The sequence below is a fragment of the Mesoplodon densirostris genome, chromosome X (assembly GCF_025265405.1).
Source record: "Mesoplodon densirostris isolate mMesDen1 chromosome X, mMesDen1 primary haplotype, whole genome shotgun sequence".
NCBI classification, from domain to species: domain Eukaryota; kingdom Metazoa; phylum Chordata; class Mammalia; order Artiodactyla; family Ziphiidae; genus Mesoplodon; species Mesoplodon densirostris.
Window position 1 is genome coordinate 96,089,612 of NC_082681.1, and position 59,358 is coordinate 96,148,969.

At 47.9% G+C, this 59,358-nt stretch overlaps 2 protein-coding genes across 8 annotated transcripts; one reads left to right on the top strand and one right to left on the bottom strand.

The window, feature by feature from the left end:
* Positions 1–1,370: 1,370 nt before the first annotated feature.
* On the bottom strand, positions 1,371–30,666 carry RBM10 (RNA binding motif protein 10). Of its 7 annotated transcripts, none has more exons than XM_060088085.1 (24): positions 30,322–30,666; positions 28,333–28,474; positions 16,452–16,677; positions 14,757–14,987; positions 12,832–12,901; positions 10,768–10,841; positions 9,249–9,335; positions 7,109–7,169; positions 6,789–6,965; positions 6,246–6,406; positions 5,972–6,069; positions 5,797–5,884; positions 5,001–5,187; positions 4,755–4,897; positions 4,552–4,669; positions 4,376–4,467; positions 4,124–4,288; positions 2,983–3,132; positions 2,822–2,887; positions 2,558–2,746; positions 2,404–2,478; positions 2,008–2,114; positions 1,803–1,932; positions 1,371–1,708 (listed from the first exon to the last, which is right to left on the bottom strand). In XM_060088085.1, the coding sequence occupies exons 1-24, from the start codon at positions 30,389–30,391 to the stop codon at positions 1,583–1,585; spliced, it is 3,033 nt and encodes a 1,010-aa protein (XP_059944068.1). In that variant the 5' UTR covers positions 30,392–30,666; the 3' UTR covers positions 1,371–1,582. The 7 variants fall into 7 exon arrangements, with proteins under 7 accessions (XP_059944068.1, XP_059944072.1, XP_059944070.1 ...); XM_060088089.1 differs by having other exon boundaries at positions 30,353–30,606; XM_060088087.1 differs by having other exon boundaries at positions 16,452–16,635; positions 30,322–30,606.
* A 331-nt stretch (positions 30,667–30,997) lies between these two features.
* Positions 30,998–33,277, top strand: NDUFB11 (NADH:ubiquinone oxidoreductase subunit B11). Its single transcript, XM_060087261.1, has 3 exons — positions 30,998–31,264; positions 32,765–32,895; positions 33,050–33,277. The coding sequence occupies exons 1-3, from the start codon at positions 31,058–31,060 to the stop codon at positions 33,174–33,176; spliced, it is 465 nt and encodes a 154-aa protein (XP_059943244.1). The 5' UTR covers positions 30,998–31,057; the 3' UTR covers positions 33,177–33,277.
* The last annotated feature ends 26,081 nt before the right edge of the window (positions 33,278–59,358 follow it).

Genomic DNA, 59,358 nt, shown 5'->3' on the forward strand with positions numbered 1-59,358 from the left:
ATGTGTATTTCTCTTATTAGGCGTGAACTTGGGCATCTTTTCATAGATTTAAAGGTATTTGCAGTTCTTGTTTTCTGGGAATTTTCTGTTTCCTTTATCCATTTTCTATTGGGTTGTTGTACCTCTTATGGATTTTTAGGGACTCGTTATTTTTATTTTTTTATAAATGTATTTATTTATTTATTTTTGGCTGCATTGGGTCTTCGTTGCTGTGCGCGGGCTTTCTCTGGGGGCTACTCTTCGTTGCAGTGCGCGGGCTTCTAATTGCGGTGGCTTCTCTTGCTGCGGAGCACGGGCTCTAGGCGCCGCGGGCTTCAGTAGTTGGGGCGCAGGGGCTCAGTAGTTGTGGCTCACAGGCTCTAGAGCGCAGGCTCAGTAGTTGTGATGCACGGGCTTACTTGCTCCACGGCGTGTGGGATCTTCCCGGATCAGGGCTCGCACCCGTGTCCCCTGCATTGGCAGGCGGATTGTTAACCACTGCGCCACCAGGGAAGCCGTAGCTAAGGCTTTATTAAGGGTTTTTAATCTACGGGTGTAAGTGGCCTGAAACGTTCTCTTCTTGAATTATCTCATCTGTTTTGGGGATCAAGATTACACCAGCCTCGGGCTTTTTCATCCCTCTCCTTACAACTTGTGTAGGGTGATGTCACAATGCAGACTACTAAGTGAGGGAGGAGGGGCTTGGAACCACTTGCTCTTCCTACACTCCCTCCCTTCCACCTTCTTGTCTTAAAAGCATGTATGTTTTGGGGAGGGGCGGTTCCTGGCCCCGTTTCACAGCCCAGCCCCCCAAGGCCCGGAGAAGGCAGCCCCAGCTTCGTGTTCCACTGCACTCAGACCTGTGCTGAGGGCACACGCATACTTGTGAATCACAGGGTGTAGATTGGTTAGTGGGACTGGAGGGATAGGGTGCTGTGGTAAAAGCCGTGGAGCGGATGGGGACGAGGGTGGACCCAACTGGTGGGGCATCCCTGGGACTGGCAGGCCGATTCTCTTATCTCCACACCTCCGGCGTCCTCAGCCTGTTGAGGGCACCGCTGGCGCCAGAGTGCCTATCGTTGTTCACTCAGAGATGCCCTCAGGCACTGTCCCCAGACCCAAGTACAGTTTAGCCTTGCAGCCGTACAGCAAGTGCAGCTGCGGGGTGGCAAGGCCAGGGGATGGGGGGTTCCTAGTCCTGGCTGTGACCCAGAGGGTCTTCAAGCCTGACGGTGCCCTGGTGGTGCTTGGTTTCCTGGTCCAGCATGACCTGCCGGACCCGATAATGGTGACGGGCTGTGACCAAGATCTTGTCCATCTGTGTTTATGTCCCTGTATCTGTGTGGGCCACAAACCACTCTGGGACATGAGAAAGAGACATGCAAGCTGCGGACTTTTCAGCTTTTATTACAAAAAGAGACACATGAACCCAGCCCAGTTTTCCAATAAAAGTCACCAACTCAAAAGTCTGACTTGGTCAGGGCCTCTCTGGATAAGGCGTTGGGCTGGTAGACAGGCGCAGGGCCCCCGCTCTGACCACCCAACAATTTCATTCACCCCCGCTCCAGGCTGGACACCCAACATAAGTAGGTCTTGCAGCTGCTCACTGGGCCTCGTTGAAGCGGGTCACCATTGTCTTGTGCAGCGTCTCCTTGTATGACTCGGTTGAGGTGACCCCATAGGAGCTGCCTCGGGCACCCAAGCCGGAGCCCCGCACCCGTGTCTGGGCCTGTGTGAGGGAGGCAGACTCTGTCAGGTTGGGCAGGGGCCAGGGCTACAGCAGAGAGCACTGGAGGATGGGGACGGGGTGCCCGCAGACTCACCTCAATGGGAGTCACAATGCCCTGTTTCTTGCGGCCCAGGCCACTGCCCTCTTTCCAGCCCATCGCCTGGAGCATGCGACTGCCGATGTTGTCACTGCCCAGCCCATCCCGCGTGGGCTGCTCAAAGTCCCTGCAGGAGACAGTGGCACAGCGTGAGCGACTGGCCTGCCGGCCCCAGGTCCCCGACCTGGCCCCGGGCACTCACACAGAGGCCGCAGACATGCCGCTGTACTTCCTCCTCTTGGGCTCCGGCGGCTCAGGGATGCCATACTTCTCTCTGCGTTCAGCTGCGCGGTCCCGGTACTTCATTTGCTGAAAGAGTGTGCGTGAGAATGAAGGAGCTGATCGCTATTTGCAGGAAACATGGGCACAGCTGGGGGGCCCCCACAGGGAGCTAGATCTGGCGAACGGATCTGTGGTCCTGTGAATGCCGGCAGCCAGCACGGGGGAATCGGGAAGAAGCCTTGCAGGGACAAGACGTGAGGTGGCTGATGGCAGCCAGGCGGTGTCTAGCTGAGGAACCTGAGCGCCAGCTGCCTGCACGGATGGAGCGCTTGGTAAGGGACCGAGGGATGGAGCCCAGGAGTGGGTCACACCTCACCTCCATGTCATTCTTCTCAAGTGCCTCCAGCTCATTTTCTGACAGGTGGGCTCGCCGGTGAATCTCAAGGTTTTGCTGCAAGGAGGACAGGAGGAGGAGTGAAGCGGCTGGGCCGGGCCAGGACAGGGTTCCTGGCCAAGCCTCCCTCAGTCACCTTGTGGAGCCCGGAGAGCTGCTGGTGGCGGATGAGTGCCTCCTTGCTGGGGAACTGGCGCCGGCAGAGCAGACAGGCCAGCTTCTGCCAGTCAGTGAGCTTCTCCTCCCGCTCCGGGCCCCCGCGCTCTTGCTCCTCCTCGCTGTCACTCTCCCCGCTGTAGGCGGCCACCAGCCCCCTCGGTGGGCTCTGTAAAAGGTGAGGGCGAGAGATCAGGCCTGGCTAGCTCAGAGCCCCGCCCTTCTTTCTGCCCTGGGCACTCACTGGGCGGTCGTCACTGGCCAGTTTTGGGAGGTCCATGCTGGTGTGCTGTCTCTCGGCTAGTGCCCCCTGGGGTGGAGGAACACAGAAATTCAGAGATTCCAAGGAAGGGCCAAAGGGATGACGAGACTGGGGGCAGGGCGCGGATGGACAGCCACACACACCTTCTTCTCGAGGATGGCGTAGCCGGCATCTGCCGTGGCCGACTCCCGCCTTTCATCGTCCCGCAGGGAACTGATGGGCTGGAAGCTGTTTTTGAAGTTTTCTTTTTGCTTGTTGAGGCTGCGGGCCCAGCGTTCCATGTCCTTGGCAATCTAGGGGCGAGGGTGGGGGTGAGGCTCTTAGGAATCCTCCGACTGCTGGGGTCACCAACTCCAACCTCGGCCCTTGCAGCAGCCCGCCCCTTCCTGCCTTGCAGCCTCAAGCAGAAGGTGAGAGAGGCCGAGGTGAAAGTCCCCATTCCTCTGTCATCCTGTCATCAGTGCTCCTCGGCACGCCCCTCCCCGGCTGTGCCCCCGTTCTCCTCATGGGCACCCACGCTATTAGGTTTGCCGTGTGTTTTCATTTTATCGTTCTAAAATGCAAAGCATGGCTTGCTCTGTGTATAATTTTAATTTACACGTGTGATACTATGCCACGTTCCATGTCGTTGCCCAACCCCAACCCCCAGGCACAACACCATTTTTAGAATTTACCGGGCTGCCAAAGGAACACGTAGTTCTTGCTTCTAAGTGTTGCACCCAGACTGTCATATTCTTCCTCCACAGACAAGACACTGCGGTTCCCTCCAACTGCCCACCACCACAGAACACTGCGATGGTTGTCTTCCTGCCCACCCCTTTACGGGCCCGCGAGAAGTTCTCTGGGCTGTATATACACAGACAGACGCGGACCCAACCTCAGGTGGGGCTCTGGGCCCAAAGGAGCATGCACGTGCATTTGTTTCCACAGGAAGGGCTAGCCTGGCTTCAGGCGTGCCCCCACCAGCCCACATTGCCACCAACAGCACAAAGGTTCCCACCAGGGGGTGGGAGAGCAGACAGGGCACACTTGGATGGCACTGGCCACCTCAGGGAGGTGGGCAGCCCTACCATGTACCTGGTAGGGAGACGGCCCTGGCTCAAGGTCACGCAGCAAAGAGCAGAGCTGGACCGGGAGCCTGGTCTCTCCTGAGCACAAGTACTGCCCACGTGCACATCCACCGCCATCCCCTCCCTTGGCAGCGGAGGATAACAGATGACAGAATGGCACTCATCAGAAGACACCTAACGGCCAGCCAGTGACTGCTGGACTCCCAGTGTTCACCTGTTGGGCCGTCTTGGTCTTGTGCTTTTCCTTCTTTTCTTTGCCCTCCTTTGAGGGCGCCCCCGTTTCCTTATGCCCATCAGCTGACTGCTCCAGGGCAGGAACATAGGTCCGCCTTTCCCCGTCCCAGTACAGGTACTGCTGGCTCTGAGCATTGTAGTAGTACTGGGGGAGGTAGGGGAGAAGGGGCGTGAGGGAAGACCTCGAGGAGGGGACTGCAGACCCCGCCCACTCCCCAGACTGCCCTATCACCTGAGAGTTGGGGTCGTAGTAGAGGCCAGTCTGGGGGTCATAGTAGTAGCCAGATGTCTCGTCGTACTGGTAGGTGGAGACGTCAGGAACAGCTGGAGAGTGGGAAGAGGGGGTCGCACTCCTCTCTGCTTTGTTAAGGAACTCCCCACCCCTCACCGTAGGCCATGGCTACTCACGGTACTGGCTGTAGGACTCCTGGGCAGAGGGACTCGTGGCTGGTGGCAGGGAAGAGCTGGGATGGGTGGGGCTCTGGAGCTCAGATTTGAGCACAGCGGGTGACATGATGGTGTACGACTAGTCACGGGGCAAGACAGGGGAGCAGGGCTCAGTGTCTCCCAGTGCCCCCATGGCCCCCAGGACCCCCCTTGATTTTCCTCACCTGGCTGTTGGCCGCAGTGCCCTGGCTGCCACTCGCTTCAGCCGCTGACTGCTGGTAGACACCAGGGGTGGCACCAGGCTGGGTGCGGGAGAAAGCCTGCAGGGACACAGAGTCTGCCCCAGGCTCCAGGGAGGCCTCGGGACCTGTAAAGGGGGACAGGGAAAAAGGAGAACGTGAACGGCAGGGCCCAGGACCCTGTGCTTGCCGGTCCCCACCACGGGCTCAGGGAGAGATGCTGAGGCTAACCTGCTCCGGCTGGGTCCCCTTTGGTTCCAGTGATGCCGGGGCCCTTCGCGCCCTTGAGGTAGCCATGGGCATAGAGAGAGGACTCTGTGCCCTGGCTGCTGCCATAGCCCTCATCCTGTTGGTAGTAGCTGTAGTCGACCGGTGGCTCCTCGGGGGTGGCCCAGGCACCCTCCCCACCCTGGGAGGCCTGAGGGGCAGGTGGGAGGGGTTCATTAGCAGAGGAGGGGGCACAGAGGGGAGGGGAACCGGCTAAGAGACGTCTGCCCACAGGTGAAGCAAGTGTCGGCTGACAGAAAGCATGCAGCCCTCAAACAAGGGCCACCCGGCCAGAGCAGAGCAGGGTGGTGACAAAAACAAGACTGGAACAAAGACACGCGCCAAAACGCTCCCAGGGCTGACACTGGTACGTGTGTCGCGTGATGCGTGTGTTGGGTGTCAGAGCAAGCAAGATACCATCCTCCCCTTCTTTATTCTCATCTGCCAATTTTCTTACAGCCACTTATACATTCCTTTTAATCAAGAAACGTTGTAACAATTCAGGATGATCTACAACTACCAGACAGAACAGACAAGCAGCCGCGACGGCGCTGAAAAGGAAAGCCGGGGAGGAGGTGCCTGGGAAGGCAGCTGCAGTGAGGACCCCACAACCCCCACCGGCGGCGACCACTGTGAGAGGTTTTCGGGGCCACAGGAAGCCAAAAACAGCAAGCCAGCCCTCCTGCTTGCAGAGAGGGAGCGGGAGGGCGGAGGCGGCCCAGGTACAGGGATGCTGGGGTGGAGGGGAGTCTCTGAGTACCTGCGAGATGGCCCACTGGGCCGCGGCAATGGCAGTGCTGGCCACAGAGGCAGCATTGATGCGACTGCCTTCGTTGGAGGCCATGTCCCTGGGGAGGATGTCAGAGACTGGGAGTGAGACAGGAGGCCCCAAGCTGGGGGGCAAGCTGGGAAAGGACACAGGTGGGGGCCCTGACCTCTTAGAACCCTTGGCAAACTCAACGTTGATGGTCTTGCCGTCGATGGTGAGCGGCGGGTGCAGGGCCTGCAGGATCTGCAGCAGCTGGGCTGCCTCCTGGGGGAGGCGGGGTGGGGGGGCAGGGGCAGAAGGGTCAGGCCCGGGGAGGTCCCCGGCTCCATTGCCCCAGTTCCAGGCTTGGGGCCGCGGTGGGGGGCTAGGGTCACGGTCCCTCCTCCCTGCCCCGGGGGCCGGGATCCTGGCTGCCCGGCCCCCCCCTGTGCCGCCCTCACCACGATGGTGGAGAGCTGGATGAAGGCAAAGCCACGGTTCAGTTGGGTCTGCTTGTCCTTGATGACGCGTACGTTGGAGGAGGACAGCACTGCGTAGGGTGCCAGGGCCCCCAGGATGGAGTCCATGGTGCTGTGTGGGTTCAGGTTGCGCAAAATGATGGCTGCAGGAAGGGGCCCAGCATTAGGGAGCACCCCTGATATTCCGCTCCGGCCCTACCCTCTGGTGGCTCCCCACTGCTCCCTCTCCCCTGGCCTCCGCGTCCTTGCGCCTGCTGCTTCCCCTCACCTCTTCCTCTCAGATAAACTCTGCCTGTCAGTCCAAGTCCCAGCTCAGTCGCCCACCTGCTGAGAACCTTCTCAACACACCCCCGAAGTCGAGTTTGGCAATGCTCTTCCTCTGCTCTCCCTACATTACGTGTCTGCCCCCCACCAGGCAGAGGCCCCTGGGAGGATGGAAGTCCTGGTCACCACCATCTCTCCGGCCTTGGAGAGCCCGACCTAGACACCCTAAGGCAGGGAGGAAGGAAGGAACAACTGACTCACTGTCGTTGGCGTTCTCTGAGCTCGGCTCCGAGCCCTGTGACAGGGCCTGGGAGGCCAGCACTCCCTGGGCCTGGTAGGGCTGTGGCAGCGGCAGCAGGCCCTGGCTTAGCTCCCGACCACCCAGCGGTAGTGTCTGTTGATCCAGCCTTGCGCCCAGGGGCAGCTTCTGCTCTGCCTCTGTCAGGGGCAGCAGAAGACAGGCCAGTGACAAAGGGGGAGGGGCTCCCAGGCTGCTCTCCCTCCTCCCAGAGCACCGGCCCCTCCCCCTTCTCCCCCTTCCCAGCAGCGTCCCAGGGAAGAGGGAGCTAGGAGGGCCATACCTGACTTGGGTACACCACACTTGAAGCACTTCTCACGGCGTTTGAAGTTCTGGACGCCACACTGTGAGGCACAGGCCAGGCTATCAGAGGGGGTGGGGCTTTCCACTGCGCCCTCCAAACGTGGATCCAGAGATCCCCCAGGGAACCCGCCACGCCCCGGGCAGGTCCCAGGGTCAGGGGTGGCAGGGGGCTTCGGGGCTCTGGCTGTCATCCTCGGTCCCGTGAATCTTCCCTTTACGTGGTCTCAAATTTGTTCTCAGTGCCAACCCCTCAACTCAGGAATCCGTGACTCCCCCACCTCTGTTACCAACTGCCGCCTGCTCCGAGGTACCAACTCCCAGAAATGCCCCCACCTCCAAAGTCCCTTTGGTAGGTTCCTCTTCCCAAAATGTACTTCCCTATTCAGAAACCTTCGTTATTTCTATCCCTCAAAGCCAGCAGCCCCTCTGTTGCCAGACTCCCACCCCGCCTTCATCTCGAGGACTGGGTTGGATCCTGCCGCTCTTGAGAAATAAATCTGCCCGGGATATTGCAGCCTCTGGAGACCCCCAGCTTTCACCACGTTTCTATCTGTGACCCATGGTCACGTACTAAGCACTGCTCCCGTGCCAGGCTCCGTGCAGGACGTGGCCTCTGCCCTCCTGGCCTAACAGTGGGGAGCAGATGTAGCACAGAGGGGCGGCAGGTGAGTCTGTGGAAATGGTCCCCCCCAGGGGCTCTGGGAGGGGAGCAGGCCTAGAGGCCCAGCTCACTCAGCTGGGTACAGTCAGCAGGGCTGTTTGATCTGGGAGGTCCAAGAGTTTGGTTTGGTTTTGCTGGGAAGCGACTGCTGGCAGAGGCAGCAAGAGATTTTGTGTAGGAGGGTGAGGAGAGAGGCAAAAGCAAAGGCTGGACAGGGGAGGTGACACTAGGTCACAGAGGGTGGTCACACTCAAGCTCAGAGTTGTGGGGGTTTTCAGCAGAGGAGGAGGGACGTGGTCAGAAGTGGTTTTGAGGAATGTCACCAATGAGGGAGTGGGAGAAAGAGGCAAGAGGCCAGCACACCAGAGAGGGGCCTGTGGCGACTGTGTGGGGGAGGAGGTGAGGACTGGCCTGAGCAGTGGGAATGGCAAGAGGGGGCATTTCTGTGATGGAAGTGACAAGGCTGGAGAGCAACAGGATGTGGTGGATAAAGGAGAGAAAAGAAGAGAATCCCCTAGTTTCAAGGAGTATCTGAAAATACAGGAGGGATGGAGTCCTCCCGTCACTGTCCCTACCTCTCCAGAGAGGTTGGACACCCGCCTCCTGATATTACTTTTTTGGTTTTGAAATAAGCAGGAACCACTCCCCTTACTGGGCAGAGTTCCTCTTGGGGAGAGGGCCTCCGCAAGCTCTCAGGTCTCCCCTTAGGTCTCAGGGCCGCCAGCCGGCTGCAGGAGGTGAGGCTGTAGAGTCCCGAGGCTGCTTGTGAGGCTGGCCCCAGGGGAGATCTGAACTCACGGTGGCATCCACGGCCCACGATCAGGAGCAAGGCACAACTCAAGGTTCCATCTCTCTGAGCCTCAGCCTCCTCTTAGGGAATATGACTGCAGAGAGCTACAGCTTGTGCCCTCAGTCTCAGGCGGACATGGCTTTGTCAGAGGTGGGGGTCACCTGACACAGGCTCTCAGAACACCCTACACGTTCCTTCAGGACAAGAGCTGACACTGAACATTGTTAACGGCGGGCCAGGTGTCATTCCAAGTGTTACCCTCTCATCACCACATTTCAATCCTCCCAACCACCTTTGGGGAGCGGGGTCACTGGTATTTGCGTCGTAGAGATGGGGAGAGTGAGGCAAAGAGAGGTTAAATACCCTGACGAAAATCAAGGCAGATTTGGGAGAGTCTAACTTCAGCTAGTCTGGTTCTGAAGCCCACATTTTATAGATCACATTATGCCTCCACTGTCACTAGTCACTTACATAAACATCTGTTTCAAGTCTACTGGGGCTTCAGGCAAGATCGTGCCGCATGAGGGCAGAGCCTGGCGCCAAGCGAAAGCTCAGTACAAACTGGTGGGTGGGTGGCAAGGAGCAGCGCTGCTTGAGCTGAGCCAGTCCTCCACACCCACGCCACTCAGAGGCCCCGGGGAGACAGAGACGTTGCCACCGCCCCTGTACCTTATTACACAGCCAGTCCTCATTGATCTTGGGCTTGGGGTCGCTGTAGTGCATGGACACCTTCTGGCCCAGGATGCTGAGGGAGTGCTGCGGGGAAAAGCAGAGCACAGTGAGGCCTGGGCAGCAGTGCCCCACGCACCGTCTCAGCACAGGAGAAGAGAGTGAGCGAGCCCTTCAGCTGGATGGATGAGGGACAGGGAACGGAGGGAGGTCGGAGAACTGACGAGGGAAGAAGGAAGGGAAGGAGGGAGGGAAAGCGCCACAGCCCTCGGGCGCAGCTGTTTGCTGCCTTTCCGGGCACGCGCACACACACGTGAACACACGCCACCAGGCACACAGTGCTCGGCTGCCCGAAGCTTGCCGGACAGCGGGGGAAACCCCCACTCGGCCCTGACACTGCCAGGCCACACCCAGGGCCAGCACTACACAGGCTACACTTGGGATGAGGGGGGACGGGGGGGACGGGAGGGGAGGGAGAGGAGGGGAGAGAAAGAGAGAAAGAGAGAGCGCACGCGCACTAGTGCTGGAGAAGGGGAAAAAGAAAGAGCCATATTTAAAAGATGGACGGTCCTGCTGTGAGGCTGTCTTCCCGTGGCTGGCTCGGTCCTGGGCCCATGGCACTAGCCTGTGGACCGGCAGAGATGGCCCCAGGGCCGCCCCTGCTGAGCCTCCCTTCCACCACATCGCCCCTTCCTCCCCTGAGGCTTTCCTTCAGTGCCCCACACCAGTGAGCTGGGCTCTGGGTGGGCGAGCAGAAGCTTTGGGTCTCCGAAGGTCCCAAAGCTGCTGGGTTGGGAGCCCGTGCCAGGCTGGGGGAGCAGGCTCCCCTCCCTCCCGGACAGCACGGCTCCTCGCTGAGAGGGCAGGCCTGTCCCTAGCGGAGTGGGGCAAGTGGTGACTCCTGTCGGGGCTAGGTGCAGTGGGAGGGGTGGGGTGACCGAAGTGAGTCCTGGTGAATGAAACCATCGCTCCTGACTGGTACTTTCGATCAACAGAGCGGTGCTGGCCTGTCCCGTGGAAATCAAAGGACCGAACTCACATGCAGGGACAGAGCTGGCAAAACAGGACTTGCTAGTTAGTGTGCCAACAGCTAAGTTCCCCAATGGCTGGACTTCCAGCGGTGCCCAAGAGTGGAACAGAGTCCTGGCTCTGCCTGACCCCAGAGCAGGGCGGTCCCCCGGGGAGTGGGAACTTAGGTGGAAAAACCCCACCCCCACCCCACCCCCCAAGGCAGCCCTTTCTCTGAAAGCTCAGCCAGGAGAGGAAGAGAGGCAGAGCTAATGCCTGGCCAGTGGGAAGGGCCAGTGGTGAGTGTGGGTTCCTGATGGGAAGCCCAGTGGGTAGCGAGAGATGGGAAGAGGAGATAGTGAGGGTCAGGAAGGGGGAGAGAGAGGGGGTGGGGGAATGGGACACAGGGCCACAGGGCAGGGAACTGTGTCCGTAAGAATCAGGCGATGGGGAGCGCTCGATTACAAAGTAGTATTTGTTTGGGGGGGGGGTTCAAGTGCGGCAAAGCAACCTGATTGGCTTCCATCCATCGTGTAGCGTCCTGCAAGTGACTAAACTCGACGAAGGCGAAGCCCCGGCTCTGACCTGGAGACAGCATTCAGATACAGACGCAGTGGGTTAGTCAACAGCTTTGGACACACGGCGTTCCCGGGGGCGGGACCCGAGGGGAGAGGACTGGGGGGGCAGAGAGGGAAGTGGGGAGAGGAAAAAGGAAGAAAGGGAGAGAGAGAAGCAAAGAAAGACCAGGGTGTGGGAGGCAAGGTAGATGGTCGGGAGGGGCAGGAAAGAGGGAAGCGGGAGGGAAGAAAACAGAGCTGGAGGGCGGTTGGGGGCAGGGGATACACACACGCCAGCTGGGAAGAAAGACAGAGAGAGATGGGGCTCAGGCACACCTGCCCGGACAGCCTGGGGTGACAGAGACGGAGAGGAGGAGCTGGGAGGGAAAGGGTACAAGAGAGGTCTCCAGAGCAGGAAGGAGGACAGAAGGGCAAGGCAGCTGGCTTCACATGGGCCAGAATAAATAACCAAACGGCGGGGCCCAGCACAAGGCCAGGGCAGCCCAGGAGGGGTCCTGTAACAGGTGTTTAATCAAAGGAGCAAAAGAGAAGCTGGGCCAGGCTGCTCGGGGAGGCTTGGAAGGCTCTAGGCCCAACAGGAACCAGAGGGAGTTAGGGACACAAGGTCACCTCAGCCTCACCACAGTCCAAGGGAAGGTTGGCCTCACCAGGGAGCCACCTCAGGGCCAAGCTGGGAAGATTACAGCCACCTACAGTCCAGGTCCTCCAAGACAGCGGGAGAATGGGGGCCAGGATCGTCCAGGTAGATCTTAAAGAATCAGCAGGTGCCTGGGAGAAGTGCCCAGGGCCACAGAGAGGGCTGCACCTGGGACACCGCCTCAGGGAGACCAGAGTCCCGTCAGCTTGGCTGGGGTACAGCAGAGCAAGACCTACATGCTATCAAGAGAGACTCCAGGCCTGGCCAGGGCTGGGAAAAGGATCCAGGGCTTGATACCACGGGGAAGTAGCTCCTTCTTTGGAGGTGCACACACAGTGGGGGCTTAGACACGGCGGGACTTGAGGGGCATGCTCGATCTCCAAAAGAATAACCATTAGGATGCACAGGAGGACGGAATAGTATAATTAAAGAGAGAGAGAGAGAGAGAGAGAGAGAGAGAGAGAGAGAGAGAGAGAAAGGGAGGGAGAGAGGGAGATAGACAGAAAGGGAGGGAGAGAGGGAGAGAGAGAGAAACGGAGGGAGAGAGGGAGAGAGAGAGAAACGGAGGGAGAGAGGGAGAGAGAGGAGAGAGAGAGAGAGAGAGAGAGAGAGAGAGAGAGAGAGAGAGAGAGAGAGGGAGAGAGAGAAAGAGAGAGAGATGGAGAGAGAGAGATGGAGGCATGGGGAGGAGAGAGACTGAGATGCAGAGAGAAGCCCAGGCAGAACGAGGCCCCACTGTGCCTGCCCTGGGGAGCCTGAGCCAGAGGTCCTGCAGAGACAACCCCCCACCACCCTACTAACCTCAGGCCAGCTCCAAGCAGCCTGCAAGAGGGAGGGAGGGAATAAGCGAGGCCAGCGATCCTGGCTGCTCCTTGGGATGCACCCTTGGACAAGAGCCATCCCCTGCCTCCCCTCTTGGGACACATGGGTGGGGCCATGTCAGACCTCTTTCTGGTCAGAGGCTGTTACCAGAAAAATGTGGGGGAGAGCAAGGCGCAGGGGAAGGAGAAGAAAGGAGAGGGAAGGGAGGCTACTGGGGGGACGGGGTTACCATCTCAGATACTCAGAGGCCCAAAGAGGAGGTTCCCCGGAGCCTGGCCCTGGCCCTGCCCCCGGGGAGCACTCAGCTCATCTCAGAGCTGCACCCCCTCCCTGACAGCCTCGCACAAGAGGCTACTGGCCGGAGCTGTGAGGAGAGTGGGATGAGGGGGAGAGAAGAAGAGGGTACCCCCAAGCTGCCCATTCCCAGCTGTGGCAGGAAGGCAGGGTAGGGAGGGTGAGGGAAAAGGCAGAGGCAGGAGGGAGACTCGGAGGCTGAGGCTGGCCAGCGGAAGAGGAGGGTACCAGAACAAAAGCTCACCTGAGGATTTGTTCCGCATCAGCCGGACCTCCCGTGCTTGGACGCCGTGGGACTGCAGCTGGCCACGGATCTGTACGGGGAGATACGGATTGGAGCAAGCTCAGCACGAGGGGGCTACTGGGTACCTGGGGCTGGCTAGAGGCCTCCAGGACCCCGGAGGGTCATAGGGGATGTGCACACACTGTCTCCTCTCTGTCTCTCAGGGCTTTCCCCCAAGTGACCACAGCCCCAGCCCCACACCGGTACCCAGTCTCAGCTTTCAGCCCCAGACTTGCAGAGTGAGTCAAATGAGAAAAGGGGCATGGTGCAAGGTGAAGCATGGCAGCATAACGACCCTCAGGGGCAGAGAAGAGCAAGAGAGCAAGCGAGCCAACAGCTCAAGAGTGGTGGGCAGGGGGAGTCGGACAACAGGCTTGGTGCAGCCACAGAGCAAGGCAAGCTGGCAAGCAATTCTGGCCCTTTGCAAAGGGACTGCCCTCCGGCTTGCATCAAGAGAGACCCATGACACGAGTACGAAACTGTGAAGGACTGGGGTCTGAGCAAACCCCAACCATGTGTGCTAGACCAGAAATGGAGCAGTAACTTGGGGTGGAAACCAAAAGGCATGGCCGTGGGATTTGGAAAGCTTCCTGGATGACCTAAGCCAGAGGGAAGCTGCAGATACAATTTGGGATTTGGACCAGGCGAGGCAGAGTCTCTAGGCCAGTGGCGCCTCTCCCAAGCGACTGGGAGCCTGTGCTGGGCGTTCTTGGGCAGCAGCCTTAATGCCTCTGGGCCTCAGTTTCCTCATCAGGTTCAACAACAGAAGGGAAATTAAACATACACATACAAGGCTGAAAAAGAAAGACACAGAGGAGCAGATCAGGACTGCTAACACTAAGGGAGAGTTCAGGAGACAGCTAGAATGTGGGCTCTGGGGTTCAGCTGTCCAGGTTCAGACCCCAGCTCTGCTGTGCCACTCACTGGCTGTGGGACCTGAGGCAAACTGCTTCACTGCTGGGGGCCTGGCTTCCTCATCCGTAGAATGAAAATACAAAGAGTAGCTTCCCTACAGGGTGGCTGTGCAGATTAAATCAGACCTGACATGTGGCCCACCCTGTGATAAATCCTTCACAGATGTCAGCACTCAGTTACCGTCTGACCCTGAACAGTGCAGCTGGGCCAGACCTGAAAGCTCTCAAGCACACAGGAGGGATTTTCTCTGCGACAACATAGGCAGCCAGCAGGTTTCAGAGGAGAGATGAGCAGAGAATTCACGGGCAGTGGGGAGGAGGAGGAGAACTGGGGAGGCTAGTGAGGAGGCTGTTCTAGTGGCCCACTTGGGGTTTTCCTGCTCTCTAGGAGAGGTCTGCACGAGAAGGGAGGAGGATCGGAGGGAACGTCACACAGGAAAACAGGGTGGGAAGGCTGCAGCAGCAATGAAGTCAAAGGAGAACCCAAGGCTCTGTGGTCGTGCCAGTGAGGAGATCTGATGCTGCTGGCAAAAGAGGGTGGAGGGCGGGGAATGAGAATAAAACCTCAGAAAATCTCACGGGGAGCCTCCCCACCCCCCAGGCCGCAGGGTCTCCACATCATCTCTGCCACCAGAAATATCTGGCACTGGGACTGGTGAGCATCTGGCCTTTGATGGACATTTGCAGAATGGATGGATGGCCAGTGGAATGTGCGGAAGGAATGCTCTGTTCCCTCCCCCACCCACCACCACAGCCCCTGGGCCAAGTCAGCCTATCCAACGCTCCTCCCTTCCAGACTAGGAGACAACCGGGCCTACCTGGGGGACGGATCAGTGCTGGCGGACAGAAGCTAGTGGGGATAAGGCATGAAAAGTGCTGAGGTTGGGGGTAAGGGAGAAGCTGAGGGCCCTGGAGGAGACCCAGCCTGGCCTCCTGCTCTGCCACCTGCCCAGGGACACGGGGGGCACGTACGTCATCCTCAGTGGCTGCCTGTGGCAGCATCCTCAGCATGACGATGTTACTGGCCTTCTCCTCCTCCTCCTCCTCCTCCTCCTCCTCCTCCTCCTCCCCTTGCTCGGTCCGATAGTCCTGGTCCCGATAGTCGCCGTCTCGGGGGAAGCCTGGTGGGCCGGTGGGGCTGTGCCTGTGCCGCCGCCGCCGCCTACGCTGAGTCTCGGAGCCCGGGGAGGCCTCGTAGGAATCCTGGCCAACAGAATGAGACGAGAGACACCAGACGGGCAGTCAGTCTGGGGTGGGCCTAGGAGCTGGCCGCTGGCTCTCCGAGGCAGGCAGGCTCTGAAAGCCAGGGGTGGGCGGGCTCCGGCTAAAGGTTTGGGGCAGGCAAGGTGGGTAGGCCCTGGACTGCAACCCTTCTGGGGTTGGAGATTCTCGCCAGGATGCTTTTGCGGGCTGCTTTGGTGGGGAGTGGGGAGAGGCTGGTGGCAGTATTGGTGTGGGAGAGGAACTCCCACAGACAGGTGACCAGACACCACTTGAAACCTCCTTGGGAAGAGACCATTTGGGGTTGGCACACTAAACTCTGCTGTTTCTCCCCCCTCCTCCCTCGCCAGCTCAGCTAGCATGTGCACAATTGTTCCCTGTGCCATGGAAGGCCACACCTCGCTTAAGATTCCCAGCTCGGGCCCTGCCACCAAGTCGTGGGTTTAGGAATGGCTTAAGACCTCAGCCAGAGCCAGCCAGCAGGGCCTGGCAACGGTGCGAGGGCTACAGCGCTGCCTTCCGGTCCCTGATCCTCTGCCTGGCCAGTCCTCCATCACCACCAGGCTCTCTCCTAACAGGGTGTGCTCACTGGATTCCTGGGCGTTGCCCAAACCATCCTTCCAGGACTAAGCAAGCCAGGCCTGGGTCCACACCCCTCCTGCCCTCACAGAGGCCAGATAGCTCAGTGCTCCACTCTTCCTGGTCCACCCAGGGCCCAGCCAGTGCCCTGGAGACATCCAGGCACAGCCCATAGCTGCCACTGAGGAAGCTTGGTTGCCCACCACAGGGGTCTTTCCACTGGACCCCCCAGAGGGTGGCCGGCAGCCCACACTCTGCTTCCCACTGGGAAGGAGAGCTGGCTGCTTGTGTGGACCAGGGCCCTGACGCCCCCTCAACTTGGGGTTCCCATAAGGCAAGGCTGCTTCTTCCCGTCAGATCGGGGCTCCCTGATGGTGAGGCACCATGCCTCCCCACTCAGGCCAGGGCTAACTATCCAACATGGAAATGGCTAGCTTCTGAGCTCAAAGGAGAGGCCTGAGGGGACTTCCCCTTCTGTCTAGAGGCTCTGCCACCACTAGGAATGCCCACGGTCAACCCCCCAGAGCTGCTCTGCTTGGTGATATCCAAGTGCCCTCCCAACCCTAGATGCCGGGTCCCCAAATTGGCTGGGAGCAGGCAGTATAGGGCTTGCAGTGAACCCTGAACAACAGGGAGGAAGGGAGACAGGTGGTGGCCAGGGGCCCTCAGAAGTATAGAGCCAAGCACGTGGAAGTTAGGGAGACCCAACTTGGGAGAGGAGCCCTCAGAGAGGGGAGTGGGGACAGACCCTCCAGGTGAGGCAAAGCCACCGAGCACAGTCTGAAGGCATGGGAGCTGAGAGCTACCTGCACACGGTGCTGCAGCCAGACAGAGGCCCTGCAGGGGCTGGCCCTTCCCCGCCCTCACCTCTGCACTCTGCTCCTCGGACGAGTCATCATAGTCGTGCTTGCCCTCCTGGCTGCCATACTCGCGGGGATAGGAGCGGTAGTCCATGTCCCGGTAGTCGTGATCCCGGCTGCGGTTCTCCCCACCATCATCCTGTGAACGATCGGCAGCTCCGTAACGGCCAGTCCTGTCTCCACGACCCCCTCTGGGGAAAGAAGGATGGGGAGGGAAGAAAGGGCAGTCCTTTCTGAAAGGTGCAAGAGGTGAGAGTGACCCCACCCACCCCCTCCCCCTAGACCCTCAGCACCGCCCCCTGACAGGGATCCCTACATGCTGACCCCGTGGGGCCAACTGGCTCCCACCTCTCCCTCAAATCCAACCCACTTCTCTCCTTCCCTTCCCCACCTCTCCATTCCCTCACTGGGCCCTCAGATGTGGAACCCCGACTGGTTTCCTCACCTCCACCCAGGCCTCCCCTAGTTCACTCTCTATACCCCAAATGTGAATGAGGGTTTCACAAGGCAAAGTCAATCAAGCCCAACCATATTGCTCCTTACAAAACACCAAAATGCTCACCAAGGTCCTACAAGATCTGCAGGGTCCTGCGGGAAGAGGTCCCTGCTGACCTCTTTCCTTCCACCTCATCGTGCACTGCGCTACTCTGCCCCTGTTCCACGGTCACCTTGCTATGGCACTGGCAGCTGTCTGTTTGTACGTATGTATCTATGCATGTATTTTGCGCGGGCTTTTCTCTGGCTGCGGCGAGCGGAGGCTACTCTTCGTTGCGGTACGCGGGCTTCTCATTCTATGTATGTATGTATGTATGTATTTATTCCGCGCGGGCTTTTCTCTGGTTGCGGCGAGCGGAGGCTACTCTTCACTGCGGTACGTGGGCTTCTCATTGTATGTATGTATGTATGTATATATTTATTTATTTCGCGTGGGCTTTTCTCTGGTTGCGGGGAGCAGGGGCTACTCTTCGTTGCAGTGCGCGGGCTTCTCATTGCAGTGGCTTCTCTTGTTGCGGAGCACGGGTCTAGGCATGCGGGCTTCAGCAGTATGGGCTCAGTAGTCGTGGCTTGTGGGCTCTAGGGCGCAGGCTCAGTATTTGTGGCACATGGGCTTAGTTGCTCCGCGGCATGTGGGATCTTCCTGGACCAGGGCTTGAGCCCGTGTCCCCTGCATTGGCAGGCGGATTCTTAACCACTGCGCCACCAGCGAAGCCCCTGGCAGCTGATTTGTTAAAATTTCTCCTACTGCAATAATTGTAAAATAATTATCTCAACATTGATTTAATGTGCATTCCTTTGATGATTTTAAAAAATTACTAGACTGAGTTTTGGGAGATGAGGGAACCACCTGTTCGGTTCACTGCCCTATTCCCCAAAGCTTAGCTTAGTGCCTAATACTCAGCAGGTGCCCAATAATTATTCTTTGATAAGATAATGACTCTAAAGAGCACCGAGGAACCACTGGACCATCAGGAAACTCCCTCTAAAAGTATTCTAAAAGCAACCAATACGTATCTACTTAAAACAAGACAAAAATGGACACCACCGTAGACTACTACTAGCAGGATCCCAATCCTGGTCAGAAATGATACTAGAATATCCATTATCAACACCATTATTAACATTATTCTAAGATACTCACTATTAAAACAATTAAACAAAGGAAAAAAAAGATTAAAAGCTGGAAAGGAAAAGGTAAAATTACCATTACTTGTCGATGATATGAGGATGTATCTGCCTAAGCCTAAGAGAATCAACTGAGAAATGATTATAAATAATAAGATAAATCAGTAAAGATGCTGGGTTCAAAATTAATACACAGAAATAAAAATTCTGCTTGTATTCAGACAGCCACTGTTTAGAAATAGGAAGATCCCAAGTATCACTGCATCAAAAAGGTTAAATACCTAGACATGTGCAAGATCTTATGACTATACTTCACACATATAAGCCAGGATACGTTTGAAATGGGTCAAAGATTTAAATGGAAGAAATGAAACCATAGAGGAAAAGAAGAATAAAACACGAGACAGTTTTTGGTTTTTTTTGTTTTTTTTTTTTGCGGTACACGGGCCTCTCACTGTTGTGGCCTCTCCCGTGGCGGAGCACAAGCTCCAGACGTGCAGGCTCAGCGGCCATGGCTCACGGGCCCAGCCGCTCCGCGGCATGTGGGATCTTCCCGGACCGGGGCACGAACCCGTGTCCCCTGCATCGGCAGGCGGACTCTCAACCACTGCGCCACCAGAGAAGCCCACGAGATAATTTTTTGATAATCTTGAAATGGGGAAAACTATGACCCAAATCCAGAAGCCACAGAAGAAAAGACTATTAAATCTGACTACATAAAAATAAAACATGTCTCCTTGGAAAAAACAAAAACCATCACAAGTAAAGTCAAGACAAACAATAAACAGGGGAAATATAAGGGAAAAAAAAGGGAACTGAATTCACAGAAAATAATACAGTTGACCCTTGAACAATGCGGGGGTTAGGGGCACCGACCCTCTGCTCAGTTGAAAATCCGAGTATAACTTATAGTCAGGCCTCTGTATCTGTGGTTCCTCCACATGCTCAGATTCAACCAACCATGGATCCTGTAGCATTGTACTATTTACTACTGAAAAGAATCTGTGTATCAGTGGACCTAGGCAGTTCAAACCTGTGTTGTTCAAGGGTCAACTGTACAGATGGTTTATATTTGAAAAGATGCTCTATCTCACTCATAATGAAATATGAAAATTAAAACTATACTGGATAGGTCATTTTTATAACACTTAAAATTTATTTTTGTATATTTTTCCTAAATCATTTTTATTGTGATAAAATATATATAACAAGAACTTTACCATTTTTTAAAAATAATTATTTTTATTTTTATTTATTTACTATTTTTGGCTGTGTTGGGTCTTCGTTGCTGCACGCGGGCTTTCTCTAGTTGTGGTGAGTGGGGGCTACTCTTCGTTGCGGTGCGCGGGCTTCTCTTGTAGTGGAGCGCAGGCTCTGGAGTGTGTAGGCTTCAGTAGATACGGTACGTGGGTTCTCGAGCGCAGGCTCAGTAGTCGTGGTGCACGGGCTTAGTTGCTCCACGGCATGTGGGATCTTCCCGGACCAGGGCTCAAACCTGTGTCCCCTGCATTGGCAGGCGGATTCTTTTTTTTTATTTATTTATTTTTATTTTTTTTACAACTTTATTGGAGTATAATTGCTTTACAATGGTGTGTTAGTTTCTACTTTATAACAAAGTGAATCAGTTATACATATACATCTGTTCCCATATCCCTTCCCTCTTGCGTCTCCCTCCCTCCCACCCTCCCTATCCCACCCCTCCAGGCGGTCACAAAGCACCGATCTGGCAGGTGGATTCTTAACCACTGCGCCACCAGGGAAGCCCAAGGACTTTACCATTTTAAAGTGTACAACTCAGTGGCACAAAGTACACTCAAAATGTTGTACAGTCATCACCACTATCTATTTCTAGAACCTTTTCATCACCCCAAACAGAAACTCTGTACTCTAATTAAACAATAATTCCCCACACCACCTGGCAACCTCTACCCTACTTTCTGTCTCTATGAGTTTGCCTATTCTAGGTACCTCATACAAATGGACTCATATAACATTTGTCCCTTTGTGTCTGGCTTATCTCATTTAGCAGAATGCTTTCAAGGTTCATGTTGTAGAATGAATCAGAATTTCATTTATTTTTATGGCCATATATGTATGTATGGTATATACCACATCTGTTGATGGACACCTGGGTTGTTTCCACCTACTGGTTGTTTTGGATACTGTGAACAATGCTGCTATGAACACTGGTGTACAAGTATCTGTTTGAGTCCCTGCTTTCAGTTCTTTTGGGTACACACCCAGGAGTGGAATTGCTGAATCCTATGGTAACTGATTTTTTGAGGAACTGCCAAACAGTGTTCCATAGTAGCTGTACCATTATACATTCCTACCAGCAATGCACAAAGCTTCCAATTTCTCCACATCCTCATTAACACTTGTTATTTTGCATTTTTCATGTGCTTATTGGCCAATTATACATCTTCTTTGGAGAAATGTCTATTGAAGTCTTTTGCCCATTTTTGAATTAGGTTTTTCTGTTGCTCTTGTAGGAGTTCTTTATACATCCTGGGTGTTAATCCCTTATCAGATATATGATTTGCAAACACATTCTCCCATTCTGTGGGATGTCTTTTCATTCTTTTGAATAGCATTCTTTGATGTATAAAAGTTTCTAATTTGATAAAGTCAAACTTATTTTTAAGAAATGATAATTTTAGATTTACAGAAAAGTTCAAAGATAATACAATTCTCATATACCTTTCACCCAGTTTCTCCTAATGCAAAGAGAACCATGGTGCATTTGCCAGAACTAAAAAGTTAACTAAACTGTAGACTTCATTAGCATTTCACCAGTTTTTCCACTACTATCCCCTTTCTGTTCCAGGATCTAATCCAAGATACCACATTGCATTTAGTCATCATGCCCCCTTAGTCTCCTCTGGCCTGTGAAAGTTTCTCAGTCTTGCCTTGTTTTTTTGTGACCTTGACACAATTTTGAAGCATACTGGTCAGTTATGGTTTTTTGAAGAATACAATAGAGGTGCCCTTCTGATCACATCAGATCTCAGGGGCATGCTATCAACGTGACTTACCACTGGCGACGCTGAACTTGATCATCTGGTTATGGTGGGGTCTGCCAGGTTTCTCCGCTGTAAAGTTTCTTTTTCCTTTACACTCTATTCTTTAGAAGCGAGTCACTAAGATCAGCCCACACTCAAGAGGAGGAAAATTAAGCTCTACTTCCTAGAGTCAGGAGTATCTACATATACTATTTGGAATTCTTCTGTAAGGAAGATCTGTGATCGAATGTTTTTAACTCAACGAATCTGCAAAAGTCCAAATGTTTGACAACAAACTGTTGGTAAGGCTGTATGGGAAATAGGCACTCTCATATTGGCAGTAGGAGTGAAAATGGAACAATCCTCATGGAGGGGAATTTGTCAATAGCTGGCAAAACTAAAAACCTATATACTCTCTGACCCCCCAATTCACCTTCTAGGAATTTAATGTACCGATACACTTGCACATATACAGAAACAGTATTCTCAATGCAACAATGTTTATAACAGCGAAGGACAAGAAACAACTTAGAGAAGAGTCAGGAAAATTCTGTTTAAAAAAAGACTAATGATGGAGAGAGGAACCCCACCAAATATTAAAACATATTATAAAGATGGAGCAATTGAAACACAAATGGACAGATCGGCAAAATCAAATAGAGTTCATAGCATACAAACACACATATGGAAATTTAGAATCAGCCCAAGGTTGCATTTCAAATGAACAAGGAGAAAATGGATTAGTCAATAAATACTAGTTGTGATAACTGTCTAGCTCAGGAATTGCTAAACCACAGCCAGGGGGCCAAATTCAGTCACCTAAATAAAGTTTTCTTGAACACAGCTATACCCGTTCATTTACATATTGTCTGTGGTTGCTTTCCGCAGACTGGTTGTGACAGACTGTATGGTCTTCGATGCCAAAAAATATTTACTATCAGGTCCTTTACAGAAAAAGTTTGTTGACCTTTAAGAAAATAAAGTTGTTTATCTACTTCATTTCTTACACCAAGTAAATTCTAGATGGATCAAAAATTTAAGTCCCTGAATAGACACCTTAAAAATATTAGAAAGAAAATGTAAGAAAAAACTGATTACCTCAAGAATGGGGAAGATCTTTATAAGTAAGGCATAACCCAGAAGTCATAAAATTAAGAAAAAAGATAAATCTGGCTTCATAAAAAATTTTAAATATCTAGAGTATAAAAAATACCATAAACAAATAAACATGTGATAAAACAAATATGGTAAAATGTTAATGGTAGAATCCAGTGGATGGATATAGAGATGTTCACTGTAAAATTTTTCAACTTTGCTATATGCTTGAAATTTCCTAATAAAATATTGGAAACCCCCCAAAAAGCTAAAAGGTAATTAACAAATGGGAAAAATAAAATGTTTCCAGACATTTCAGTTGGTTTGCAATTTTTCAAAATTGTTCATTCATTTATTCATTCAACAAATAGTAATGTAACATTTGCTATGTGTCAGGTGCTATTCTAGGTGCTGAGGATACTGCTGTGAACAAAATGAAGTCTCTGTCCTTGTGAGCTTGGCTTAGAACCCAAATTGTTTCCTTAATGATAAATGCCTAGACAAGAAGTGGCTGGTGTGAGAGATATGAGTATTTTTAAGGTTTTTGATATGTACAATGTTTTTCATTGTTGCTTAATGTAGGTATCCCTCGATATTTGTACTCTAGTTATCAGAATATAAGAACCGAACAGATTTGGGGACTTCCCTGGTGGTGCAGTGGTTAAGAATCTGCCTGCCAATGCAGGGGACACGGGTTCGAGCCCTGGTCCAGGAAGATCCCACATGCCGCGGAGCAACTAAGCCTATGCGCTGCAACTACTAAGCCCGCGTGCCACAACTACTGAAGTCTGCGCACCTAGAGCCGGTGCTCCTCAACAAGAGAAGCCACTGCAATGAGAATCCCGTGCACCGCAACGAAGAGTAGCCCCCGCTCGCCACAACTAGAGAAAGCCCCCACACAGCAACAAAGACCCAACACAGCCAAAAAAATAAAATGAAATAAAAACCAAAAACACTGAATAGAGTTGAATAAATGTTCAGATGAAATCTTGAACTGACACTCAGCATCTAAACCAAATAAATTTGGATATTGAACTCTTGCTATCTAAACTCAGGAAGGGAAAAGATTTGGATAGTAAGGGATACTTTTCATTGGCCAGAGAGCACTTTGACTAAATACCTTCCAAAGGTAGTCCCCATTCACAATACATTTCTAGGAAGCTGGACTGAATCATAATATAAGAGGATCTCCACAAAATGAGTATAACATAAAATGCCATAATTGGCAGAAGTAGACAAAATGACAATGAAAAACCCAGGCCCCTTTAAAGGTGAGCTTTACCAAACTTTCAAGGGACAGATAAGTCTTACATGAGTTCCTCCAATAAAGAGAGAAATAGCAAAAGATGCCCAATTCATATCATGAGGCCATCTTGATTCAATGCCAGATAAATACCAGAAAAGGAAATTATAGGACCCCATCACTGATGGACACAGATGCAAATATCCTAAATAAAACAATTATCTAATCAAATGTAACAGTGTTTTAAAAGTATACACAACATTATTTAAATAATTTTTCTTCCAAAAATTCATGAGTAAACATTAGAAAAACAAATTGAGAAACATCTACAAAACAACCGACATGTACTCTTTAAACATCAAGTTCATAAAAGACAAAGACTGAGTAACTATTCCAGATTAAAGGAGACTAAAAAACAAAGTAGCTCAATGTGATGTGTGATCTTGGATTGGATACTGGATTAGGGAAAAACAGCTATAAAAGACATTTTTGGAAGAACTGATGACATGTGAATATAGACTTTAAGATAAAAGTATTGTATCAATGTTAAATTTCTTGATATTGATAAGCATCCTGTGATTATGAAAGAGAAAGTGGAACAAACATGCTGTAGTACTTACCGGTCATGCCTGCCACTAACTCAAATGAGTCAGAAAAAAAATGTTATGTATAGAAAGTGGAGGAGGGGTAGAGGGAAGGGAGAAGGAAGAGGGGAAGGGCGAGGGGAGGAGAAAAGGGAGAGGGGAGAAAAAAAGAGGGGGAAGGAGGAAGGAGTAGGCTTGTAGGTAGGTAAAGCAAATGTTGGCAAAATGTTTACAATTAGTGGTTCTGGGTAGAGGATTAAGGGAGTTCGTTGTACTTGCAATTTTTTTTTTTTTTGTAAATCTGAAGTTTTTTCAAAATGAGAAGTTATAAACATACACATACATACCATGATCAAGGAGGGTATATCTCAATAATATCAAGGATGCAATTGAATGCAATTTATGAAGTTGATGGACAAAAGGAGGAAAAAAATCACGTAATTATGAAGTTCAATACTCATTTCTGTTCAGTCTTAGCAAACTAAAATTAGAGAACTTTCTTGATTTATTAAAGACTATATTCTAAAAGCCTACAGTATACATCACACTTGATGGTTAAGCAAAAGGGGTTGCCTATCAGGCCTGGATTGACTGTCTGTCTGCAGATATCCTTTATGGGAAAGAAAATAAACTATAGTGTTTAAGCCATTATTCTTTGGATTTTCAGTTACAACCTGCCAAAATGCATCTATACTTGTGATTCTTAACTAAAATGAATCTTAATCAGCATCACGGATACTATTTAACATGGTATCAAAAGTCCTGGTCAGTGCTATAAGTGAGGAAAAAGAAATAAGAAAAGCCAGGATTGGTTTGTATACAACATGGCTAACTACTTAGAAAGACCATCAAAGCCAACAATGAATGAGTAGAGATAACAATGGAACACAGCAGAGATAAGATAACTTACAAAAACCAACAGCTTTCCTCTACCCCAGTAAATACCAGCTTGGAAAATAAAAAGACGAGATGCGAATAAAGACTACTGAAGCACCTAGGAATTACTTTAACAAACAATACACGACCAGATTAAACTTAAAAGCTTTTGCACAGCAAAGAAAACCATCAACAAAACAAAACGACCGACTGAATGGAAGAAAATATTTGCAAATTATATGACCAATAAGGGGTTAATATCCAAAATATATAAACAGCTCATACAACTCAATATCAAACAAACAAACAGAAACAAACAAACCCAACTTACAAATGGACAGAAGACCTGAATAGACATTTTTCCAAAGAAGACATACAGATGGCCAAGAGGCACATGAAAAGATGTTCAACATCGTTAATCATCAGAGAAATGCAAATTAAAACCACAATGAGGTATCACCTCACACCTATCAGAATGGCTATCATCAAAAAGAACACAGACAACAAATGTTGGTGAGGATGTGGAGAAAAGGGGACCCTCGTACACTGTTGGTGGGAATGTAAACTGGTGCAGCGACTGTGGAAAACAGTATGAAGGCATCTCAAAAAACTAAAAATAGTCCGCTCCTGGGTATATATCTGAAAAAAATGCAAACACTAATTCAAAAAGATACATGTACCCCAATGTTCAGAGCAGCATTATTTACAACTGCCAAGATATGGAAGCAACTTAAGTGTGCATCAACAGATAAATGGCTAAAGAAGATGTGGTACATATATACAATGGAATACTACTCCGCCATAAAGAAGAATGAAATTTTGCCATTTGCAACATGGATGGACTTGGAGGGTATTAATGCTAAATGAAGTAAGTCAGAGAAAGATAAATTCTGTATATCACTTATATGTGGAATCTAAAACTTAAAACAAACTAATGAATATAACAAAACAGAAACAAATTCACAGATTAGAGAACTAGTGGTTACCAGTGGGGAAAAGGAAGGGGGGAGGGACAAGATAGGGGTAGGGCATTAAGAGGTACAAACTATTATGTATAAAATAAATAAGCTATAAGGATAGATTGTACAACGTAGGGAATATAGCCAGTATTTTATAGTAACTATGAATGGAATATATAATCTTTAAAAACTGTATCACTGTGCTGCACACCTGAAACTTATATAATATTATACATCAATTATACATCAATTTAAAAAAAAGGAATACCAAAGACCTGCATTTTGGTTTATTCAGATTTTTATGTCCTTTAAATTTTATAGATCTTTGTGACCTGTTTCAGAGGATGAGATGACTACTTACAAAACTGACAATTCTCCCCAAATTAATATATAAATTCAATGCAATCTCAATCAAAATTCTTGAACTTTTTGAAGGACTTGATAAGTTTTTTATATAAAGCTCCAAAATGACTCAATCAACTTTGAAAAATAAGATCAAAGTAGGAGCTATTAAGACATTCTATAAGGCCACAGTAAGAAAAACAGTAGGGTTCTGCACCAGAATAACAAATAGACCAATGAAACAAATCGGATCACTCAAGGCAGATCCATGTACATGAGGAAACTTAAAATGAGATGAGGTACTGCAAATCAATAAAGAAAGAATGGAGTATCTGGGGGGCTGTACTGGGAAAACTGCCCACTATATGGAGGAAAATAAAACCAGAACCTACATTATAACATATTCAAAAGTGGCCTCTAGATGGATTTAAAGATGTGAATGCAAAAGGTAAAACTATAGAGTGAGGACAATCTTTGTGACCCAGAGATAGGAATAGACAAGATTCTGAAAGGACAGGTTATAGGACAAAAAAGTGATGAATTTCAGCACACCAAAATTAAAAACAGGTATCCATCCTTGAGGCAATCATTAAGTAAAAGGCAGTAGGCACACCCCATGGTGTCTTTGGGACCAACTAGAAGCAAAGCACTAACATACACATGGCAATACAGACAGATCTTAAAAATGCAGGGCTGAGTAATACAAAGTCCAGGAAACAGAATGAAGATTGTAATATTCTTCCATTTGTGTAAATTGAAAACACACACACTCGAAACAACAGTACATATTTTAGAAGGATACATTTCAAACACAACAGAGCAGCTGCCTACAGCTATGGGTATTGGAAATAAAAAAGGAAAAAATAAATATGGCAAGAGAAGGTCTTGTACCAACCTATGATAGAAATGTACCTTGAACTGGAAAAGTATGATTAACTCAAACCTCTGCACTTGAGGTCCTTTAAAAGCCAAAAGAAAGCCAGTGGCTTTATATGGTAATAAAAGTCTGAGGCAAGTATCTTACCTACTCAAACTCAGAAACTGCCACAGAGCTCTTCCAGTGAATACCATCCAAAATCGAATGCCTTTCAAAAGACATTCTGAAAGAAAGTCAAGGCTGAATAACACTAGAGGATGACCACATCTCAAGTTTGGGCTCATCACTTTTCAGAAAACAAAATATTATAATTCTATATTTTTGAAAAGGTAGTGGTAGCAGAAACCCTTTGTAAGACATTAAAAAAATTATTTCCTCCCTGACTTTTCATACATCTACTGACTCTTAATAGAGGCTCTCTGGGACAATTAGGTCTACTTTCCTCTACAATCTTTAAATGTCAGGAGTAAATCATCTTCGTTAGAGGTGATCCACCAGTATGGTAAGGGAATGGCCCAGGATCTCTGAATTTCACCAAGTGTCCCAACTGTTTTTTGTTCGTACCAGAGTTTAAAAATAACTGTCTAAGAGTGTCCCATTCCAAGACAAGTATCACACCAACTTCAGCCCACCCTGTCCCTGAATCCTAAATCTTAAAAATGCAGTGCTGAGTAATACTATCTGACCTGGCTTGCCCCATACATTTTCTGGGCAAATTCCTGACTCTGAAGGCAGCACTCCTCTCCATCCCTCAAACCCAAAGCTACAGCCCACACCTCTCTCCTGAGAATCCACAGCACTTACAACCCACCCACTGCTCATCTGTCATGCACCTCTGCCTCCCCTCCTGCAGTGGCTGTCCACACCTTGGTGAATGGCACCATATACCTATCTGGGTCATCCAAACTGGAAACCTAGGCATCAGTCTCCATTCCTCCCTTTCTCTTGATCTCTTCCCACCCTGCAACCAAACATGGCACCTATCAAGCTGTTTTGTAATGAATGACCTGTAAACTGTGTGGTCTCCCTTGTGAGACCCTAAGTAAGGAGAAGGCTACAATCTTATTTGTCTCAATTCACCAATGCACTCCCAGAGCCTAGCACAGGTCCTGGCTCACAAGTGCCAAGTAAAAATGTCTGCTGAAAAGAAACCAATCATCTGCTGCGCTGTTTTTTGGTGTTGTTGTTGTTTTCTGCACAAAAGCCCTCTCCTAGCACTTTCCTGGATCAACTCTCACACAGGGACAAGCCTAGGTTGCTTGGTAAAGGTGGGAGCAGGTAACTCACCGTCTTTCATACTCCATGTCCTGATAGGGCCTGCGGGGGCTGCTGGGGCCCCTCCTCAGCCGCTGGCTCCGTTTCACTTCCCAGCCACCCCCGCTGCTGCCACCATGATCTGCCAGCCTGGGTGATGCCTCCTGCAGGGACTCTGGAGAGAGCAGAAGGAAGGGGTCAAGGCAGTTGGGGCAGAGAGGGCCTCCTTGAGAAACGCTTATTGTGAAGGCTTTCTGCTGTCCCTGAGCCCAGCGACGCTGTTTCCCAACTCCTAGCGCTCCTGTGGACCAGAGCAGGAAGGCAGTCCCTATTTGGCCTGCTGCTTCGTTTCCCTACAAACGTGAGGCTACAGCCGGCCGCCCTAGAAACAGCATGGCCTTCAGCAGACAGCATCTTGCAGAGACCCGGTGGTGCCACCAATTCTGTGATCAGGGCTTTGCCATCTGAGACTGGGAGACAAGTCAAGCCCGGAGCTACCTGCCCAGGGGGGCTCTAAGTGCTGGATGACTTGTCTGAGATCAGGCACATGAGGCATGGAGGCGAGACTTCACAACGGGAGTCCCAGGCACCCACCAGGCTTCTTCCATGAGCCCTCAGGTGCCATTTCATCCTCCCAAGAAGACGCTGGCTGCCCACTATGAGACAGCAGGAGACCACGAAAGGCTCAGGGGGCGAAGGGGTAACTTGGCAATGAGACAGCTGCCGCCTCCCTAGGCTCCCAGCCAACACAGTTTTGGCCCTCACAGGGCAACTGGCTCAGCCCTGAGCCCTGTCTCTTATGCACAGCCAGGTCCCCCAAGGCGGCTCCCTCCCCAGGGCTCCGGGCCCAAGTTATTCAGACGTAATAAGGAGCCCTTTCGGAGCCTGTTTTGAACCGCCGTTACTCTGCTGGGATGGAAGGGCAGTCCCTTCCCGCAACCCTCTGGGCTGCGGTGAGAACGAAGGAAGGCCTGAGAGCCATGTGACCGGGCCAGGGGTCACCACGAAGTATCCCAGAATCTTCAGGCCCCACCCTCTAAACAAGAATCAGGCAAAGTCAGGCGTTAACAGCACCTGCCCAACACTAGGTTGCCACCACACCTTTCCTCCTTGTATACACTCACACCAATCTTCTCTTCCTCTTCAAGCCACAGGGAACCAGAGTTACCTGCTCCCAGATGGGTAAGAGTTAGAATCACAACCAGGGGCCCCAGTAGATGAGAGCCAGAGACAAAACCCTCAGTAGATCTGGAAAAGGGGCCAGAGTCATACACTGGTATCCACAACAGATAGGGACCAAAGTCACAGACTCGAGCCCCGAATAACTACGGGCCAAAATCACAGACAGGAACCCACAATCAACACGGGCCATAATCACACACTGAGGCCCCCTTTCACAGGATGAGAGTCAGAGTAACAGATACGAACCCCCCCCCAAAAAAAAAGAAGGGGAAATAAGTCTTACACACGTTCCTTGCACTCCCCGCCCCCACCCAGTAAGTGGATTAGGGCCAATCGTAAGAAGACTTTCTATGGATAAGGACCCCTCCCCATGGATAAGGACCAGGGTTAGACACACACTCCGAGGATAGAGACCCGAGTCATACCGACGTTCTCCCTCCTCCCCCACCCAAGAATAAGGACCAGAGCCACAAAACACTTCCCCATGGGTAGGTAAGTACCAAAGTCACACACGAGAGCAGAGAGCACACTTCCATGAATAAAAAGCAAAGTCGCAGACACCCGCCTCCCACGGATAAAGTTCGGCGTCGCAGACACACTGAGCCACGGTAGCCCACTCCCATTCGTCCCTCCCTTCCCCCAACCCGCGTGCACCCATCCAGTGTCCCAATCGCGCACGCGCCTCTGCTCTCTAAAGGAGAAAAACAAAAAACAAAAAGACACCCCCTCCCCGGCTCAGCGTGCAAGCATCGATCGGTTCTTCGCGAAGCCCAGACCCGCCGCCCGCAGTCCGCCCTCCCGCCTCCTCTACGCACCCCGTCCCCCACCCGGGCCCCTTACCTCCGCCCCCACGATCAGCGTCGACGCTCACCTTCTCGGCCCGGGCTGTCAAGGGAGGGCTCTCGGACATCACCTCGGCCCGCCGCCACCTCCTCCAACTCTCCCAGCTCAGCCGGAGCCGATCCGCGCAGCTACCAAGTCCGAGGCTAGGGGCGGAAGGGCGGAGGAGGGGGGGAAGGGCGGAGGAGGGAGGGAGGGAGGGGAGAAGCGCGAGGCGCGCTACCCTCCCCTGGAAACCCACTGCCGCCCACTCCCAGCCGGCCGCGATCACCAGCACAAAATGGCGACGACAAGAAGGGAGCCGGCGCTTCGACCACCATCCACCTACTAAGGGAGCGGGCTCTGGCCTGCCCAGTCTATTGGTCGCCGTCCGCCATCGGCCAGCCCCGGCTTGCTCTGATTGGCAAGTGTACGCCACCTCCCCGCTCCCCGTGTGTACGCCCACAAGTCGAGAAAAGGAGCAGCAATTGGCCAATCCGGCGAGGCGCTTTTAAGAAAGCTTGGCTTCCTTCTAAGATGAAAGGCCAACGGAAGCTCCGCCCTTCTCGCAAGAGGGCGAGGGAGCTCTCTGTGCGATTGGTTGGAACGGAATCTACACAAGTGCTACATTTATTTTCTCAGCTCGGGACCTATTTAGTGCGGCGGGGGCGGAGCGACAATTCTCGCGCTCGGACCAGGTGCAGCTGCGCAGTCACATTTCCGTCCCCGCCCCCGAGAAACTGCAGAACGATCTGTCATGGCGGCCGGGATGTTAGGTTTGTGCGGCCGCCGCCTTTTGGCGGTGGCGGCGAGGCGAGGGTTCCCGGCTGCCCGTGTCCGCTGGGAATCCAGCTCCTCCAGGGCTGTGATCGCCCCGTCCGCTGTGGCGGGAAAGCGGCCGCCGGAACCGACTTTACGCTGGCAGGAGGACCCAGATCCCGAGGACGAAAACCTCTATGAGAAGGTGAGAGGGAGGGGAAACGGGACGCCGGAAGGGTCAATCGGGGACCGGCGGATGGGGCGCCGTAGAGGACGTTCTTAGTCGGCTGAAGATTGCGCAGCTGGCGAAATCCTCGAAGATTTGGGAATTTTGCCTAGCTTGTTTTCCTCCTTTGTCCCCCGATCACCTTCGGGTTCAGGGCCAGAGGCGAGATCGGCCTTATTTTGCAGACAGATATCAACCCTGAAGTGGACATTGCTCAAAACACATTTGAAGCAATATAACAACGGTAATACTAAACACTGATATAGCGCTTGCTCAGGTGTTTGAAACACTTTAGATATATTAACTCATTTAATCCTCATAACAGCCTTATTTCGAGGTAGGTAGTATTAGTGTACCCATTCTACAAATGAGGAAACTGAAGCATAAAGATGTTAAGTGACTTGTCCAAGCTCACATAACTGAATGTGTGGTGGAGCCAGGTCTGCTGTGCTATACCGATATCAGAGACTGAAATCAGAACGCCTGGGTTGGAATACAGGCAGTGACCTTGGGCAAGTAGCTAAACCCCTTGGTGCCTCAATTTCTATGTAAGATGGGGGAAGTGTTAGGACACCTTCTAAGTAAATAAAATACTACAGTACACCTGCCTCGTGTAATTAAATGAGTCAAAATGCTCAAAACAGCAGGTGGCACTTAGTAAGTACTCACCATCAGAAGGTGTTAATTATTCTTGCCACTTTCCACTTCACTGGGATATTGTGCAGTCTGTGCTTGTGAAAAGGCCTGGCATATAATAGGTACTTCATTAATACTAATCTCTGGTTGACGGGCTGGGATATATAGGATGCTTATTCATTTATTCATTCATTCTGTAACTATGTATTGAGGGCCTGCTGTAATGCCAGGTTAAGTTCAGGGTGCTTAGGGATTCAGCAGTATGGAAATCAGATAAAGCCCTTGCTTTCACAGAGCTTACGCGGTAGTGGAGAATACTGAAAATAAACATGTAAAATGTCAGAAAACAGTAATATAGAGTATGTAATCAATAATATAAGATGATGTGATCAGAGGATTTGGAGGATATGCTACTTTGTTAAACTAGTAAATGCTAGAAAGTTAAGCAAGGTAAGAGGATGGAGAGTGACTTGGGGGTAGGGAGTTAATAGGTTGAGCCATTTTTGACCTGTAAAAATGGCAGTTTTCTATAGTTCAACTTAATAGATAAGGTGACTAGGGAGTGCCTCCTAAGGGGAGTGAAGATGAAGCCAAAACCTTGAATGAGGAGACAGATCCAGCCACGACTAGATCTGGGGGAAAGGCTTTCCAGGCGGAGGGAACAGCAGGTGCAAAGGCCCTGTGGTGGGAAGGAGCTTGACAAGTCCTAAGAATAGAGAGGAATTTAGGGAGGGAGGGGAGATTGGTCCAAGGTGAAATTGGAGACCAGGTTATGCAGTGCCAGCATAAGGCTTTGTGGAGCAGCAGGAAGCCCTCATTGACCTCTTCTTCTCTTTGCCATAGAACCCAGACTCCCACGGTTATGACAGGGACCCTGCTGTGGACCTCTGGAACATGCGGGTCATCTTCTTCTTTGGCTTCTCCATCATCTTGGTCCTTGGCAGCACCTTTGTGGCTTATCTGCCTGACTACAGGTGCATGGGGTGTCAAAGAGAGTGGGACGGGTCGGGGCAGAAGCAGGGGTGGAGATTGAAGGAGACTGCCAGAAATCCTGTCCTTGGGGAGCTAAGATGGGGATTGGTGTCCATTGAGGCTCCCTCACGTCTACCCCCACGCTGCTGCCTCCAGGATGCAGGAGTGGGCCCGTCGGGAAGCTGAGAGGCTTGTAAAATACCGAGAGGCCAATGGCCTCCCCATCATGGACTCCAACTGCTTCGACCCCAGCAAGATCCAGCTGTCAGAGGATGAGGACTGACCGGTTACTGAAAGGGGCTTAAGAAGCACCACCTTCTCCACCCCTTGTCTGCCATTCTGCCCTCTCTTCAGAGCACCTAATTAAAGGGACTGAAACTGTGACTGGCTGGTGCTGCTTTTGTTGTAAGGGGGATGTGGGAGTGGGATGTCAGGCTTTAAAAGCCTTTTCTGGGTATTCTGGTTATCTGTTGCCATGTGACAAACACCCTGAAGCTCAGTGGCTTAAAACGACAATTTACTATTACCTTTCATGGTCCTGTGGTTGACCAGGCTCAACTAGGTGGTCCTTCTTGGGGCCTTGGGTGGCTTGGGCTGGAATCATCTGGAGGCTCAACTGGGCTGGACGTCCAAGATGGCTTCTGTATTCCCATGTTTGGTACTTGAGTCTTCTATGTGGCCTCTCTCTCCAGCAGAATAGCCTGGGCTTTTTTATGTGGTGGCTCAGGCCTTCTCTGGATCAAGGTGTAGCATATGAGAAGAAATTGACGGCAGCCGTATTTAGAAAAAACCTACCACACTGGGACCGCCTATGTTGGAAGAAGGGCCGGGGCGACCAGGGATTGAGGGTGGTGGGTCAGAGCAGGGCTTTTCTATTGCTGAGGATGAGTGTTTGTCTCCCTCCCTGCCTTCTTCTCTGTTTCTCTCAGCTCTGGGGTTTCTGCCTCTGTCTTGTGTCTTGGTGAGTCTGGATGCCTCTCGCTTCCCCTCTGCCCCAATCTGGATGGTCTCTAACTCAAGATGCACATCTCTGTGTGTGTGTGTGTGCGTGTGTGTCTGTTTCTCTCCCTGCCCCCTTATCTCTCTCTCTGTCTTTCTGTGTCTCTCTTTCGAGCAGGAAGTCTCTCTCCACTGCCCACCCCATCCCCCATTCTTTTTCTCTGGGAATAGGCCATGTCCTTGCGTCAGGGGCTCATTCTCAGGCTCTCTCTGTCTCCGTCTCTCTGGATCTGGCAGATGGAGTTGGACACTTGCTCTGGCTCTGTCTTTGTTTCTTTCCAGGGAGTCTCTCCTAGATCCCCGTTAACTCTGGGCATCTGGACTCCCCTTCGTGCCCCTGGCATCTCTGCCCTCTCCCCTGTGGCCCCCTTCCACAGCTCACACTTTGAGATTCCCATATCACATGCTCATTACTACCATCTCTGTGCATGTCCCTGCCTGGGGTGTCGGGGAGTGCAGGAGCCCCCAGTCACTGGCTACCGGAAGAACATCTGGCGTGATGGACCCACCACTACAGGTGATGCCCCTAACCCTAGCTTCTGAGTCAGGAGGAGTCCTAGTTCACTTGTATGAGGCTAAGGTGGGAGCGCTGTCCAGGTGAACCTTCCTGGAAGTGAGCAGTGTCACTCCCTGAATGCTTCCTTGTGGAGCCAGTCTCCCAACTCGAGGGCAGCTCCAAAGCAGAGTACTAATGTGTAAAGGGAGCACTCTCCACTCTCCAGCCGACAGTTACAGGGACTGAAAGGGGCGTGTTATCCCAGCCACCGAGTACCTGAGTATATGGGGGGAATACCCCCATAATAATAATAGTAGCCTGTTGCAGCCATAGCTACCCTTGGCCCAGAGAATATGTCCCCCCACTAACCCCCACCAGGATGTAAGCTCCACGAGGGCCGGTATTTCGGTATATCTGTTCACTTAGAGCAGGGATTGGCACAGTATGTGCTGCAACACATTGGTATTGTTACCTCTGGTATAGGTGCCATTCCCTACCATCAATGCCCTTCAGGCTTACAGCCCCTGAGGAAGAGCATTTCTGATCGCCCCCTCCGCCCCCCCCCCCCCCACCCCGCCTCCTCATCAAACTCTCAGGCTCTCAAGAAACCTCCATTCTGGTCAAACAAGAAGCTGCACTTAGACCAAATCCTAAAATTCATGTCCTTGCCCCCTTTCTGACAGCAACCTTTCCTCTCCTTCATGGGCCCCAGCCACACTGGCCACCTCTTCTTAAACCATTAAATTAAAATGTACATACAGAAAAGTGTACACACCGTAAGTTTACAACGCTCATATACTTTTTACAAACTAGACACACCCATATGACCAGCACCCAGGTCCAGAGAGAGAATGTGCTCCCTTCAAGTCCACCCACCTCCCCCAAGGGTAATCACTCTCTGGAATTCTAACAACGTTCAGTCTCATGATGTTTGTGAGATGGATCCACGTTATGTAACTAGTAGTTTGCCCATCCTCACTGCTGTATTCTCTTACATTGCCATGAATAGACCACACTTCATCTATTCCACTGTTGATGGGCATTTGGGTAGTTTTCTATTTGGGGCTATTAAGAATAATTCTTCTGTGAACATTCTTGTATATGTCTTTTGATGGATATATGCACTCATTTCTCTTGGGCCTATACCTAAGAATGGAATTGCTAAATCATGGGAGTAGACATATGATCAGCTTTGTAAATCATGCCAATCCTCCAATCTACACTTCCCCAGTGGTGAATCCTCAGCATCACTCAGCACTCCCCATCTTTTTCATTGTAGCCATTCTGGTGACTGACTGACATTTTAAGGACCACATTGGGATGAAGGAGTGGGAGTTGAGTGCCTACTATGTGTCAAACCCTGACAGTGCCAGGCATGACAGATACCAGGATCCCTGTCCTCAGGAATTTCCCAGGGTGGGTGTGGAGGCCAGTGTGAGTGGTCAGAGACCTTACACTCAATGTTTTCACCATACTGTTTGGCCCCAAGGGTATTTGAACCTTGATGTATGGGGCCCAGCTTTGCTCTGGCAAAATAACAGGTACGAACCAGCTTCATCTTTCAGTCTAATAGAGCACGTACTATGTGCAAGGCCCAGTGAACAAGACAGTCACAGTCCCTGTGGCAGACACTGTCAGCTCCCTCACTGCTCCGGTGTGTGCTGGCCAACTGCCAACTGCCAGGGTCTGCATCTCTTGGCTGGAGGGCTTCCTCTCAAGCTGCATAAGGCCATTCTGCCTCTGGGCTTGGCAGGCTGGAGGGGTCAGGAAATGAACACCTCCTGGCAGCAGCCCTCAGCCAATGACTGACGAGAGCTGGTAGATAAGTACCCCTGCCCCCTTGCCCCTCAGATGGGACATCCCCGAGGTGTGTGTTCTCCACTGGCCTCCAGAACTCCGCAGTGGGAACAAGTCCCAGTTGCCCACAGCACTAAGTCATTTAATAACACTCTTCATCGGCTGCCCTCCCTTCTTTGTCTCACTTCCTCACTTCCCCGCTGCCTGACAGGTGCTTCCTGGAATCACATCCTAGATAAACTACTTGACTTCAATCTTTGTCTCAGGGTCAGCTTCTGGAAGGACCCAAACTAAGACAGTCTCTGTCCTCATGGACTTTACCTCAAGGCCGTGGGTGAGACAGAGGATAAACAAGCATGGAAACCAACAGATGAGATAAATTCTGCCAGAAAGCAAGTGTGGCTGGAATATTGTGCTTACTAGAATCACTGGAATCATCCAGCAAAAGAGTGGTTAGAGACAAGGTTATATAGATGGTCATGGGCCAGATCTGTAGGGCCCCATGGGCCATGGTTAGAAGGAGTTTAGATTTTTTTAAAAAATTGAAGTATAGTTGATTTACAATGTTGTGTTAGTTTCAGGTGTACAGCAAAGTGATTCAGTTATATATTTTTTCAGATTCTTTTCCATTATACGTTACGACAAGATATTGAATACAGTTTCCTGTGCTAGACAGCAGGTCCTTGTTGGAAGGAGTTCAGATTTTACACACTACACAAAGTTGACCAGAAGCTGACTGAAAACCCAGCTTAGCAAAGCCCATCCCAGACAATTCTGGACTGTCTAAGGGGATTGCATACAGTTTTTCTCCTGGATTACCCAGGAAATAAAAACAAAATATCTTACCGGGTTCACAGTGACTATTACTGATAGACATAATCACTGCAGAACAAACTGACAACAGCTAAAACCGTGAACTTTAAAATGTGTTAAGGGAAAACAGAACCAATGCTCTCAACCAAACATGAACCTGCAAACTGCAATCCTGAAATATTAGACTTGGTGAAAACTTGCCATAAATAAAGCTCAGAAGAACAGGAGCTACTCATTCAACAAATATTTATTGAGTGCCTACTGGGTGCCAGGCACTATTATAGGCAGTGGGGATACAGCAGGAACAAAAGATTCAAAGCTTCCTGCCCTTGTGGAGTTTTATTCTAGCAGAGGGAGACAGACAATAAACAGGACAATAAATTACATTATATTTGTGTATTGGGAGGTGATAAGTATGCATTAAATTAAAAATAAATGCGGGGGGCTTCCCTGGTGGCGCAGTGGTTAAGAGTCTGCCTGCCGATGCAGGGGACACGGGTTCGTGCCCCGGTCCGGGAAGATCCCACATACCGCGGAGCAGCTGGGCCCGTGAGCCATGGCCGCGGAGCCTGTGTGTCCGGAGCCTGTGCTCCGCAACGGGAGAGGCCACAGCGGTGAGAAGCCCGAGTACCGCAAAAATAAAATAAAATAAAATAAAGGCGGGGGAGGGATAAATTAGGAGTTTGGGATTAGATATGCACTACAATATATAAAATAGATAAACAACAAGGACCTACTGTATAGCACAGGGAACTATATTCAATATCTTGTAATAACCTATAATGGAAAAGAACCTGAAATATATACATACGTATATATGTATACATATGTGTATATATATATATAAATATAAATATATATATATAACTGAATCACTTTGCTGTATACCTGAAACATTGTAAATCAGTTATATCTCAATAAAAAAATAAATAACAGCAGTAAGGGGGATCAGGAGTGCAGGATGGGAGAAGATTGTATTTGAATAGGGTAGTCTGCTTAGGCCTTGTTGAAAGGCGATTTTTTTTTTTGTGGAAAAACATGTGAAGAAAGAAAGAGATGAACTACAGATGCAAGAGCATTCCTGGCAGAGGGAACAACCAGTACAGTCCCCGAAGCAAGAATGTGCCTGAGCTGTTCAAGGAGCAGCCTGAGGGCAAGGAGATATCAGGGGCAAAGCTATTATTGCTGAAATATGACACAGATAAGAATATTGATGTGTGGATCTAATTATCACTGTAAAGATTAACCGAAAAATGATTCATCCCATTGAAAACAATTTCAGAAAAGTGAAAATGGACAAAATTGGCTATGGGTTAACTTCGCCACTGTACGGCATTGAACAAGGACTTACATTGGCTCAGAATTAACTCCAGGGCAAACTTCCTCAATAGAAATTAATCTGAATTGGTATAATTCTGATTTTAAACGTTAACATTTGTAAACAGAGCCAATACACTTGCGGTCAAAAGCATGGGAGTCAGAGGGTGAATCCAGGGCCAACCAGGGTCCAAGCAAGGCAGCCTGGAATCAGCCATCATTGGAAGGGTTCATTCACTCACTTATTCATTCTTTCATTCCACAAGGGAAGGGTTCCTTCATTCATTCCACAAATATTTACCAAGTGCCTACTGTGTGACAAGGGATACAGCAGCAAATAAAACAGGTGAAAATCCTTGCCCTCTTGCAGCTGACTTCTAGTGCAGGACACAGATATTAAATGTAAAGAACAAGTAACAAGCTGGAGTAATAATTGCAAGATAAATAAGTAAAATGTATAATATAGTGATAAATGTTAAGGAGAAAAATGACACAGGAAAGGGCATAGTGAGTGTGTGTGTGTGTGTGTGTGTGTGTGTGTGTAAATTTTAGCTAGAATGGCCATGGAAAAGGCCTCACTGAGATGACATTTAAGAAAGACCTAAGGGAAGTGTCTAACTGAAGAGAGAACTTTGAAACAAGACCTATGATTGCAAGACAGTCACAGGGGTTAAGGGCATGGATTCTAGAGCCAGACTGGGTTCAAATCACAGCCCTCTCCATATCCAATGTGTGACCTTATATTCCCATTTTCCTCCTCTATCAACTCGGGCTAATGACATTAACTACCTCCTAAGGATCTTGAGAGGATTAACCTGAGAGTACTTATAACACTGTCTGCCACAGATTAGGTGTTTGTAAATATTGGTTGAATGAATGAATCCTCATTAACATTAATGTAGTGGCCATGGAAGTGCCCTATAAAATGAACTTGTGGTAACTATGGTTTTGGGGATGTTCAGATTGTGGACTCGGTATGGAAGGTGGTTCTGGAAACCTGGCAGACACTACTGAGAGGTTTAGGGTGTGGTATTGAAAGTTGTGGTTCCAGTAGGCAAGGTTTGAAAAATTACTTAGGCCAGTCAGGTACTTTAGGTAGCAGTTGTCAGAAAAGCTGCAGGATTCTTGGAGTCAGTTGCCTCAAAGGTAGAGAGAGTTTGGGGAACTCTGACAGGGTCAGAATGAGGATCCAGGGTCTCAGCTGAACTTTAGGAAAAGAGCAGCCACGAGGTGTCAATTAGAGGACCTGAAGTGGGGCCCTGAAATGCTGTAGCCTTGTCTTTTATCCTGTTTCCAACTCCCTCACCTCCTTCAAGTGTTTTGCTAAACATCAACTTCTCAAAGAGGACTCCCCTCGTTTAAAAGTACAATCCCCCTTACTATTCATTCTCTAGGTTTTTTTTTTCTTTTTGAGTTTTTTTCCCTCCACAGCACACACAAACTGCATTAGTTGTGTTGTCCTTGTAATTGAGGTCATGCTACCAGCAATTAAACAAAAATAAACTAGGTTGTTATTTTAATGAGGGGGAGAGAGAAAGAAAGAGGAGAAAGAGGAGAGAGGACGGGGAGATGGAGGAAATCTTCAAAAACCCTAAACCCATCAAGACGAGGCAGGAATGGTGGTTTGGGGCCAGGTGACACACCGAGGTTTGGCATGTGTGTGTGTGTGTGTGCGTGTGTGTCTGTATTTGAACAAATTCCATCTAAATGAAAAACATTATTTACACAGTTTCCAGCCTCTGCTTCTGCCAAGATTCTAAGTCATAACAACCTCTGGGCCACTATTTTTCTCACCTAGAATCCACTTTCTCCCTTTTTCAGAAAATTCCACTTGCCCTACAAACGTGGCCTCTTTGGGGGGAGATTCATTTTGAAAAAACAAGCTCAGAGGGGTCATTTGGGATCTGACCCTGAAAAATGCTTTTGATTAATAAAATTTACCTTTTTTTTTTTTTGTGGTATGGGTTCCTCTCACTGTTGTGGCCTCTCCCATTGTGGAGCACAGGCTCTGGGCGTGCAGGCTTAGCAGCCATGGCTCACGGGCCTAGCCACTCCGTGGCATGTGGGATCTTCCCAGCCTGGGGCACGAACCCATGTCCCCTGCATCGGCAGGCAGACTCAACCACTGCGCCACCAGGGAAGCCCTACCATTTTTAATTTAAAGTCTATTTTGTCTGATATATAGTTACACTTGCCTGTGTGTGTGTGTGTGTGTGTGTGTGTGTGTGTGACCATTTGCTTGAATTACCTTTTTCCATCCCTTCACTCTCAGTCTATATGTGTCTTTAAGACCAAAGTGAGTCTCTTGCAGGCAGCATATGGTTGGGTCTTGTATTTTTTCATCTATTTTATCTATGTCTTTTGATTAGAGTATTTAATCTATTTACATTTAAGGTAATTATTGATAGGTAAGGATTTACTATTGCCATTTTCATTATCCTCTGGCTGTTTTTGTAGATCCATTGTTCCTTATTTCTTATCCTGCTGTCTTTTTTGTGTGTTTTGATTTCTTTCAGTATCAGTATGTTTTGACTTTTTATCATGTTCTTTTGTGTAATTACTGCAGGTTTTTCCCTTATGGTTACCATGAGGCTCATGTAAATTATCTTGAAATTATAACACCCTATTTTTATTTATTTTTTTTATTATTATTATTTTTTTTCTTTTTGCGGTATGCGGGCCTCTCACTGTTGTGGCCTCTCCCGTTGCGGAGCACAGGCTCCGGATGCGCAGGCCCAGCGGCCATGGCTCACGGGCCCAGCCGCTCCGCGGCATATGGGATCCTCCCAGACCAGGGCACGAACCCGTATCCCCTGCATCGGCAGGCGAACTCTCAAACCACTGCGCCACCAGGGAGGCCCAACACCCTATTTTTAGCTGATAACTTCAATAGCACTCCTAAACTTTACACTTTTCCTCACAATTTAGGTTTTTGATGTTACAGTTTATATATTTTTTACATTGTGTAACCAATAAGAGTATTGTAGTTATGGTTATTTTTACTACTTTTGTTTTTCAACTCAAACTAGAGTTGTAAGTGAATTACTCACCGCCATTACCATATTACAGAATCTTACAGAAAACACAATTACAGAAAATCTAAATATATTTTGAAAAAATCAGACGTGCACACATGCAAGTAAAATTTCCCGTGCAGTCTGAAGGAAAGCCAATACCTAAGCGCTAGGTGAGAACGCCAAAGAAGCAGCTCGCTGAGTTAATCTTTAAAAGTGTTTTGGACCCACCCCCAGGTTTTTGTTTTTCCAGAATGCGGCTGCGTAGGGACTCTTTCCCTCTGCGCTTTTACAGTCTGGGAAACCTACACTGCGCCACGGTCTCTCTTCCCTGGTGGAGACTGGGCTCCAAACCGGACACCTTAAAAGGACCAGCAGAGGGAAGCTGGGATGCGCGCAGAGCCTGTTTGCAGGCACGCCCGTCTTCGTGTCAAGAGATGTCTGGGAAGAGGTGGAGCCAGTCGTGACAGATCTGTGGGCCAGTGACAGCCCTTGGGTTAATCAGCTGTTCATCACAGCAGCTTTGCCACCTCTAGAGGATGGGTTCTCCATCTGAAAGGGCAGCAGATGGCCAATCAAGAGCTCTTGCTCCTGGGGCGCTGGGTGTGCTGAGTGAGAGGGTGGAGGACGGATGGACCAGCCAGCCTGTTTGTGAGTGCAGGCTCTGGACCCGCCGCTCATCTGCGAGCAGGGGGCGGGAATGGGGACTTGATTGATAGCCCTTCCAACGAGTCAGAATGTCTGAGCCACGGGGCCCTGCGTAGCACGGGTCTATTGGCTGTCGAGGGGAGGGTCTTGCTTTGACTGACACATTTATCATCCAGTAAGCAGGTCTACTTGAGCTGGGGGCGGGGCGGCTAGTGGCAGAAAAGGCAGGGTCTTGTCCTTGACTGACCCTTGTTTTGCTTAACGAGGAAAACCAAATTCCACAAGTAGCACTCCCCCTTTTCTGTTTTTATTTTTTTTATTTTTATTTTTTCCCCTTTTCTGTTTTTGAAAAGGCTATGATACTTTAAAAAGTTGGAAAATCACAGCTTTAGAGCAATTTAGCTTTCTCGTGCTGGACGGAAATGGTGGCCTCACTGTACCTGTGAAAAAAAGAGCAGCCCTTAGAAAAGGTGATCTTAGTGGTGGGGACTGGAAATGGAAGTGGTTCTCAGAAGCAGCTGAACAGCAGTTGGCATAGAGTTGGAACTTGATTTGAATTTTAGGGCTTGAGAGATGGTGATGGAGAAGGTTGTCTGATAGAGGGTCTCTGGTGAGAGTGAATGGGGATTTCTGAGGACAATGATGGTGGCCTGTGGGAATCTGTAATGGATGGCGAGTGGTTGAGGTCAGTCTGGGTGACTGATGTAGACACCCATAGTATGGGCCTGTTCTCTGATGAGACCAACTAGAATCAAGCAGCGGATGGAGTCTGTGCTGCTCAGATCACTGCCATTGTCCCTTGGATATGGGAACACATCCACCATCAGAGACTGGGTACAAAGTAAAAATCTCTATGTTTCTGATGCAGACTGTTTGCAGTCTGACAGTGATGCACCCAACAGTGCTCCCTACCATCAGCAGGTATCTTATATTGTTGAACATTGAACAGCCTCCTCAAAAATGGACTCAAAAGCATTTCAGACTCTACCTCTCTCTACCTCTTCCTGGTCCACACGCTTAAGTAAGTCAGTTTGGTCACTGGATGTGGCTGTCACCAGAAAGGGATCATCGCCTATTGGATACCTTCTGGGTAATGGTCAGGACAAAAGGGGTGGCAACTCAGCCCAAAAGGGGACTAGGGGATTTGAACTTCATTCTGGTTCAGTCACCTGGATTCCTTTGTTGGATGGACGTGGTCGTAGATCATAACAACACTGACCACTTGACTGAAGACACTGCTTACCGAATTCCCCTCCAGTGGCCCACAGGGGCCAAGATAGAAGACATTAAAAGAAAATCTCCGTCAACTTTATAAAAATGCCTTTTGTCCTCTTGCACCTGACCCTGCATCTGGATGAAAGGTCTGTGTGCAAACAGGAGATGATTGAATAAAAGTGAAGTTATAGGCACTGCGATGGGACACACTGATTTCATGGCTATGGAAGGAGTGTACTTGGGCAAGGAACATCTTAGACCCTGAGAGGTGCGAGATGGGGAGTCAATTAATGTTCTTTGTCCCCTAGATTGGATCTGACCTGCTACCAGGTGTGTCATCACTTCCTTGGGATGACAAAAACAGAAAAACTCATGAGAACATGGCTGGTCCGCAACTAGTCTGCTGTGCCCTAGGCCATCAATGTCACCTCCTGAAGACAGACCTCCCTCATAACTGTACAAACACATGGGCCAGCATGACCTCGTTCAGATCTGACTGATACAAATTCATCTGCTTCCCCCAACACCTGAATGGTCTCAGATTATGCTGTGTTTAGCGATTGACGTTACCACCCATTGGACTTCACCAAACCAATGTCATGGTGTTCCCAGTCAAGTCTAACAACAAATTCTGAACTGAAATGAACCGTGTTCCTTCGGGTTATGTGTTTGTATATGGAGGAAAGACTGAGGCATAGAACGTCTCTCCACTGGGGACGGGGTTTGCTTTTGGATGCTGTCATTATTGATGCTGACACCAAACATCCGAAAGTCAGTCTAAACTCCTTTGTGTGGGGTGCAGTATAATAGCCTGACCTTAGACTACTTCCTGGTTGTCTAAGATGGACTCTGACCACTTATTACCTTGGCCATTTCTCAGGGCTGTGTTGACAGTGAGGAACCTTGAGGGATGAGGTAATGTCTCCCTCTGGGACAAACAGCAGGCTGGATTCCCCAAATTCAGCTTTTCATGGCTGTGATGTAAACCCACTGTGTGTGCAGCATCCACCAGGGTCCCTCTATGTCACCCCTGTGGGACTTCGAGGACATGGGGTGCTGATATGATGTACGTGCTGCTTGCTGCACCGTGAATAGTAAACTCCTTTGTCTTTGCCCCAGGAATCTCGTGTCTTCTGTCAGCATCTCTAAAACTTGCTGTCTTCTAAGAGGGTAAAATCTCAGACCCTTTACAGAAAAATCTTGACCCTGACAGTCAAGGACTGAGGGGTGGTGCTGTATACTCTGATAGTCCTCATGATTTGGCCATTGGCAGTTTTGGAAGGTCAGTGATCAGCTGCCAGTGATGTTGGGAATGTGGCTCCATTAGTGAGTCCTGAGGGAATTAGTGATTGAGGCCTGCGAGGCTGCTGATTGAGGCTACGTGACTGTCGATCACTGGGAGAGGGGCTGTGCTGCTCGTGTTTATGTGGGCCAGTGACGAGTGACACTCTGATGGGGGTTTCTTTGGCTCCTTAATTGGATTCTTTAAGGGTCAGTGTTTGGGGCTGTGTGTCATTGGTGTTTGGAGATTTTGGAGGACCCTGTGAGAAACAGAGCTGCCCTTCAGGAAGATATGGGATAGGATTTTTCTTAGATAATAGTCACCCTTTAGATTCAGACCTACCTGCATTTGGTACTTAGCTCTACCACTTACCAACTGTGTTAGAAAAAATCACCCAGTTCTCCCTCTTGCGTATAGGGAGACACAGGGAAGGGAGAGGATGGGATTTCTGACACTCTGGTCACCACTGATCTATGTTTCTGTTTTTGTGCCAGTACCATATTGTCTTCATTACTGTAGCTTTGTAGTATAGTATGAAGTCAGGGAGTCTGGTTCCTCCAGCTTCATTTTTTTCCCCTCAAAACTGCTTTGGCTATTCGGGGTCTTTTGTGTCTCCATACAGATTTTAAGATTTTTTGTTCTGGTTCTGCAAAAAATGCCATTGGTAATTTGATAGGGATTGCATTGAATCTGTAGATTGCTTTGGGTAGTACAGTCATTTTCACAATATTGATTCTCCTAATCCAAGAACACAGTATGTCTCTCCATCTGTTTGTATGATCTTTAATTTCTTCCATCAGTGTCTTATAGTTTTCTGCATATAGGTCTTTTGTCTCCCAAGGTAAGTTTATTCCTAGGTATTTAATTCTTTTTGTTGCAGTGGTTAATGGGACTGTTTCCTTAATTTCTCTTTCAGATTTTTTCATCATTAGTAAAAATCATCATTTTTCATCATTTTTTCATCAGATTTTTTCATCATAGGAAAGCAAGAGATTTTTGTGTGTTAATTTTGTATCCTGCAACTTTACCAAATTCATTGATTAGCTCTAGTAGTTTTCTGGTGGCATCTTTAGGATTCTCTATGTATAGCATCATGTCATCTGCAAACAGTGACAGTTTTACTTCTTCTTTGCCAAATTGTATTCCTTTTATTTCTTTTTCTTCTCTGATTGCTGTGGCTAGGACTTCCAAAACTATGTTGAATAATAGTGGCGAGAGTGGACATCCTTGTCTTGTTCCTTACCTTAGAGGAAATACTTTCAATTTTTCACCATTGAGAATGATGTTTGCTGTGGGTTTGTCATATATGGCTTTTATATGTTGAGGTAGGTTCCCTCTATGCCCACCTTCCAGAGAGTTTTTATCATAAATGGGTGTTGAATTTTGTCAAAAGCTTTTTCTGCATCTACTGAGATGATCATATGGTTTTTATTCTTCAATTTGTTAATATGGTGTATCACATTGATTGATTTGCATATACTGAAGAATCCTTGCATCCCTGGGATTAATCCCACTTGATCATGGTGTATGATCCTTTTAATGTGTTGTTGGATTCTGTTTGCTAGTATTTTGTTGAGAATTTTTGCATCTATATTCATGAGTGATATTGGTCTGTAATTTTCTTCTTTTGTAGTATCTTTGTCTGGTTTGGGTATCAGGGTGATGGTGGCCTCATAGAATGAGTTTGGGAGTGTTCCTTCCTCCTCAATTTTTTGGAAGAGATTGAGAAGGATGGGTGTTAGCTCTTCTCTAAATGTTTGACAGAATTCGCCTGTGAAGCCATCTGGTCCTGGGCTTTTGTTTGTTGGAAGATTTTTAATCACAGTTTCGATTTCAGTGCTTGTGATTGGTCTGTTTATATTTTCTATTTCTTCCTGATTCAGTCTCAGAAGGTTGTGCTTTTCTACAAATGTGTCCATTTCTTCCAGGTTGTCCATTTTATTGGCATAGAGTTACTTGTAGTAATCTCTCATGATCCTTTGTATTTCTGCAGTGTCAGTTGTTACTTCTCCTTTTTCATTTCTAATTCTGTTGATTTGAGTCTTCTCCCTTTTTTTCTTGATGAGCCTGGCTAATGGTTTATCAATTTTGTTTATCTTCTCAAAGAACCAGCTTTTAGTTTTATTGATCTTTGCTATTGTTTTCTTTGTTTCCATTACATTTATTTCTGCTCTGATCTTTATGATTTCTTTCTTTGTACTCACTTTGGGTTTTGTTTGTTCTTCTTTCTCTAGTTCCTTTAGGTGTAACGTTAGATTGTTTATTTGCGATTTTCCTTGTTTCTTGAGGTACGCTTGTATAGCTATCAACTTCCCTCTTAGAACTGCTTTTGCTGCATCCCATAGGTTTTAGATTGTCGTGTTTTCATTGTCATTTGTCTCTCGGTATTTGTTGATTTCCTTTTTGATTTCTTCAGTAATCTCTTAATTATTTAGTAACGTATTGTTTAGTCTCCATGTATTTGGGGTTTTTTTTTTACATTTTTTCCCTGTAATTGATTTCTAATCTCATAGTGTTGTGGTCAGAAAAGATGATTCATATGGTTTCAATTTTCTTAAATTTACTGAGGCTTGATTTGTGACCCAAGATGTGATCTATCCTGGAGAATGTTCCGTGCGCACTTGAGAAGAAAGTGTGATCTACTGTTTTGGATGGAATTTCCTATAAATACCAATTAAATCTCTCTGGTCTATTGTGTTATTTAAGGCTTGTGTTTCCTTATTAATTTTCTGTTTGGATGATCTGTCCATTGGTGTAAGTGAAGTGTTAAAGTCCCCCACTATTATTGTGTTACTGTCAATTTCCTGTTTTATAGCTGTTAACAGTTGCCTTATGTATTGAGGTGCTCCTATGTTGGGTGCATATAAATTTATAATTGTTATATCTTCCTCTTGGATTGACCCCTTGATTATTATGTAGTGTCTTTCCTTGTCTCTTGTAACATTCTTTATTTTAAAGTCTATTTTATCTGATATGAGTATTGCTACTCCAGCTTTCTTTTGATTTCCATTTTCAGGGAATATCTCTTTCCATCCCCTTACTTTCAGTCTGTATGTGTCCCTAGGTCTGAAGTGGGTCTCTTGTAGAAAACATATATATGGGTCTTGTTTTTGTATCCATTCAGCGAGCCTCTGTCTTTTGGTTGGAGCATTTAATCCATTCACGTTTAAGGTAATTATCAATATGTATGTTCCTGTTAACATTTTCTTAATTGTTATGGGTTTGTTTTTGTAGGTCCTTTTCTTCTCTTGTGTTTCCCACTTAGAGAAGTTCCTTTAGCATTTGTTGTAGAGCTGGTTTGGTATTGCTGAATTCTCTTAGCTTTTGCTTGTCTGTAAAGATTTGAATTTCTCCATCAAATCTGAATGAGATCCTTGCTGGGTAGAGTAACCTTGGTTGTAGGTTCTTCCCTTTCATCAGTTTAAATATATCATGCCACTCCCTTCTGGCTTGTAGAGTTTATGCTGAGAAGTCAGCTGTTAACCTTATGGGAGTTCCCTTGTATGTTATTTGTCATTTTTCCCTTGCTGCTTTCAATAATTTTTCTTTGTCTTTAATTTTTGTCAATTTGATTACTATATGTCTCAGTGTGTTTCTCCTTGGGTTTATCCTGCCTGGGACTCTGTACGCTTCCTGGACTTGGGTGGCTATTTCCTTTTCCATGTTAGGAAAGTTTTTGACTATAATCTCTTCAAATATTTTCTCGGGTCCTTTCTCTCTCTCTTCTCCTTCTGGGACCCCTATAATGTGAATGTTGTTGTGCTTGATGTTGTCCCAGAGGTCCCTTAGGCTGTCTCAGTTTCTTTTCATTCTTTTTTCTTTATCCTGTTCCATGGCAGTGAATTCCACCATTCTGTCTTCCAGGTCACTTGTCCGTTCTTCTGCCTCAATTATTCTGCTATTGATTCCTTTTAGTGTATTTTTCATTTCAGTTATTGTATTGTTCATCTCTGTTTGTTTGTTCTTTAATTCTTCTAGGTCTTTATTAAACATTTCTTGCATCTTCTTGATCTTTGCCTCCATTCTTTTTCCGAGGTCCTGGATCATCTTCACTATCATTATTCTGAATTCTTTTTCTGGAAGGTTGCCTTCATTTAGTTGTTTTTCTGGTGTTTTATCTTGTTCCTTCATCTAGTACATATCCCTCTGCATTTTCATCTTGTCTATCTTTCTGTGAATGTGGGTTTTGTTCCACAGGCTGTAGGATTGTAATTCTTCTTGCTTCTGCTGTCTGCCCTCTGGTGGATGAGGCTATCTAAGATGCTTGTGCAAATTTCCTGATGGGAGGGACTGGTGGTGGGTAGAGCTGGGTGTTGCTCTGGTGGGCAGAGCTCAGTAAAACTTTAATCTGCTTGTCTGCTGATGGGTGGGGCTGGGTCCCTCCCGGTTGGTTGTTTGGCCTGAGGTGACCCAACACTGTAGCCTATCCAGCTCTTTGTGAGGTCAATGGCAGACTCTGGGAGAGCTCACGCCAAGGAATACTTCCCAGAAGTTCTGCTGCCAGTGTCATTGTCCTCACAGTGAGCCACGGCCACCCCCCGCCTCTGCAGGAGACCCTCCAACACTAGCAGGTAGGTCTGGTTCAGTCTCCTACGGGGTCACTGCTCCTTCCCCTGGGTCCCGATGCACACGCTACTTTGTGTGCGCCCTCCAAGAGTGGAGTCTCTGTTTCCCCCTGTCCTGTCGAAGTCCTGCAGTCAAATCCCGCTAGCCTTCAATATCTGATTCTCTAGGAATTCCTCCTCCTGTTGCCAGACTCCCAGGTTGGGAAGCCTGACGTGGGGCTCAGAACCTTCACTCCAGTGGGTGCACTTCTGTGGTATAAGTGTTCTCCAGTTTGTGAGTCACTCACCCAGCAGTTATGGGATTTGATTTTATTGTGACTGAGCCTATCCTACCATCTCATTGCAGCTTCTCCTTTGTCTTTGGATGTGGGGTATTTTTTTTTTGGTGAGTTCCAGTGTCATCCTGTCGATGATTGTTCAGCAGTTAGTTGTGATTCCAGTGCTCTCTCAAGAGGGAGTAAGCGCACGTCCTTCTACTCCACCATCTTGAACCAATCTCCCCATCTTCTGTGCACCCATTTTAAAACAACCCTTTATTCTCTGTGGTCCTGGGGGACTCACAAATACGGAGCCCTGTTTGCCCTCAAAGCTAAATGATTTAATCCTCAATTTTGAAGATATTTTTGCCAGGTATAGAATTCTAGGTTATCTTTTTTTTTCAATTCATTATTTTAAAGATGTAATTTCACTGGTCATTTTTATATTTTCCATGTCTCTCTTTGAGTTTTTGACCTTGTGGAATACCATTATAATAACTTTTAATGTCCTTCTCTTCTAATTTTAATATCTATGTCAAATCTGGGTTGGTTTTGATTGATTATTATTTTTATGTTTTCCTACTTTAGCATGAATGGTAAGCTTTGATTGGTTGCCAGATATTGTGAATTTTTTCCTTTTGGGTGTTGGATACTTTTGTATTACTATAAATATTCTTGGACTTTGTTTTGGGATGTAGTTAAGTTTCTTAGATACATTTCTATCCTTTCAGGTCTTGCCCTTAGGATTTGTTAGATGGGGTCCTGAGCAATGCTCAGTCTAAGGTTAATTATTCTCCTGAGACAATTATTCTGAGGCAAGACCTTCCTGAGGACTTTACCCAATGCTTTATGAATTAGGTTTTTTTTTTTCCAGTCTGGCTGGTGGGAGCAGGTCCTATTCTTGCCCCTGTGTGAGTGCCAAGCGTTGTTCCCTCTAATCCTTTCAGATGGTTCTTTCCGTGTTCTCCTCACATGCATGCACTAATTGGTACTCTTCTGAATATGCAAGAGTACTATCTTCATATCTCCAGGCTTCTCTTTCTGTATTAGTCAGCAATCACTAGGGAAACAGAACCAGCAGGAATAATCTAGAACAATAGGAGACAATCTAGAATAACGTTAGACCAAATATATGAATACTGTGGCCTAGCCAAGTAGGCACATACAAAATTAACTGTCACATTCTCTGCGCAGCTTTTTGCTCTTTGGTACTCTGTTCTATCAACTCTAGCTGCTTCACTCTCCCATGAGATTCAGTTCCAAATCCTCAACTCAGGGAGTCAGTTGGACTCTGCCTCAGTTCCTCCACCCTGAACCATGGCCTGAGCACTTTCTCAAGGCAGTCTGGGGGAATCATAAGTACTCACCTCATTTGTTTCCCATCTCTCACTTCTTGGATGCCTGCTCTTCAATGCTTAAAACCTGTTCTTTCATTCATTCCGTCAGGTTCCTTTGATTGTTTCAGGTGGAATTGCAAATCTGGTCCCTGTCTACCTTTGATGGAAGCAGAACCAGAATCATGCGTTCTTCTCCAATATAACCTCTCAGCGTGACTTAGAAGAAATCTAGACAAAACCAAGCAATTTACTTTCAAATAACTTGGGCCCCTAAAAAAATCTTAACTGGGGACTTCCCTGGTGGCACAGTGGTTAAGAATCCACCTGCCAATGCAGGGGACATGGGTTCGATCCCTGGTCCGGGAAGATCCCACATAAGTACTTACATGAAAACAAACTCAGAATTGCACATTCTTCTCCAAAGTAATTTCTCAATACCAGTTAGAATAAATCTAGTGAAACTAAGCAGTTTGTGTGCAAATTATTTATTTATTTAATAAATTTATTTATTTTTGGCTGCGTTGGGTCTTTTTTGCTGCGCGTGGGCTTTCTCTAGTTGCGGCTAGTGGGGGCTACTCTTCACTGGGGTGTGTGGGCTTCTCATTGTGGTGGCTTTTCTTTGTTGCAGAGCACGGGTCCTAGGCGTGTGGGCTTCAGTAGCTGTGGCACAAGGGCTCAGTAGTTGTGGTTCACGGGCTCTATAGCGCAGGCTCAATAGTTGTGGTGCATGGGCTTAGTTGCTCTGCAGCATGTGGGATCTTCCCAGACCAGGGCTCGAATCCATGTCCCCTGCATTGGCAGGCGGATTCTTAACCACTGCGCCACCAGGGAAGTCCCTGCAAATAATTCGGAATCACATATTTCCTGTAAATAAGCTCTTTACAGTGAGTTAAAGCAAATCTAGGTGAAACTAAGAGCTTTAATTAATTAATTCATTCATTTATGGCCACACCACCTGGCTTGTGGGATCTAGTTCCCCAACCAGGGATTGAAACCAGGCCCTTGGCAGTGAAAGTGCAGAGTCCTAACCACTGGACCACCAGGGAATTCCCAAGAGCTTTATTTTAAAACATATTCAGAATCACAAATTTTTCGCAAAAGTAATATTGATAGAGTAAATGAAGATGAAACTAAGCTGTATATGTATAAATAAGCACAGAATCACACATAATTCTAAAAAATAACTCGTGGTGATTTAGTGCAACTTAAATGGATTTAAACAATATAAGTTAAAACAAGCTTAGAATCACACGTGCTTCTTAGAAGTAATTCCCCAAAGCAGGTTAGGGCAAACCTAGATGAAGAGAAGCAGTACGTTTTAAAACAAGCTCAGAACCTCACACTCTTTGCCAAGGAAACCAATTCTTGAAAGAGCAAATTTAGGTTAATCTAAGCAGTATAAGTAAAAATGTGCCCAGAATCACACATTCTCCTCCAAAGTAGCTTCTTACTGTAAGTTAGGGTAAATTTAGATGAAACTCAGCAGTATTTGTGGAGACAAGCTCAGTGAAAACAACATCAAAATAACCCATTTTTCTTAAAAGCAACTTCTTATGGCTAGAGAAAATCTTATTATTATAAACAGTATATGTAAAAACAAGATTAGAATAACACATTTTCCTACAAAGTCAGCATAAGGTTAGGTTTAGGGTTAATGTTAGTGTCAGGGATATGGCTAGGTTTAGTAACAGGGTAAGGTGCAGGATCAGGGAAACAGTTAATTTCATGATTAGGGTCAGGGTTAGTTTCAGAATCACTATCAGGATGAGTCAAGTTCATTGTCAGGGTCAGAATTAGGGTTATATTTAGTATTAACATCAGGGTCAGGGTTAGAGTTAGATGTCAAGTTAGGTCAGGTTCTGGGTGAGGGTCAGTGTTCTGGTTAGGTTTAAGTCACGGTCAGGTTCATGGTTAGGGATAGGTTTAGGGTAAAGATCTAATTTAGGATTAGGTTAGGGGTTAAGCTTAGAGTCAGGGTCATGATCAGGTAATGTTTAGGATCTAGTTTATGGTTAGCTTTAGGGTTAGGGTTTATAATCAGGTTTAGAACCAGGTTTAGGATTATGATTAATGTAAGGGTCGAGTTCATGGTCAGAATCAGTGTTAGGGTTAAGTTTAGGGTGAGGTCAATGTTCAGTTGTTCAATTTCAGGGTCAGGGTTAGATATGGGTGAGAAAGAGGGCCAAGAAGTTCTTTACTTGAGATTGGTTAGATAGCTGGCTACAATTGGGATTGGGGGGCACATCTTGGGGATCAGGATCACCCCAGTTCCACAGTAAGCCTCTTCTAAAAAGTCTCTGAGTCCTCTGTGTTGGCCTCCAAGGACTTCCCAGAGACATCCCCCACAGTCTCTGCACCCCCTGACAGGTCCTAGAGGCCTCCTGGTGCTAGTCCTTCTCTTCCTTGACCTCCTCAGGTTAAGAAGGGGGGTCAGAGGACAACCAGGTCTACGTTAGACAGCTAGCTGTTTACAGGTGAGGGAGCATAGTGTTAGGCTTCAGATGGCTCCTGGTCTGCTGAAATTCCACCTGAAAGTCTTCTTCCTTCACTGCAGGGACCCTAAGGGACTCAAGTCACTTCACATGCTATCTGATTTCTCCTAGCTGATAACCAAGGCCAGGATGTCACTGGGTTGCAGTAACCTGGTTAACTTGCTGCAGTTGGAGGAGGAGTTTGGTCTGGAGGTAGGGACCAGCCCTGAATGTCAGGACATTCTTCAAAAAGGCCTCTTCTCCCTCTGAAGAGGCCACAGGGGCTCCTGGCACTGGTCCCACTGGTTGCAGAGGTAGGAACCCAGGGCCCAGCAAGCCTATCCTCTGTTGAAGCCTTCAAAGGACCAGGGAGCCTGTCCTACTTCTTTCTGACCTCACCTGCTGAGAACCGGGGCTGGGAAGCAACAGGGTAGAGGTGGAAGAGTTAGCCTCCTGAGGTGTGAGGAGCTTGATCTTGGGCTTTTCCTAGAGCTAAATGTCTGGAAGGGACCTCCTAAAAGGTCTCTCACCTTGTGTGGAGGTCCATGGGGGCTGAGCAAGTCAATCTAGCTTCCAGAGTCAAGCTGAGCAAGTCAGTCAACCTTCCAGACCATGGCATCAGAGAGTAACAATGTCAGATCACAAGCTGGCTGAAGAGGGTGGAGCTTAGATGAGGTTTCAGATAGTCCCTGTTCCATAGGAGGTTCCCCTGAAAGATGTTTTTATGCTTCACATTGGTCCCTGGGGTCATTCCATGGGATTCCATTGCTCCCTCACATGATAAACTGGGCCACAGATCCCTGGTAGTTATTGGAAGACCAGCTGGATGCAGAGAGGGGCACTGCTTGGGGCCTCAGATCCATCGAGTTCTTGCATTGCCCCTCCTGAAAGGCCACTCACTGCACCCACCACGGAGAACCCCAGGGTTGACTTGTGCCATTTTCATGAATTCTTTTCTCCCCTGCATAAGAGATGAAGTCACTAAGTGCCCAGGTGCAGGCTGTGTGTCTAGCCAACTCTGTTGCAGGAGCATGTGCTGGTATTTGGTTTTACCTCTTTTTCCCAGTGGGTTCTTCCTAAAAAGCCTCTGTACCCTTGGTGTTGGCCCCTGAGGTTGTTCCACTGCTCCCCAACCTCCTCTACCCAAGAAATGGGGCTTCTAGGTGCCTGGGTCATTATCGACAGACCAACCAGCCACAGAGGGTAGAAAGGGCCTGCTCAGGATCTGTTACTGTTCCTGGTTTTCCTAGGATCAGTCCTGAATGGACCCTGTACCTTCTTTGTAAGACTCCAGGGTCTACCTTTGCTGGTCTCTCCCCATTCCTTTCTCCTCTGCATGAGAAATGGTATCATGAAATACTCGGTTGAGGTCAGGTGGCTAGACAGCTTTGGTGACCACTTGTGAAAGTTGGGACATCCTCTGCAGTGAAAATTGGAGACTTCATCTCATGACTAAGAATAAGGATTTAGATTCTGGAGCTGAAATTGGGACTTAGCATCTCGATGCGTACTGGAGGTTTGGCCTCTAGAGGGGAAACTGGGGAACCTAGTTGATCATGGCACAGGTTGGGAGGCAGAGGTCCTGACAATCTCCGGCAGGAGAGGTCAGGGCTTGGTCTCTGGAGAGAGAGGTTGGAACCTAGTCTCTGAAGCAAAAGGTAAGAGGTAGGTTCTGGAGCTATTTGTTAACCTCTGGGGGTGGGAATTGGGGCACTAGTGGTTGGCAGCAGAGGTTAGGAGTTGGTATCTGGCAGGGGGGAGACAGGATCTAGTGCCTGGTTTGAGGAGCCTGGTGTTATTTACCGCCTGGCCTGAGGACATTGGACTCAGTGTCTGATGGGTGCAGGTCAATGTCCAGAAATGTAAAGGGTCTGAGATTTTACCCTACTTGCAAGCTAACAATCTATCCTGTTTCATGGATGCAAGCAGAAGACATAAGACTCCTGGGTCAGAGATAAAGGATTTTACTCTTCACAGCAAAAGCAGTAGCCAGAGTGCTAGTGTGTTATTTGAACTGGTTCTCCAAGGGGGTAATACAGGTGGGCTTAGATGCATGCCTGTGCACATAGTGGGTGTTGTTATAGAAGAGGAACACTGAATGTGGGGGATTAATTGCTCCTATAATGAGCAGCAACAAACCTGCTTTTTGTCTGGAAGGAAATACTACCTCATTTCTCAAGGGAGCTTGCTACAAATACAACTCTGAAACTGTGTAAAGAGTGACTAAGGCCTTGCATTCTTGGCATGCCCAGCAAGAAATGTGCAGGTACCCTCAGGGATGATGAAAGATTTCCTTTTAAGTCAAGCTGACCAGATGACCTGCTTTGGGGTTTGACAAGGTGTTCTGATTTGGTGGTTGATCTTACTTCTGTGTTCGTAAGTTAACCAGATGTCTTGATTCACTGCCAAGTAGACGTCGTTTTAGAAGTTTGGTTGATTAGATGGCCATCTGGACAATTAGCCAGAAGAGACTCAGTGCAAGGGGGTTAATGTTTGTCATGGGGGAGGCTTCCACCACCAGGCTAGGGAGCTAGAGCCTGGGTCCCACTAGGTTGAGTTCCTGGGGCTAGGGGTCCTGGAGAGAGCAGGAGAGCCACTCTGGGGGCTTGGGATCACCTGAAATTCCAGGAGATTTCCTCCTCACAGAATACCCCACCTTGGTCCCTGGAGCTCCTCAGACATTTCACCTATCTACCTCTCTGACCTACCTTGAATGACCTACCTCCTCAGCCATTCCACCTCTATCACTGTTTGGAAGTGAATGGGTTAAGAGGCTAGCCAGCTGTATTGGGGGGAAGGGGAAGGTGCTCTGTTTTGTGCTTCAGATCATCCCTGGTCTCCTGCTGGCCTACAATAAAGCTTTCTACATCCTTCTTGGAGTGCTGGGAGTCTCCTCATGCCAGCTCTGTTGCTCTCTGAACTCCCTTGAGAAATGGGGTTGGGAAAGGACCAAGCAGAGATCAGACAGCTAGTGGACTGCAGTGAAGACGGGGGAGAGGCTGGCTGAAGCTTCAGACCCACATGCTCCCTGGAGATCCCCAGTGAAAAGGCCTTTGCAGATTGGGTTTGAGCCGAGATATTCATAAACAACTTTATGGAGTTGCTTTTCCCAGCTTCTGACCTGCATGTGCATGAATTGGATCCTGGTTAACATACCAAAGACTTTGAGAACTGAGCTAGTGCTAGATCCCTTCCCTGGTCCCAGACTGACCACTGGGGGGTACACACATGAGACAGACGTGAATAACAGTGAAAAGCCTGTGAAAACTGAACTGACACTGGAACCACACTCACAGAAGATAGGATGGAACCTGTGGATGGAACCTAACCATGCAGATAGTCTGCTAAAACAAATGTATCAACATTCTTCATAGGATTTATTTACTTATTTATTTATTTATTTTTAACAACTTTATTGGAGTATAATTGCTTTACAATTGTGTGTTAGTTTCTGCTTTATAACAAAGTGAATCAGCTATACAAATACATATATCCCCATATCTCTTCCCTCTTGTGTCTCCCTCCCTCCCACCCTCCCTATCCCATCCCTCTAGGTGGTCACAAAGCACCGAGCTGATCTCCCTGTGCTGTGCAGCTGCTTCCCACTAGCTATCTATTTTACATTTGGTAGTGTATATATGTCCATGCCACTCTCTCACTTTGTCCCTGTTTACCCTTCCCCCTCCCCGTGTCCTCAAGTCCATTCTCTAGTAGGTCTGCGTCTTTATTCCCATCCTGCCCCTAGGTTCTTCATAACCTATTTTTTTCTCTTTTTAGATTCCATATATATGTGTTAGCATACAGTATTTGTTTTTCTCTTTCTGACTTACTTCACTCTGTATGACAGACTCTAGGTCCATCCACCTCACTACAAATAACTCAGTTTCATTTCTTTTTATGGCTGAGTAATATTCCATTGTGTATATGTGCCACATCTTCTTCATCCATTCATCTGTCGATGGAAACTTCGGTTGCTTCTGTGTCCTGGCTATTGTAAATAGATCTGCAGTGAACACTGTGGTACATGACTCTTCCTGAATTATCTTAATAGGATTTAAATAAGACCTAGAGTCTCATAATATAATATTCAAAGTGTCCAGGATACAATCCAAAATTACTCAGCATACAAAGAACAATGAAATATTCAATTCAAGTGGGGAATGACAATCAACAGGTGCCAAGAATGAGATAATGCAGATGTTGGAATTATCTGCCAAGCACTTTAAAGAGCTATTATAAAAATGATTGACTGAGCAATCATGAAAATTCTCAAAACAAATATGAAAATGGAAAGTATTGGAATAGAAAAAAGACATAAAGATTAACCAAATGGAAATTTTAGAGCTGAAAAATAAAATAACAACAACATCAACAAAATCACTTGATGGACTCAACAGCAGAATAGAGATAACAGAGAAAAAAGCCAGTGAACTTGAAGATAGATCAGTAACAATTATCCAACCTGAACAAGAGAGAAAAAATATTTTAAAAAATTAACAGGAACTGTTAATTTCAGGAATTGTACTTCAGGAACCTGTGGGACAACAACAAAAAGTCTAATATTCAAGTAATTGGAGTCCGAGAAAGAAGAATGTGAGGTAGAAAAAAGTATTTTAAGAAATAATGGACCCCCAAACTTCTCAAGTTAGGTAAAAGACATAAGCCTACAGATTCAAGAGGCTGAGCAAAACCCAAACAGGATAAACCCAAAGGAATCCATATCCAAACACATTATAATCAAATTGCTGAAAACTAAAGACAAAATGAATTATCTTGAAATCAGTAAGAGAAAAATGACTCATTACCTATAGGGGAACAATGATTTCAGCAACTGCAGATTTCTCATCAAAACCATGAAAACCAGAAGGAAATGGCACAACATTTTTAAACTGCTAAAAGGCTGAAAGAAAAGAACTACCAACCATGAAGTCCATATCCAGTGAAAATAGCCTTCAGGAGTGAAGGTGAAATAAAGACATTCTCCTATGAAGGAAAATTAAGAGAATTCATAGCCAGCATACCTGCTCTAAATGAATTGCTAAAGGAAGTTCTTCACACAATAAAAAGGATATAGGAAGGAAACTTGGAATATCAGAAATGAAGGAAGAACAACAGAAATGGTAAGTATCTCGGTAAATATAATAGACTATTCTCCTCTTGAGTTCTTTAAAACATGCTTGGGAGTTCCCTGGTGACCTAGTGGTTAGGATTCCAGGCTTTCACTGCTGTGGCCTGGGTGCAATCCCTGGTCGCGGAACTGTGACTCCTTAAGCCATGCAGCATGGCAAAAAAAAAAAAAAAAAAAAAAGAATAAAACATGCTTGACGGTTGAAAGCAAAAAAATTAACATTGATGAATTTTCAGTGTATATAGATACAGTATACAATACACTTATACATGAAGGAGGAAGTGTAAAGGGACCTATATGGTGGTAAGGTTTATACATTCCAATTAAAGTGATAAGATATTGATTCTAAATAGACTATGAAGAACTAACTAGGTATTTTATAATCCCCAAAGTAGTCATCAAAATTAATGCAAATAGATATAGTCAAAATCATGATAGGTACAAGAATAAGTTCAAATAACCCAAAAGAAGGCAGGGAAGGGCAAACAGAAGAACAATAAACAGGAAAAAGAGAGAGAGAGAAAGCAAATAATAAAATGGCAGACTAAATGCAAACATACCAGAAATTATACCAAGTGTAAATGGTTTAAACACATCAATTAAAATATGAGATTGTCAGAAGATTAAAAAAATGACCCAGTTACACTTGAAGCTAACACAATATTGTAAATCAACTATACCTCAATTTAAAAAATGACCCAGCTATATATGCTATCTAGAAGAAACTCACTTTAAATATAATGATATAGGTAGTACTTGAAAAGTAAAAGGTTGGAAAAAGATATACCATGCAAACTTGAACTAAAAGAAACCAACAAAGTAGACTTTATTTATTTATTTATTTATTTTTGGCCATGCCATGGGGCATGCAGGATCTTAATTCCCTGACCAGGGATTGAACCCATGCTCCCTGCATTGGGAGCATGGAGTCTTAACCACTGGACTGCCAGGGAAGTCCCTGACAAAGTAGACTTTAGAGCAAAGAAAATTACCAGAGATAAAGAGAGACCTTACATATTGAAGAAGAGTCAGTTTACCAAGAAGACAAACAATTCTAAAGGTATATGTACCTAATGACAGAGTTCCAAAATACACAAACCAAAAACTGTCAGACTGAACAGAGAAA

Coding starts and splice junctions, on each gene's coding strand:
- RBM10 (XM_060088085.1), bottom strand. CDS start 30,391: ATGTCCGAGAGCCCTCCCTTGACAGCCCGGGCCGAGAAGGTGAGCGTC. Junction 16,678..28,332: donor GACATGGAGTATGAAAGACG/GTGAGTTACCTG, acceptor TGCACCTTTCAG/AAAGGACTGCCCTTTCTTCC. Junction 9,336..10,767: donor GATGGATGGAAGCCAATCAG/GTTGCTTTGCCG, acceptor TTTTCCCCGCAG/CACTCCCTCAGCATCCTGGG.
- NDUFB11 (XM_060087261.1), top strand. CDS start 31,058: ATGGCGGCCGGGATGTTAGGTTTGTGCGGCCGCCGCCTTTTGGCGGTG. Junction 31,265..32,764: donor ACGAAAACCTCTATGAGAAG/GTGAGAGGGAGG, acceptor TCTTTGCCATAG/AACCCAGACTCCCACGGTTA. Junction 32,896..33,049: donor GCTTATCTGCCTGACTACAG/GTGCATGGGGTG, acceptor TGCTGCCTCCAG/GATGCAGGAGTGGGCCCGTC.